The 70744-nt window shown below is 49.7% G+C and overlaps 1 protein-coding gene across 1 annotated transcript; it reads left to right on the top strand.

Moving 5' to 3' along the window:
- Window positions 1-30436: 30436 nt before the first annotated feature.
- On the top strand, window positions 30437-69487 carry IGFN1 (immunoglobulin like and fibronectin type III domain containing 1). Its single transcript, XM_030818678.1, is given in 27 exon segments — window positions 30437-30507; window positions 32796-32849; window positions 33712-33831; window positions 35404-35543; window positions 36785-36884; window positions 38891-38935; window positions 39165-39210; window positions 39783-39957; window positions 41239-41352; window positions 43262-43430; window positions 44605-44877; window positions 45638-50973; window positions 51066-51468; window positions 51577-51738; window positions 51847-53883; window positions 54439-54563; window positions 55277-55418; window positions 55792-56091; window positions 56707-57006; window positions 57541-57714; window positions 58758-58886; window positions 61988-62290; window positions 63291-63379; window positions 65218-65413; window positions 66358-66657; window positions 67415-67741; window positions 68920-69487. Coding segments are annotated over 26 exon segments (11526 nt in total). The 5' UTR covers window positions 30437-30507; window positions 32796-32842; the 3' UTR covers window positions 68934-69487.
- The last annotated feature ends 1257 nt before the right edge of the window (window positions 69488-70744 follow it).

Genomic DNA, 70744 nt, shown 5'->3' with positions numbered 1-70744 from the left:
GTGGTGGCACATGCCTGTAATCCCAGCTACTCAGGAGGCTGAGGCAAGAGAATAGCTTGAACCCAGGAGGCGGAGGTTGTGGTGAGCCGAGATCGCGCCATTGCACTTCAGCCTAGGCAACAAGAGTGAAAATCTGTCTCAAAAAAAAAAAATATATTGAGGTTATGCTGGGGAAAAAATTTTTTTAAAAAAATTGAGGACCCTAGGGCCGGGCGCGGTGGCTCTTGCCTGTAATCCCACCACTTTGGGAGGCCGAGGCGGGCGGATCATGAAGTCAGGAGATCGAGAACATCCTGGCTAACACGGTGAAACCCTGTCTCTACTAAAAATACAAAAAATTAGCTGGGCGTGGTGGCGGGCGCCTGTAGTCCCAGCTACTCCAGAGGCTGAGGCAGGAGAATTGAGGACCCTAAAGAACTTTTGTTTATCTGGGTCCTATCAATATTTGCAGCATTAAAACTAAAACAGAAAATTTAAACATATTTATTTGTTTTGAAATAACAACAATAAATTCATTGTATGCATAAGCATCTTTTGGTCAAAAAAAAAAAAACCCTATATTTTCCAAAAGATAAAATTTAGCAAGAAGAGTGGCATTAATTTATTTTTTTGTAAATCCCCTTACCATCTGGTTGAATAGAAAACAGGTGCATTTTCACATCTGGTTCTGCCTTCAGTCAGTTGCAATATCATATGTCATCTAACCTTTTGAAAACCCCACTATATGCTTGCAGGAGAATGAGTGAAAAAAGCAAATAACATCTTAGTATTTCTAGGAAAATAGTTAGAACTTGTTTCCCTAAAAGAGCCTTGGAGACCCACAAAGTCCTCAGACCATACTTCAAAAATGGCTGGTTTAGAAGGTCCTAAGTCTCCTACCAGATCCGATAATCTGAAGTCTTTCTGATAATACTGTATGGTAGCATTTTTCAAAATACACTTCAGGGAATATGCTCCCAGGAACAGTATCATGGGATGTTATTGTACGTGGGATGCAAACTGTATGTGGGGAAAATGTGGTTTCTATGAATAAATTAGTTCGGGGAGCCTTAAAGTAAATGAAATAGGCACATTTTACTTCAGGACTTTTCAGATGCTTTGAGGTGATAAAACATATTGTGAATCCCTTACGTTATTGTATATAGTGTTTCCCCACAGTTTTGACCACAAACTCTTTTTTGAAGAGTAGCCTTCAAGACTAGTGTACCAAGGAACACACTTTGGGAAGTGCTGCTCCAGTGACTTCTAGATCCTTTCCCTGAGTATTAACAGATCAGGTTCTATCATTTGGAACCAATTTTCCTCTAAATAAAATTCTACTTATGCACTTTTTGGTTCTTTTAATGCAGAGACTTTATGATAGCCATTTCTAAGGCTAAGAGAACTTCAAGTTGCTAAAATAGATAAGGGGCATTTTTGCTGAAAATTAAAGAATATTGGTAACTATGCGAATAGTAGTATATATTAATTGGGTGATTGAATAATAATTCCATGTATTGAGCATCCACTACATGCCAGGAACCTTTTAATACACATGAGTGATCAAGAGTGTGTGGTATTAGTGGAGATATAGACATATAGAACAGGGAACCCAGGGATAGATCTAAACAAATATGCCCAATTGATTTTTTTTTTTTTCCTGAGACAGGGTCTCTGTGACCCAGGCACAATCATGGCTCACTGCAGCCTTGACTTCCAGGCTCTTGAGTAGCTGGGACTACAGGCATGTGCTACCATGCCAGGCTAATTTTTTTATTTTTATTTTTTGTGGAGACAGAGTCTTGCTATATTGCCCAGGTTGATCTTGAACTCCTGGGTTCAAGCAATCCTCCCACCTCGGCCTCCCAAAGTGCTGGGATTCCAGGCGTGAGCCACCATGCCAGGCCTTATGCCCCATTGATTTTTGACAAAAGTGTATAAGCAATGAAGCGGGGGAAAGATAGCCTTCCAATGAATGGTGCCGGAACAACTGGACATACATAGGGGGAAAAAAAAGAACCCTGATTGAAGTCTCATACCTTGTAAAAAAATATAACTCAAAATAATCATAGACTTAAATATAAAACCGAAAACTTTAAAAATACTTAGAAAAAATCATGAGAGAAAATTATTGGAATCTAGGGCTAGGCAAAGAGTTCTTAACACCAAAAGCACAATCCACAAAGAAAAAAATGTTAATTGGACTTCATCAAAATTAAAAACTTTTGCTCTGTGAAAGACCCTGTTAAGAGATGAAAAAGAAAATATTTGCACATGACATATCTAATGAAGGACTGGTATATAATATATATGAAGAACTTTTACAACAGTAAAAAAATACAATTAGAAAGTAGGCAAAAGACACAGACATTTCACTAAAGAGGATATACATATGGCAAATAAGTACATGAAAAGATACTCAACATCACAGCCATTAGGGAAATGCAAATTAAAATAATGAAGGCAGAGTGTGGTGGCTCATGCCTGTAATCTTAGCACTTTGGGAGGCTGAGGCAGGCAGACTGCTTGAGCACAGGAGTTTGAGAACAGCCTGGCCAACATGGCGAAACCCTGTCTCTACCAAAAATACAAAAAATTAGCTGGGTGTAGTGGTGCACACCTGTAGTACCAGCTACTCAGGAGGCTGAGATGGGATGATCACCTGAGCCTGGGAAGTTGAAGCTGCAGTGAACCATGGTCGTGCCACTGTACTCCAGCTTGGGCGACACAGTGAGACCCTGTCTCAAATAAAAAAATAAAAATCAAGGCCGGGCGCGGTGTCTCACACTCATAATCCCAATACTTTGGGAGGCTGAGGCGGGCAGATCACCTGAGGTCAGGAGTTTGAAACCAGCCTGGTCAACATGGCGAAACCCCGTCTCTACTAAAGATACAAAAATTAGCTGGGCATGGTGGCATGCACCTGTAGTCCCAGCTACTTGGAAGGCTGAGGCATGAGAATTGCTTGAACCCGGGAGGCAGAGGGTGCAGTGAGCCAAGATCACGCCACTGCACTCCAACCTGGGTGACAGAGTGAGATTACGTCTCAAAAAATAAAAGTAAATAAATAATAAATGAAAAATATTTTAGAAATAAAAACAATGAGCTATCACTACATATCTATCAGAATGGCTAACTATGTATCTGTCGGAATGGCTAAAAAAAAAAAAAAAATAGTGACAATTCCAAATGCTGGTGAAGATGTGAAGGGACTGGCTCATTCATACGTTGCTGGTGGGGATAGAAAATGGCACAGCCTCTTTGGAAAACAGTTTGGCAGTTTCTTTAAAACTAAACGTGGAACTACCACATGACTCTAGGCAATTGCACTCCTGGGCATTTAGCCTAGAAAAAAGAAGACTTATGTTCACATAAAAATCTGTGCATGAATGCTTGTAGCAACTTTATTTAAAATAGCCCTAAACTGGAAACAACTCAGATGTCCAATTATGGGTGAACAGTTAAACAAACTTCAATACGTCTGTACCATGAAATAGAACCCAGCCAAAAACAAACAAAAAAGGAATCAACTATTGATATATGCAACAACTTTGATGAATCTCCGGAGAATTATGTTGAGTAAAAATACCAATCCCAAAAGTTTGCATACTGTATGATTCCATTTATATAAATTCTTGAAATGGCAAAACTGTAGAAATGGAAAACACATTGGCAGGTGTTAAGGAGGGGGTGGAGGTGGATATGACTATAAAAGGCAAAGTAAGGGATCCTTGTAGTGATGGAAATGTTTTGTATCTTGTTTATGGAAATGTTAATAACCTGGTTTTAATACTGTACCATCATTTGATAAGATGTTATAAGTGATCTTTGTGTATTATTTCTTATAACTACATGCAAATCTACAACTGTCTCAAAAGTTAATTTTTTAAAAGTCTACCTGAATTACTCAAGATGCTAACTTGCAATCTAACTCAAATTTGCTTTGATTATTAAGCTGAGCCATATAAAATTGCCAGTATTTGACTACTTTTGACTTACAAAAATGGTGGTTTCATATGGTTCAACCTAATAAAAATAATAAATAGTAATGCATTAGCACACATAACTAGGAAATTAATGTGTAGAACCAGCTTCAGGCACAGTGGGATCCAATAGAGAAATGGTATCCTGAGGGCTCTCTCACTGTCTCCATTTCTTGGCTCTGCTTTCCTCTGTGAACTTGCTTTATCCTCAGACAGGATCATTTCACATCGTTGGAAAGATGCTGCCAATGACCTCAGCCCCGCATTGTTGTGGCTTATGAACATCAAAGAAAAAGTGACCCTCTTTATCATAGCATCCATGTGGCCAGTCTCAGGGAAGACTCTAATTGGCTTTGCTTGCGTCACAAGCTGATCCATCAACCGATTATTGTGGCCAGGCTGATGAATAACTCTGATTGGCAGTCTCCCTAGGGAGGGTGAAACACCATAATTAACTCCTGTCAGGCCCAATTGGATGCTAAGCAGGGAAAAAACAGATTGTTTGCTTGTTTTTCACAGGAATGGATAAGGAAAGGACAGTGGGTAACTTGTTTTTTATTTTACTTTTCCTGTAAAATTTTTCTTTCATGAGGATGCATCACATTTTATCAATTTTTAAGAGAAAATTATATATATATATATATATATATATATATATATATATTACACACACTCATTATCATGAGGGTAATATTTAGGAGAGATAAAAGTCCAGGATGAGCTGTGAGCTAAGTCTGCCAAAAATTCTAAGAATATTCAGCAATGGCTCTTTTATAAAGTTATATTAGTAACTTAGATAGAAGAAGGTATAGGTTTGCTATCTGGAGCCAAGGGTGTAATGCTCATGGTGAATACAGAAAAAAGAGAACAGAAATGCAGATGATGTTTTATGTCTATGGTTTCTGCTAAAGAGAGTTGTCTTTTAATTTTCTTTTTCTTTCTTTCTTTCTTTTTTTTTTTTTTTTGAGACAGAGTCTTGCTCTGTTGCCAGGCTGGAGTGCAATGGCACGATCTTGACTCACTACAACCTCTGACTCCCTGGTTCAAGGGATCCTCCTGCCTCAGCCTCCTGAGTAGCTAGGATTACAGGCGTGTGCCACCACGCCCAGCTAATTTTTGTATTTTTAGTACAGACTGGGTTTCACCATGTTGGCCAGGCTGGTCTTGAACTCCTGACCTCATAATCCTCCCACCTCAGCCTCCCAAAGTGCTGGGATTATAGGTGTGAGCCACCGCGCCTGGCCAATTGTCTTTTAATTTTAAAGGGTGGGACCTTGCTTAGCCAGAATGGCAGACTGAAATGGAGGCCTTGATTGTAAGCAATTGCTCTCCACTCATGTCCCCTGATCACTTATGCGTGGAGTCCTAATTAGGGAAAAGGAGTTAGACTGTCAGGAGCAGGGGAAAGCAAAAAGAAAAAGCAGATAAGCTATAAGTCTGCCTTTCTTCGTGGTCCAGGACATATAGCCCTCCCGTTCAAATATCTCACAGTCTTTCTGTGACCGACTTATCACTAGACCCTCAGCTGATAGAAAAATGCAAGTTAGTTCACTGCAACCTTGGCATTATCAGTATTGCATGTAGCCCCCTCCAGCACACAGCACAGGCACCATCCTATAAAATCCCCAGCAAACCTTTGTCTCCTTGCAGTCAGCTCCTCTCTTGCTAATTTGTCCGTTGCTTTTTTGCAACGGAAAAGTTTTTCTACTTTCTCTAATCTGCCTTTCTTTCCTATGACTGTCTTGGTATATTCCTTTTACCACCCACACCACTGGCCCCAGTTAGTTAGTCACTACCTACCTATGATACTATGTACGAGCTTCACAATTTTTTTCCAAGTCCATCTAGTATTGGACTTGGAAAAAAAAAGACTATGATTCTTTTTTTTTTTTTTTTTTCAGACAGAGTCTCACTCTGTCACCCAGGCTAGAAATACAGTGGCATGATCTCAGCTCACTGCACCTTCTGCCTCCTGGGTTCAAGCAATTCTTGTGCCTCAGCCTCCCAAGTAGCTGAGATTGCAGGCACCTGACACCATGCCCGGCTACTTTTTGTGTTTTTAGTAGAGACGGGGTTTGTCATGTTGCCCAGGGTGGTCTTGAACTCCTGGCCTCAAGTGACCCGCCTGCGTTAGCCTCCCAAAGTGCTGGGATTATAGGTGTGAGCCACCGTGCCCAGCCTGACTTTTTATAGTTTTATTAGACTCCTCTACCAGTGGTCAAAAGGGAGAAAATAAACCCTAGTCCTGTCATATATTTTGTTTTTGTTTTTAAATGGAGGTATAATAGATCTACCATAAAGTATATAATCCCCAGTGTACAGCTGCATGAATTTTTACATTGGAAAACTCAGGTCTAGGAGCCAGGATCCCTGGTTCTGCCACAGCTCTGCTGTTAAATCTCTGCGTGATTCTGAGCAGGGCGGCTCTTTCCTCCTGAATTTCAGTTTCCCTAACTGTAAAGTGAGAGCCCTAAACAAGATCATTATTTTACAAAGTGTGCTATGTGTATGCAAGTCGATTCTCAGTGTATTTGGGAGAGATTTTTGATAGAGATGTATTTTTTATTTTTTAAACCTTCATATTGAGTTACAATTTGTATAGGATAAAGTATACAAATCTTAATTGAAGGGTTCAATGAATTGTTACTATAATCGCCCTATGGGTTTTTCCTTCCACCTGCACAAACAAAATCAATTCCTGAAGACCGTGGCACTGCAGTACACAAAGAGTTTAATTGATGCGGGGCCAGCCATGCCATGAGGGAGACAGAGTTATTACTCAAATCAATCTCTCTGAAGGCTCAGAGGTTAGGGGTTTTTCAAAGGTAGTTTGGTGGGCAGGGGGCTAGGGCATGGGGAATGCTGATTGGTTGGGTCGGAGATAAAATTATAGGGAGTCAAAGCTGTCCTCTTGAGCTGATTTGCTTCTGCATGGGGCCACAGGAGTGGTTGGCGAGTCCAGGTGGAGCATGGTGTTAGACATGGAAAAAACCTGAAAAAGCTGTTCTGGGGTTCTACAACAGTGATGTTATCTGCAGGAGTCACTGGGGAAGTTGCATATCTTGTGACTTCCAGAATAATGACTGGCGATCATTTATGTCTACACCTTAGCTGAATTCAGGCTTCTCTATCCTCCTGGCCTTGTGGTCTCTCATTAGCTTTGCAAAGGTGGTTGAGTTTGAGGGATGGGCTATTATCCTTTAAACTATAAACTAAATGTCTCCCAAAGTTAGTTTTGCCTAAGCCTAGGAATAATTAAGGGCAGCTTGAAGGCCAAAGGCAAGATGAAGTTTAGCTAGATCAGATCTCCCCTACTGCCATAAGTTTCTTACTGATATAATTTTTGCAAGGATGGTTTCATTACCTATGCATAAACTTGTGTAACTATAGATATAAATCATTCCCAGTTTCCCCAGAAAGCTCTTTGTGCCCTAGTTACTTTCACTGTGAAGGTAACTGGTATTCTGAGTTTTTTCAACATAGATTGGTTTTTGCCTGTTTTGAACTTCCTGTAATTAAATCATACAGTAACTACTCTTCATCTGTGCCTTGCTTTTCTGGGTCATCATTATGTTTGTGAAAATTATCCATATTGTTCTATGTAGCAGTTCATTCATTTGCATTGCTAAATAGTATTCCATTGTATGAATATACCACACTTTACTTATCCATTCTATTGCAGCTGGACATTTGCATTGTTTTCTTTGGCTATTGTGAACAAAGCTACTACTATTGTAAATGTCTTTTGGTGGACATGTGCACTCATCTCTCTGGGGTATATGCCTAGGAGTAGAATTGCTGAGAAATAGGGTACTCAGTGTTATCACCATACACAATCTTGTATGAATCTTGTATGAATATACACAGGTGTATTTTAGGGGAGGGAAATAAAGATGATCTTAAACTTTTTCAGATTCTTACAGGGATTTTCTAATTTAAAAAGGTTTTTAGGCCAGGCATGGTGGCTCATGCCTGTAATCTCAGCACTTTGGGAGGCTGAGACAGGTGGATCACTTGAGGTCAGGAGTTCAAGATTAGCCTGGCCAACATGGTGAAACCCCATTTCTACTAAAAATACAAAAATTAGCTGGGTGTGGTGGCGCATGCCTGTAATCCCAGCTACTTGGGAGGCTGAGGCAGGAGACTCGCTTGAACCTAGCAGGCAGAGTTTGCAGTCAGTTGATATTGCACCACTGCACTTTAGCCTGGGCAGCAAAGTAAGATTCTGTCTCAAAAAATAAATAAAATAAAATAAAATAAAAATAAAATAAAATATAAAATAAAATAAAATAAAATGGGTTTTAGTGTCCTGGTAAACAATCCTGGGGCAGGGGGCATTATTTTTATTTTTATTTACTTATTTATTTTCTAGACAAGATTTCACTGTGTCACCCAGGCTGGAGTACAGAGGTGCTATCATGGCTCACTGCAGCCTTGACCTCTTGGGCTCAAGTGATCCTCCCACCTTAGTCTCCCAAGTAGCTGGGACTTCAAGCTTGTGCCATCATGCCCAGCTAATTATATTACATTTTTTTTTTTTTTTGTAGAGATGGGGTCTCACTACGTTGCCCGGACTGGTCTGAACTCCTGAGCTAAAGCGAGTAGAGGGAGGGTTTTAGAATACACACATCTGTGTAAAGAACTTAGATGAGGAGAGAGCACATGCTTAGAAAATTGCGGAAACTGCAAAACTGTGTGTAGGTATAGAGGTGGGTTGGGGAGGAGGGTACAGGAGCAGGGAACATCAGGATCCAAAAAGATACCGTAAGGTTGAAATGAAGGCTGAATCTAAGTTTCCCACTTACACAAATATGAGAGGGACAGGTGAAAGTAACAGGATAGCTTGGTGAATAGTATGAGTGTAAAGTGACTGACAAGAACAAACAAGCTAATTTGACCTCAGGCTGAATTAGAGGAACTTAGGATCTAAGAACTCATTTTCTCTAGAATAAGGATAGTGGTGATCCACCCACTCTGCACCAGTAGCGTACAGCTGGGTGCTCTGTTCCATGTTAGGGACACATGCTCCAAGGAACACAGACCAGAATGCATTTAGAGGACAGTGGCCAGTATGGTGAAGGCCTCAAACCCTGCCACATGAGGAACAGCTGTAGGAAATGGAACATTGTCCTGGAAAAGAAAAATCTTAGTGGTGATAGCAGTCTTTGGCTCTCTGAGGGGATGTCATGTGGAAGAGAAATGAGTTGCCCAGAGAAATTTCTTGCTATCACTGAGGGTGTTCACACATTTTTTTTGGATGGGCACTTGCTGAAGCTATTTCAGAGGGAGATTAAATATCAGATGAAAAGTTTGATGCATGACTCTGAGTTCCCTTTTAACTCTGAGATCCTGTGAATCTGGCTATGTGACCTTGACTTGGTCACTGAACTTCTTGGAACCTTAGTTCTTCATCTGTAAAATAATAGGTAGACTAAGGATTCTTTAGTGCTGAACACAATCTACTGAGTTGCTTCCCAGAGAAGCTAGGTGGTGTTACATATTCCCAATCTTCAGCTGTGACTCCTGCAGTTAAGGTGCTTTGGTCGTAAGCAACAGAAACTGACCGTTTAAGGAAAAAAAGAGTTTGTTGGAAAGAAGTGGGAAATTCATATAATCTATGAAATGACTGAAGAACAAGACTTGAAGAAGAGAGAAATTAGAGCGTCCTTCCCTGGCATGCCATGGGGGTGCATTGGCTGTGATGGATTTTTCCCATATTCTTAGGTCACTATTCAGCATTCAAAGTCCAGTTGACAGAGTCAGTCCCTTGGACCTAACTTGGCCTCAAGCCTGCTGCTTGGCAGGAAGGTCAGGACACCTTGATTATCAGCCCAATGTCATCCCCCGAGATGAAATCAAAAGCTATTACTAGAACAAGAGCCAAATAACATGTCCCCTACAACCTCCACCCTTTTCTCTTCCATTTATAATAGCACATCAGACTCAAGAGAGTGAACAGCATTATGATGGAAATAATCTTCAATCTATTTCAACTTACCTTTTAAAGTGAAAAATGCACTCATCTGGAAGCTCACATTTTTACCAGTAGTAGCCCACGTGACATGTCATAACTGGGTGCTGAAATGCTGACAAGTCTGAGAACACGACTCCCCTAGGAGACAGACACGCTGATGGGCTTGAGCATTCACAAACAGATATCGGATGCCTACTATGTGTCAAGCCCTGTGGTAGACACCGAGACTCATTAAGTCAGTGCAAAAAATGGAAAGGTTAAATATAAACGCAAAGGGCAAGTGCGTTGCATCAGGGTTAAACAGGGTGGCGGCGACCAAGGAGGGATTCCTTTCAGGCCCGGGCCTCGCAGCCCAAGCGTGGCCCGCCCTAGCCCCACCCCCGAGTGACCGCACACTCCAGCCGTCCAATCCCGTCACCACCCCGTCCAGTCTCCACCCCGGGAGGCTCCACTCCAGGTCCAGGCCGCCTGGGGCGTTTGCAGTCCTTTGTGGGAGGTGGCGCCCCCCAGAATGAGAACATTTCTGTCCCGGGCCAGCAGGTGTTACCTGAGTAAGATTGAGATTCTCTCACCAGGCGACAAGGCTTGTTGTGCCCGAGACTGGCACAGCTCAGATGCCCTCCCTGTGGTAATTAACCTGGGGAAAAATGTAACCAATCCCCGAGACTCGGGCCTCCAGCCAGCCGCCCGCTCGCTCCGTCCTTCCCCACGCGGGAGCCGAGCCTGGAAGGATTGCGGGGGGCGGAGGGGTGCGGTGCGGCGGGTGGAGGTGGGAGGGTTTGAAATGGATCCTGGCTGGGAGGACTTCCCAGGCCCCCTGCCGGACGGCGAGCTAAAAGCGTGAGGCGAAGGTCGTGGAAAGCCCGCGGGGACCCACCGCGGGGGTGCACTGGCCGCTGGGTCCCAGGCGCCGCGGGGATTTACCGCGCCTGGAGGTCACCGCTCCGCGTCCCAGGGCGGGGCAGGAGGCTGGGTCCTGCTGATCCCAGAAGACATAGCAGCACGGAGACACTAATCCGCTGTTTTTACACATCAACACTTCACACGAGAGAGATTACGTACCTCACATTGCAGTCATAGAGGGATCTGTGGGTGTTAGAGGCTTTCAGCTCCTGCTCTCGGGTGCATTGTGGGACAGAGCCTAGCAGGGAGGGAGCAGAGGCCGCGGCAGCCTCTCGGGCTCTAATCTCCCACCTGACGCTCGCCCTAAATCATGGCGGCTCCCTGGACCTCAGTTTTCTCACCTGCGCAGTGGTTAAGCTAAAACCTGTGCATCTCTCTGCCTTTTAAGGATAAAACTGAGACTCCGAAGAGTGTTTGGAAAGAACACGTCAGGAGTGTGCAAGGGTTTCTTTGAACTGTGGATCTCACATCCCTGTCTGGCCTGCACATTTGCTCACCAAGGAATGCCAATTTCATTGTTTTTTGTTTGTTTGTTTGTTTTTTTAATGGTGATAATTGACTTGAAGGAAACCAACCTAATTACTTGGCTGGATGAGTGTAGAGAGGCAGGGGATGACCAGGTGGAAGAGGGCTGCTGCTTTGCAGAGATTCTCTCTCTCTCAGGGAAAGAAGGAATGGGACTAAGGCCTGGAGTGTGATTTTTTTTTTTTTTTGTAAAGATTCCTGTATTCAGAAACACTCTTAAGTCTGCTGAGTAGAGTAGGAGACTGGGAATCATTTTGAATCAAACCTCTCATTTAACAAATGATGAAACCGAGGCCCAGATAGGAGAAAGTGACTTACCCAAGGGCACGAAGCTGTTGGCTAGTTGGCTCTGGGATTTCTCTGAGGCTGATTGAAACTACCTTCCCTGACCTGGACTTTAATTTCATCTCGCCTAGGCTCCACTCCATGTGAAACCAGGTTTTAGGATTTGGGCCTTTCCCCCAAAGAATTCATGGAGTTGTTTCCTGCTTCCAAGGCACTTTGAATTCCTCTGGTTAAAGGTACTCTCTGTCACTATGTCTGTCAAACGAGGCAAGGCAGGAGGTTTTCGGGGGTTAAGGAGTGAGTACTCACTGGTGTGGAATTTAGCAGAGGTGAGATTTTCATGGGCACTGTGTACTTTATCAGTTTACAACTTGCTGTTAATAGAGGCCATTAATCACAGCCAACTGCAGCTGGCTTAGCCTGGGACAGGGACGGTCCAGCCATGGTTAGGCAGGGCAGGCACAGGCAGGAGTAACCAGGGAAGGACCTCCTACAGTTACCCTTGAGGCCCGAAAATCAGTGCTAGGAAGAAGACAGTGGAATAAGTGCTCCCAAAATGAAGACACTGGCACATATAAATGGTCTCACTGTCTCCGGCAGAGTCCTTCCAAATGACCCAACCTGCGTTAAATGCCTAACACAGTGTCTGGCACACATTAGGTGCTTAATGAATACTCTGGAATTTGAAAGTCCTTGCCCCAAACATCAAGATATCATTTTATTCCCACTTTACAAGCATGGAAACAGAGGAATAGAAAGGTTAAATTATTTCACCCAAGTTATAGAGCAAGGAAGTGGCAGAGCTGGGATTCAAACCCAGACCCTCTGGCTCCAGAGTCCATCCTCTGAGCCACCCAGCAGGGATGGGCCTGGGAAGAACTTACTAACAGTCTAGTTGTCAGCCTCAGACTCCATCCATCCAACATATCCTCCCTCCCTCCAGCTGGGTGTGTGCAGCTCTTGCTGGAGAAGGGGTGATCAAGATGACCTCTGGAGGCCCTTGCAGGTTTACAATCCTCCAATCCACCCCTGGAGAATTCCCCCCTCTCAGACTTCACTTGCTTCTCTTTCTGTACTGTCCAACAGGCCAGCCTGGGCCTCCTGACTGAGTTCAGCTGTCACTGTGGGACAGAAGAGGAGTGTGCAAACCCTGCAGGATTAGGGGTGCTGATGAGGCAGCCATCAGAAGACATCACTTGACAGGGCCTCTCTATTTCATGAGTCACGAGGGCTGAGCATGGAGCCCTCTTCCTGCTCCTCCAGAAGCCCTGGCCTCCCCATGACCCAGCCCTTCTTGTTTCTACCTGATGCTTCTCTCACAGCTGCCATGATTTCATAATCTTTTGTCATAACCTTCCACGTCATCCCTCCATCATCTGGTCTCAGCTCACACAGAGGGCTAGGAGGTAAAAAAGTCCACTTCCTGCTTCTCTGCTGGATGACCCCTCCTCCATGCCCAACTGAGAGCTCTTCTTACAAATCTCCATAGAAGGGGGTTCTTCATGTTTCTTGTCAATGTTTCTCAGTGTTGACAACTTATAAGGCCGGGGTATTTGGTGAAATGGAATTTCTGGGGGCCAGCTTTCAGGGATTTGTTGGGGCATATATAAGGATTTAAAGTATTCAGATAATCTAGCTCAGGAGTCTGCAAACTTTTCCTGTAAAGGCCTAGACAGTGAATATTTTAGGCAGGTTATACAAGTTCTGTGGCAACAACTCAGTTCTGCTGTTGGAACACAAAAGCAGCCACAGGTGATATGTAAATAAATGAGTGTGGCTTTTTCCAATAAATTGTTATTTATAAAACTAGGCTGTAGACCAGGTTAGGCTTGTGGGCGATAGTTTTGCTGGCCTCTGATAGAAGTGGTTTAAGGTTGGGGCCTGGGTGGTCACCCCAGGGGAGAGCAGTGGGTAATTTCTGTGTAATGCCTTTGGCTGGCGAAGGTGCACCCTGGACCTGCACAAGCATGGGGCACCTCCCTCACCCATCCTACCAGAGGTCATAAGTGGACAGAGGGCGTTGGGGAGCACTAACCAAGGGTCAAGATTGCTCTTCTATAATGGAGCTGTGGGATGCTGTGTCAAGAGGGAGAAGACCCATAGGTCTTTTTTTTTTTTTTTTTTTTTTTTGAGACGGGCTCTCACTCTGCTACCCAGGGTGGAGTGCAGTGGTGTGATCTTGGCTCACTGCAACCTCCACCTCCTGTGTTCAAGTGACTCTCCTGCCTCAGCCTTCCAAGCAGCTGGATTACAGGCATGTGCCACCACGCCTGGCTAATTTTTGTATTTTTAGTAGAAATGGGGTTTTGCCATGTTGGCCAGGCTGGTCTCAAACCTGTGACTTCAGGTGATCTGCCTGCCTCGGCCTCCCAAAATGCTGGGATTACAGGTGTGAGCCACCGCGCCTGGCCCCCACAGGTCTTCTGACCACTGTATTCAGTCCTGACCTGCCCAGACAGCCTTCTCCCTAAGGAAGGAGTCCCACACAAATCTCACTGGCGAATGCCCTTATCTTCTGCAGCTAGAGCAGCAGCTTACTAGGCCTTTCAGATACACTTAGGAAGAAATCCTGAAGCAGAACCTCATTAGCTTGTGTGTGGCTGGTGAGGTGGTTTTTGCTCAGGACAGGGTGCCCAACAGCTCTGGGAGGTCTTTGGTGAGGAGGGGCCTCGAGGAATTATCTCAGATGTGATGGACTTATTTCATTTCCTCTGGGGCACCCCCTCTTTCTTCCACATCTAAGCCTCTGCATATGCTGCATTCTCTGCTGTTTCTTCCATCTTCTCCACATAGCTAAGTCCTTCTCATCCTGTCAGCTCCTCCAGGAAGCCTCCTCAGATTGCTCTCCTCTCCCAGTTTTTGGTTGGTGTTCCTGTATGTGCTCCCACTGAGCTCTGATTGATAGTCACCCAATAAAGCCTTTGTTATGCTTCTCTGTGATCACTTGTTTCACCTGTATCTTCCATTAGAATGTAAGTTAGACTGAAAACTCTATGAAGACAAGGACCCCAGCACCTTTCACAATATCTGATCTACAGAAGTAGCTCGATAAATATTTATTAAGCAGATTAATGAATTTCACTCACATCAGTGGGCAGAACTTTCCTTTAACTATTGTGAAAATGAATGTGTCCATCACATTCTCTGTAAACTTCCCAAGAAGTTTGAGAGAGCAAAGGTCCTTTCCTGTGGTTATAGAACCAAACTTTCCCTTTCAGCTTCTGTTCCTATTAGTATGTGTGCCGCATGTTCCAATAATTGTTTGAACAGAGGCAGGCATCTTATTTCAGTGAGCCTTCGTTTGGAGAGGAAAGTGATGGGAGGAATATTTTCCTGGACTCCTCCTGGAAGGGGAACTTCCTGTCTCCCTTTATTCTTAAGCACCATATTATTTCTCCGTGACTTAGTTCCCCTTCATAAGTATGAAGGTATACCCAGAGCTCTGGGAGGCCAAGGGAGGAGCATCGCTTGAGCCCAGGAGTGCGAGGTTGCAGTGAGCGATGATGACTGTGCCACAGCACTCCAGCCTGGGTGACAAAGTGAGACCTCGTCTCTAAAAATACATACATACATACAAAATAAGTGCAAAGGTACTGTGTGTGTGTGTGTGTGTGTGTGTGTGTGTGTGTGTGTGTGTGTGTGAAGGAACCCTTGGTAGAGTGAATGTTTACGTTGGGAGTATTTTGAGGGGTTTTCTTTTGAAAGGGGTGTTCCTGAGCTCATTGTGTTCTTCAGAAAATTCCAACTGTAGCTGGGATTAGGATTTTTACACCACCACAGATTAATTGCAGACCACCCCCAACCCTCCTCTCCTGGGGGTTGACACAGTCCCCCAGCTGGGGAACAAGGCCTGGGCTTACAGCCTAAGGGTTCTGATAATACCCCTTGGACTCAGCAACCATCTCCCAAGGAGCAGCAAGAACCTTCCAGATGTCATCATACCAACCTTCCCAATTTCCCCAGAAAGGAGGAGAGGCACCCAGATGTGTGTTGCAGAGTCAGGGAAACTGAAACACAAGTTGAAGAAAATCAGGTGAAAGGAGTCAGTGAGAATTTGAATTCAAATAGCAGCCCTCCCTTCTGTGCACCGCCTTGCTCTAGCTGCACTGCTATGTTCCTCAGTGCCCTCATTGGGGCCATTGGAGGTGGTAGCTCTGCCGCCCCAGGCTGGTCAGCGACCAACTTGTGGGTGGACAGGAGTTGGGGAGAGGAGGAAGGAGAGATGCGTTTCCAGCCTGTTCAGGCATCCTCCATGCCCATCTCTCCTTATCTCTTTGGAAAACCTGTCTTGACCTATTTTCACCCGTTTTTTGGGGGCCAGCCATAAATGGCCCCAATCACAGCCCTTGGATAGTGCCAGACCTGTGACTCAGGAGTTGCTGACTCTCTTGATTTCAGGATTTTGTGACTTTGATGGGATAACCTTTGAGGAATTCTTGGGGGCAGCTGGAATGAGCCTGCTTGGAAGCTCAGTTAGGCCTTGGTTATGAGCAAAGCATGTTTATGGGATATTAAAAATAGATTTCAAGCAAATATATAAATCTCTTTCTATCCTGGCCCTTTGTCTCTGGCCTCTGGCCTCTCACCTCCTGGGGTGGCCCTCAGTACAGGGGCTTGATTTGCCCAGGTCCCCTTTAGACCGTAGAGCCTCTGCAACCCCCTGCCCTGCAAGACTTGCCCTCCTTCCCCATAGTTCAGGCTCTTCTTACCTCCTCTCCTCATCAGAGTGTCCCTGGCAGAAAAGCTAACAATGAACTGAAGGCAATTAACAGCCTGGGCAGCTCATTCATTGCTAGAGCTGGAGAGGTAGTAAATCTTCTCCAGCCAGTCAAGGGCAACCTCCTGTAGGTCATTTAGTAGGGGAGGTCCATGTCAAGTTCTGAGACTGGCCTTGCTGGGTGAGAAGCCTCACCCTAGCACCTGTAGTCCTGAGCCAGCCACTCTCTGATTGTCCCGTCCACACCCCTCTCCATTCCTCAGGCAGTCATTTGGTAAACATGTGATACGCTTAGTCTGCTCCGGTCTCTGCCCTTAAAGATCCCATCTCCTGGCAAAACACCCAGGGCTGAGTAATTCCTGGGCAGAACCCAGGCTGAGGTGCTGTGGGGATAACCAGAGGGAGAAGGAGACACCGTCCTCTCCTTAGGGAGCTCACAGGGATTGTGTATTGAGTGTGTATGTGGCAGGGAGGGGAATGGATAAGACATGCAGGCCTGGTCTCTGGCAGGCATTCGTGTGATGCTGGAATGGCAGCAGATGGAGGGGGAGATAGGGAGGAGAGGGCAGGAGGAAACTGAGTCAAGAAGAGTTAACCAGGGAAGGTTTCTGGCGGAGACAGTGCTTCAAAAAGCTTTGAAGAATGGCGCATGACAAAAAGAAAGAGATCCAAATTCAGAGCAGATTAAGTGACTTTAAAATAGGCTCAGAGGCAGCAAAGGGGACCTTTGATTGGACGGACTACAATAAGGCTCTTGTAGGTATGTTGGGCTAGAATAAAATTCCAGTATCACCAGAATTTTCTCTCTCCAGGTTAGACCTAGGAGAAGAATGATGAGGCAAGAAAGGCATCACATTTCAGGGCAGGACTTGCAATCTTAAGACTAAATTTCCTGGTGCCTAGAGGGGTGTGTGTGTGTGTGTGTGTGTGTGTGTGTCATATGTATGCATGTGTTTACACACACATGTTAGACAACCAAATGTGTGAGGTTCTTCTATGGGTGAGGCAGTGGAGAAAGCAAGGAGTGTGTGCACTTATATGTCACAGGTAGCAAGGTGAGCTGTGTATGGGGGTGAGTGTGGGCTGTGGCCACAGCTATGAAACAGCCTGTGAACACGTGTGAATCCCTGCTGAAGACAGGGATGGTGCATGATGGCCTGGTGAGGGAGGATCACTAATTTAAAAAGAAGATGACAAGGCTGGGCGCAGTGGCTCACGCCTGTAATCCCAGCACTTTGGGAGGCTGAAGCAGGCGGATCACATCAGGAGTTCAAAACCAGCTTAACCAACACGGTGAAACCCGTCTCTACTAACAATACAAAAATTAGCCGGTCGTGGTGGCACGCATCTATAATCCCAGCTACTCAGGAGGCTGAGGCAGGAGAATTGCTTGAACCCTGGAGGCAGAGGTTGCCGTGAGCTGCGATTGGGCCATTGCACTCTCCAGCCTGGGTGATAGGGTGAGACTCTGTCTCAGCAAAAAAAAAAAAGAAGATGACATGGGTCAGAAGAGGGGCATCCCTGTATTTCTGTGCCCCCCTTTCTTGTGATCCCCTCTGTTTTTCTCCTTCAGACCCCAGCCATGGTCTGCTCTCTGGTTGTCCCTGAGGTGCATTCACGCCCTGCCACACACCTCCACATGCACTATTCTCCTCCTTCAGCTTTGCTCTCATATACACATGCCCCTTGGTATGGTTTGAATGCCTCCTCCAAAACTCATGTTGAAATGTGATTGCCATTGTGGTGGTATTAGGAGGTGGGGCCTTTAAGAGGGGATCAAGTCATGAGGACTCTGCCCTCATGGGAGAATTAATGCCATTATCTTGGGAATGGGTTATTTATCATGGGAGTGGGCTCCTGATAGAAAGGATAAGTTTATCCCCCTTTCTCTTTCTGTCTCATGCACTCTTCTGCTTTCTGCCTTCCACCATGAGATGACATTCACCAGATGTTGGTGCCATGCTGTTGGACTTCCCAGCCTCCAGAACGACAAGCCAAATAAACTTTTATCATTCATAAATTACACAGCCTGTGGTGTTCTGTTACAGCAGCATAGAACAGACTTAGACACCTCTTCAACCCCAATATCTCCACCCACCCACATCCATTTCTACCCTGTCCCAGAACCACCAAAGGCTACAAAAGAGGAGGAAGTCAGATATAGACCTTCGACTGTTGGTGCCCAGGGAAGAGCACAAGCTAACAACTCCATGCCTCCGAGTATTTCTGATGTCAAGTCCATCCCTACCATGCCAGTGAATCAATGTCAGTGGTGGACTGATCTCAGAGGAGCACCTACACTAACATTAGCCATAGAAAAGCCCAGGTTCCATTTCTGTCTTCTTTTGGCCCCAGCCTCAATCCTCCATGTGACTCTCCCATCTCCTCCCTCTCTTTGGCCCTGTGATTATTCAGGCTGCTGCCTGAGTATGTCCTTCTCATCTCCACATTTCCTTCCCCTCCACCTCCAACACCACTTTTCTACCACACTCCCCCTTTGTCCATGGCTGCAATTCCTCTCTGGCCTCAGCTCCAACCAACCTGTCACTTTGCTGTGGAGTCAGAGAATTGCTGGAGAGAAGTGGAGAGGGTGGGCAAGAGAGAGGTGGCTTAGGGGGCACAGCAGACACGGCTTGTCAAGATGTTCAGGTTTCATTCCTTCATCAAATATTGCTGAACTGAGCTCAACATAGGAAACTCATCAGTGCATAAAATACACATATGATTCTTACCCCATAGAGTATTCAATTTAGTAGATTAGATAAATTCTTAAAAAAATAACTACTCAGTTATATAATGATAAACTGTGACAAGTCAGTAAATCCTTAGAATCCACCTGCAAGTACATCTAGAATCTGACTGCTCACCATCTCCACTGTGACACCATTGTCCAAAGTGTCATCCTCTCTCACTTAGATTATTGCAGGGGCTGCATATCTGGGTCTCTGACTTTCCACCCTTTTTTCCCTTCAGTCTATTTTCAACCCAGCAGCCAGGCCAGTCTCCTAAAAACATGAGTTACATCTTGTGATCCCTCTGCTCAAAACATTGCAACTGATTCCCATCTTATTCAGAGTAAAAGCCGAGGTCATTACTATGGCCTTATAGCCCAATGTGATCACTGGCCCCTTCACTCTCTGATAATTCTCCTCCCACTTCCCCTCTGCTCCATCCACTCCAGGCTCATGGCCTCCAGGTAGTAAAAGTGGGATTTAAACCTGGGTCTCTCTGGTTCAAAAGTCCATGCTCCTTCCACTAATAATATTGTCATCCCTTCTTACCAATGAGGAAACAGACATTCAGTGAGTTTAAGACTAAGCTATAGTCAAATGACTAGGAAATGTCAGCATACTTGTAAATCCTGAGATAGTCTCCATGACAATTCTTCTAGAGGATCATAAATGTCCTCCAGTGTGGACCAGGATATGATATTGTTGATAGTTCAGGTCCCTTCCACGGTACCAAATTCCTCATAATTCTCCTTTCTGCCATAGCTTGTGGTCTTGGTCCTTCTAGCTTATGGTCAGTTTAAAGTGATCTCAGAAAGTCAACCAGGAAATGAAAATTTCTCTTCCTTTAAATTCTTATGCTACCAGAATGTAAGGGCAGTTTTTTTTCATTCCCACGAGTTTTTAAAATAAAGTAGAGGGTAGCACCTGGGAAGTCTGCTCCCAGCCTCTTGTAGAGAGGGCAGTCAGGGCACTCTAGGAGATTCAGGAGATGCCAATGAAAGCTTTCATTGTATCATCGGTGGAGCCATCATGGGGGGACAGTGAAAAGCCCTTTAGACAAGAGAGCCCCAGGAGAGAACCAGCAGGCTCAAGACACCATTTTCCATTCATGTGGGTCAGATCACACCCATGCAATGAGAAGAAATGGGGAAGAGAGTCTCAGAGAATTTTCTTCAGCATGGAGATGAAAACCAGTGTTACTATCTTCAGGATGGACGCAAGACTGAACCAAGAATGGATCTTGGGTCTTCAGGTTCTCAGTTCTGTGAAGCCACCGTACTGGCACGCTGTCAAGTGGTTCCTGATTGAGTTCCTCCAGGAACACAAATCAGTCACCAGGCAGCAAAGCTCTTTTCCACCCTGGGCATTAGTGAGATCCAGCCGGCTCCGTCAATCTCCCGGGAGCAAGCATCTAACAACCTAGGCTGACAGGTGGCCCCCTGGGATATTGTCTAAGTTAGCCCAGGGACTGCCTGGGGCACTTTCCAGAATTAACTGCAGGGAGAGTGGGAGGAATGGGGGTTTTAGGAAAAGGGAAGCTGGGACAAAAGAGGGAGAAGCACGCTCTGGCTGCCTGAAATCACTGGTTGATGCTGTCTGGGCATTTGGACAGAACAGCACCAAAGGATGTCACTGAGCTAAACAAACCAAAGGGTTTGTCACCTTTTCTCATGACTGGTACTAATGGTATTCCTCTGGTGAAATTCTCCTCTTCTTCTTCTTCTTCTTCTTCTTCTTCTTCTTCTTCTTCTTCTTCTTCTTCTTCTTCTTCTTTTTAGGTTTGTTTTTCTCTTTCTTTCTTCCACATGCTGTCTCTCCTACTTTCCATCCATCCCTTACTCCCTTCCTTTCTTTTTCTTCTGTCTTTTCTGGTTCTCTAGGAGGACTTCTGTAGGGGGAACAGAACAGGGTTGCTGTCATGCACATCTTGGTTTCTTGTTTTATAAATGGAGGAGCCCAAATTTTGAGAGGCCAGGAGACTTGTGTGCCAGTTCCATTTCCAGTTCTGCCACTGCATTGATTAGGGCTCACTCTGTCACCTAAACTGACTTTACCTCTCATGTCCCAGGTTTCCTATGTGTAAAGCAGGGAAAAGAATCCCACCTTACAGGGGGGTTGTGGGATTGAAGGTCTCCATACATGTAAGAGCCCAGCATGGCACCTGGCACTAAGCCAGGGCATAAAGTTACTGTCCTGGTAAAGGGCTTCATGTTCACCCGACCTCTCATTCACTGGACTCTGACAGTGGCACAAACCTCCCAGAACATGGGATTTAATTTTTAGAAAAGAAACCCCAAATTTATATGGGGCTATGTTTGAGAAATTAAATGAGTAGGGATTAATTGTGGTAAAAACTTCTGAGAAGTCAAAAAAAGATGCAAATTTAAAACAGAAAGACCTCACAGGGCAAGGTTTTCCACATTGCATAGAGCCAAATGCCTTGCTTATCACCAAACACACCCCAAATCCTGGTTCTAACTTTAGAGTGACTGATGTTACTCCAGCACTCAGTGGTTATTTCCTTTTGCTGCCCTTTTGTACTTGTGTTTGGGAATATTTAAATATTTGAGGAAGTTTTAACACTTTGCATCACAAATTCTGACTGAATCCTTGAAGCACCAGTTGCTCTTTTCAAACCAAAATCAATAGAGAAGTGAGTTTGGCTTTCTACTGTGGAGCCCTTTGAGTCTTCAGTTGTTAACCAATTCTCCATCGCTGTTCAGAAATTGGGAGGGTGGACAACTTTGGTAAGCCATTTGTTGACTGTAAAACACTGTGGTAATGCAAAAGTCGGGGCTGAGGAAAGAGAGGGTTTCTTTATTTCTTTATTAATCCTACATCATGACCCTATTCTCAGCCCCTAGCTTTAAGGCCCAGCCATGCTTGTTTTTGTTTTGTTTTGTTTTGTTTTTTGTTTAGATGGAGTCTTGCTCTGTCATGCAGTGGTGCAATCTCGGCTCACTGCAACCTCCACCTCCCAGGTTCAAGTGATTCTTCTGCCTCAGCCTCCCAAGTAGCTGGGATTACAGGCACCCACCACCATGACTGGCTAATTTTGTATTTTTAGTGGAGACGGAGTTTCACCATGTTGGCTAGGCTGGTCTCGAACTTCTGGCCTGAGGTGATCCACCTGCCTCGGCCTCCCAAAGTGCTGGGATTACAGGTGTGAGCCTCTGCACCCAGCTCAGCCACATTTCTAATTTGGCTCCTAAAGTGTGTAATTCCATTCTCACTCAGAATCTCATTGTTCTCTTTTATGTGGAACCTCTCCCTTCCCTGTCTTCCAGTTTTACTATACAAAGCCTTAATAGACATCTCCTCTTTCATAGTTACAGTTACAGAAGAGTCTCCAGATATCTCCAGACTTAAAATCAAGTCATGGTGGTAAATAATCTATTCTTCCTCACCCTCCCCTACTCCCTCTTAAAATTAGAGTCAGGTAAACTATTTGCAGATTCTCTCAGGCCCTGTTCATTTAATAAATGAATGCCAAGCACTATTCTCAAAGTCAGTGAACAAGACAGAATCCCTCTCATGGGGCTTGCAATCTAAGTTGCATTTTACGTGGGGAGAGAGCCCATAAACCAATACATGCCCTAAAGATGGATGAGATAATTGCAATGACGATAAGTGCTAGTTACTTTGCATTGGACAATCGAAGGTCACATTAAACCAATCTGAAAATAAGTCAGCTAAGCAGAGGCTACAGCGTGTACAAACATCTCTCTACAATCCACAGTGGAAACAGTAAAATGAAATGAGATAATTAAAGAGAGAATTGCACAGTGCCAAGTGCCTTGCACAGTCACCCACTGTAGATGCATAATACCTGTGAGCTTCCATTTCTACTTGTCATAGACAGGACTGGCTGTCAGAGCCGACCATAGCAATGACAGATACCACTTAATGGTGACCTGATAGTGAAGATCGTGTCTCTTCAATCAGAAGACTGAGTTTTTGCCTCTGCCATCCTAGGTGGAAGCCTGAGGCTAAGCCTCTTGTGGGCAGGAACTGTCTCCTCACTAGCCCTCAGGGGAGGGTCCTGTCCCCATGTTTCTTAGGCAGGGGAGTGTCAGCCACCTTTCCTCCCCATGGCTGGGCTTCCCAAGGACTTGAGGTGCCCAGCAGGCCTCAGCTGCTCCCTGCCCAGCCCTCAGCCTGTCCTGCCTGTGGTGTTCTGCTTTGGCTCAGTATCCCAGGGCCAAGCCACTGGGCAGGGATGGGGTTTCAGCCTGATCTTTACCACCAGCTGTGTGTGGCTGGGCTGCTGGGAATTTAGGAAATTGGTGCCAGAAAGAGGACAGATGATCCAGGGAAGGAGCCACGCTGGAGGCAGGGGGACTGTGTCACATGGTTGCATCCCCAGGGTCCATTTCTGGGCTGGCCAGCGGGAGTGAGGGTTCCTGGAGATAAGTTATGTCCCCATCAGCCTCAATTTCCACCTCAGGTAAATCAGTCCACAGGCATTAAGCTTTCCCTGAGTGTGTGCCCAGGCTTGAGCACAGGGGTTGGGAGTCCCTGTCCCTGTCCTTGGGAGCCCCCCAGTCTGATGTAGGAGACATGGTCCCTACGCTTGGGAGAGTCAGGTCCTGGCTTCAGAATTTTTTCTACTCCAATCTAACCAATGCACACCACCCACGGGCTCTTTCTAGCATACAAATATATTATTTCTCTGCCTGAGAGCCTCCCATGACTCCTCATCCACTTCAAAATAAGTGCCAAACTCCATAGCAAAGTACAAATGACACTTACAGCTTGCCTGGATGTGGGTGGTCCTGTTGGTAATGGGCTCTTTCCTGTCATGTCACGAAATTTGACCTGCTTGAAGCTTGTTTTTGGGAATCTGCTAAACACATGTTTAGCCAGGACTCTCTTTTACTTAAAGGGAACTCTTCCTTGCAGGGTGGGGATGGGAAAGGGCCGATACAGCTTCTGAGCATCTCCCGACTCCAGGCTCAGGCGAAACTGCCCTATCATAAAGCTTCTGTGATCAGAGCCGTGTCCTGAGGTGTGGTGGGCTGTGGAAAGGTGAAATAGAAGGAGAGGCCATTCTGGCTCTTGGGAAATTCCCAGGACTCAGAAGGAGACAGAGTGTCTGCAAGACAGACTGAGACCTAAAAACTGAGGTGAATTAATGCAGTCACATGGAAATGCCACTTAATATGGTGATCACAGGAAGGCAGGGAGGTCAGCATTCCAGGCAGGAGGGAGAATGCAGTGGGGACGAGAGGCCAGCCTGCCTGAGTTGGAGGGAACACTCTGGGAGGTCAGTGGCGAGAGTGTTGGTTGGTGTAATGCTCTGGATGCCGGGAAGAGTTCAGATTTGTCATAAGCCAGGCTCCACGCATGGGCAGGAGAGTGCCCTCTTCAGCATGGAAGAGTGACTCCACTCCAAATCCAGCCCGATGGAGTCTGTTTCTAATAGAAGAGTCTGAGTCAGGTTGTCCAGCTTGGGGCTTCCAGGAGACAGTTCCAGGACTCAGGTCTCCTGGCTCCCCCGCCCCAGTCTGCCTCAGGGTCTCCCAACTCAAGGTGGCTGGCTCCTCCAAACTGCCTCACTGCTACTTACCCAGCATTCTAGCTCCTTTTGGACTCTGTTTCTGCACCTGAGAAAATGGCTGTCAGCCCTGGGTTCTAAGACTTGCTCAGGGTGGTGACTTAGCTGAGAGCTGGGTGAGGATTCCAGGGGACTGCAAGGTGGGTTCTGCAGTCCCACCCCTCCCCATCTCCTGCCAGCATAAAGCCTCTTGCTGCGAGGCCCAGGGCCACCAGGAGAAGCAGCAGTGGTGGTTGTCAGAGGCATGTGGCATGGCTGCTCTGAGTTGTGGGGGCAACAGCCCCAGCCTTCTGACCGCTCTTGGGAGAGATGGGTAGAAGGGTATCTTTTTCCCAGCGACTTGCTACCACCTTCCTCTCTGCCAGTCACTAGGCCAGTCTTCCAAGGCCATTGTGAGCTGGAGCCACTGTGCGGAGAGAGCCAGGGCCTGGAAGGGGTGAGGCAGAGCCTCCTCTAACCTCCTGCAGACCTGCCTCCCTTGCTGGGCTCCTGCCCTAGACAGAGCCTGTCATGGGAACGGGGAGGGGGTGCTTCCTGAAGAGCCCAACACTGTATACAAATGATTTATCCACACTGTCATAGAAAAACCACTGATGGAAATGAAAGAAGAGAATACTCATTTTATACCTTTAACCACAAATAGTGTTTATTCCTGGTAAACACTATTACCCTACGGGTAGGGCATCAGGAATGAACTATTTTAACTCATAGGCACAAAATGCCTTGCAATGTAATCATGCTTTTCATAGACTATTACAGGATTTATAAAAGTTTTAAGTGGTTTGATGTAAATATTTTAAATGTACTACCCATTATTTCTAGTCCTATTTTCTTCTTTTAAAAAAATACTGGAAGACTCAAAAATTGCAAGTGGCCAGGTCCTTCTGAACTTCCAATAGGCCCTGTTAGATCTTTTGAGGCTAACATCGATGATTAAAAGAATATAGCCATGAAGCCTGCAAAATGTGAGACTATGTCTATTTTTAAAGAATCCGATATCTAGGGCAGGAGGCAGAAGTGTAGTAGAATCAGATGGCCTGGTTTACATCTTTTCTCAATCACTCACTAGTTGTGTAACAGTGGAAACATTATTTAATTGCTCTTAGCTTCAACTTCCTTCTCTGTAAAATGGAGATATGTTTCTACGTCATAGGGTGTTATGTGGGCTAAATGAAATAACCCATGTAGAAAACATCACACAGTAGGTTGGGGGCCAGTGAGTGCTGTGATTTGCTTGATTATATGAAAATAAGCAAGTGTCTCTGCAAAATGAAAATGCAACATTAGAAAGCTGAGTGGGTTTGCATCTGTTTGGCTGGAGTGGTTTATTTACCTCCTCACCACCTGATGGAGATTTGAAGGGAGCAGCTTTCTGGAATGACTTAGGGTTTGGTGCTTCCTTCCCACCAGGAGGCAAATCTGGCTGCAAAACACTTCACTGTGTGCCTTCCAGGAGGAAACCACTCCTCTCCAGGCCCCAGTGTCCTTATCTGAAAAGAAGGGAGTTGGATTGGATCCACAGGACATTGGTCATTAAGAGTGTGGACTTGGCACTGGATGGCCTTGGTCCACATCCTGGCTCTGCCACTCATCATCTGTGTGACCTTGGCCAAGTTACATAATGTCTCTGTATCTCAGTTTCCCCTTCTGTAAAATGGGGTTAGTGATAGATTCTGCCTTTTGGATTTGTAGTGAGGGATTAAATGAGTTAACATAGCTAAAGATTCAAAAGAATATCTGGCATGTAGCAAGAACTCTATCAGGGTTAAATACTGTTGTTACTGCTATAATGTTATTGCTGTTGTTAGATGTCCTCAATGGTCCTGTCCAGCTCTGATATTCTGTGAGAGTCTACACTGCCTCAATAGACTGAAGCCCACTGTGGCTCAACCATTCCTGGAAAGTGGAGTGGGGTTTCCTCCCCAGCTTCTCCTCATTGAGGGTCCAAAGGACCCCCTCCTGTAGCCCTTGCGCCAGCTGAGCCTGCTGGACTAGGCCCTTCCAGATTAGGGATTGGCTCCTGACTCAAGTTTCTCTGTCACTGAAAGCCAGCTTTGCAAACATGAAATTGCCCCTGGGGTCTCCAGGGTCTTCTTTCCCATGAGGCTACATGGGATTCATTACACTGCAGGTGGGGTGAGAAAGACATGAACTAAGGCTGACACATGGGCTGGACTGGAGATAGGGAGGAATACTGGCCAGGCAGGCAGCTGGGGGGCGGAGTGGATGGTTCAAGGGAGCAGGTGGACTGGAAGGCATCCTTGACAGTGGCCAAGGAGGATGGTGGGAAGCACAGGAAGGTTGTAAATTTGCCCCATGAAGCCTCATTTATATGACCCTTTTTAGCAAGGACATTTTCATCATCCAAACCCTTAACTTTTCAGCTAAGCTGGTCCCTTGGGACCTCTGACAGCATAAGTCACACAGATACATAAAGCCACTGCCCTCTTGGGAATCACACCTCAAAGTGGTATCAAACAGGCAGCAAACTTTGGGAGTGGGAGGGAAGGCAGCCAATAATGGAGTCACAGACACAGAGTCCACTGAGAGTGACCAGGAAGTCACTGGTTTGTCCACTGGTCCTCCCAGCTCCATCTTCCTGGGTAGGGACTGTGGTTGAAATAGAATCTTATGCCCTAGCTCCAGGCTTAGAGAAGGCCCCTAGTCTCTGGAGCCATCTCCACAGGGCAGCTCGTAGTCTTCTACCTTTCACAAAGACCCGCTCTGTTGGTGTTGTGTGGTGTATGTGTATGTTTGTGTGTGAGCATGTTTGCATGTCTTTGGTTAGAACCCTCCTCTGCTAACCCATCTACATGGACCCATTGGGTGCAAGAGAGGACACCCTCCTCTGGTGAGCACCCTCAGTGACTCACCCAGCTGGGACAGAACCAGTTTTACACCAAGCACAGAGGCAATGAACGCCTGTGAATGAATTTAAACTCTCTCCTGAGTCACATGGACTGCTTTTCAAGTCCACACAGCCTTCCCCATTCAGTCATAGGACTGTGGAAGGTTCAAGTTGGCCAGGATCTCAGAGATCATCTCATCCGACCCATGCCATCAGGAGTAAAAGGGTCCCAAGAGAGGCCTTTATGGGGCCTGAGCCTCTTGGTACCTGCCATATAATGCATTTCATTCTTGTGGGGACAGGAGAGCATTAATGAATTGTGACCCTATCCCTGCCCAAAGTCCCTGAGCCCTTTCCATAAGGCACTGAGGAACAATGAATAATGCACACAAATTCACTGTCCAGAGTTCTTTTGACTTGGATAGTCCCCTAATCGATGAAGGTAAGGTCTTGTCTCTCTCGTTTTTTTTTTTGGAGACAGAGTCCCACTCTGTCGCCAGGCTGGAGTGCAGTGATGCGATCTCGGCTCACTGCAACCTCTGCCTCCCGGGTTCAAGCGATTGTCCTGCCTCACCTCCCAAGTAGCTGGGACTACAGGCATATGCCACCACAGCCAGCTAATTTTTGTATCTTTAGTAGAGACGGGGTTTCACCATGTTGGCCAGGATGGTCTCAATCTCCTGACCTTGTGATCCGCCCGCCTCAGCCTCCCAAGGTGGTGGGATTACAGGCATGAGCCACCGTGCCCAGCCAGGTCTTGTCTTTTTATCTCCCAAAGGAAAAGTCTATCAGGAGGTGTAATAAGATTATACCCTGGGAAGTGGTGGTGGATGGCTGGAGATCCAGACATAGCTAAATATTATTGGACATTACATTTTATAGAGGATAAAGTGGGGAGAGTGGTAAAAACTGTGTAACTCATCTCAGCTCCTTGGAGTCCCGAAATTTCCATTTTATTGCAATGACAGGGATCCATGTATGACACAGTGCAGAGAGGATTGTGTTCCCTAATGTGGGCTGCTGTTAAAACATGGAAAATGGGGTGAGTGTAGTGGCTCACGCTTGCCATTCCAGCACTTTGGGAGGCCGACGCGGGAGGATCACTTGAGCCCAGGAGTTTGAGACCAGCCTGGACAACATGGCAAGATCTCACCTCTGTTTAGAAAACAACAACAACGACAACATGGAAAATGGAGGCCAGGTAGCAGGGCACACCTTGACTCATGGATCTGCAGGGCATCCCCAGGCCCCAGGGAAGAGCACATGGGCTATCTAGGGGTGCAACAGAGGCACTTGAAATGCTAAAGGACTCTGCATTGGGCCATGTTCACAGCCTCCTCCTTCCCCACCGCTGGAATGATGCAGCATTGTGGCTCAGGAGGCCCCTGGAGCTCAGGGCCCCACCATGAGAAAGAACACCCTGGGGTGTTCTCCTGGGACTGCACTCCTGGGAGGTAGACTCCTGCTTCTCACTTCTTACTTCCTCCAATCCCTTCCATCTCTGCAGCCAGAATGAGTTCTTTTAAAATGCAGATTGGATCCTGTCACCTCTCCAGCTTAAACAAACCTCAGTAATGCTTACAATAGAGATCAAAACTCTTCAATGGCCTCCAAAGCCTACCTGTCCAAACTCAACTCTCACTGCCACTCTTTCCCTTGCTCTCCAAGGTCCAGCCCTCCCCTCACACTCTCCGTTGTCCCCTTCGGAGCCCCCACATCTGCCTGCCCCATTAGACTGCGAAATTCATGATGGGAGGGCCCTGTCATTTGCTTACCTTTGTATTCCCAGGGCTTGACACAGCGCCAGAGCCAGGGCTCAGCCCAGGGTAGGTGTTCAACACATGTTTGTTGAACAAATGAAAGATCAGCCCTGACACTCAGAAACACACAGGGAGGACACACAAATGCATGTGTGTGTGCATGCACAGACACACAAACACACACTTGCGCAGACAAGGTCAAACACCTCCCCTCTTGGAGCACATCCAGAGGTGGCACTTGTAGAAATCGGCAAGGTGCTAATGAACACATGTAAATATTCAGTGTCCTCCCCTGGATGAAAACATTCACCCCATTTCCCTTCTACTTCACCTGAATCCTCAATCAAGCCTCACTTATGGGTGGCAACAAAGCAGTTCTCTGTCCTTAAGGAGAGAGAAGGTGGCTCTTTCAAAGCACACCGGGTGGCCTTATCTCCTGGGCCTCACCTGTCCTCCACTCTCCTTAAGAAAATCTGTTACCAGCCATTGTATTTCCAATTTCCACTTACCATCCATCTGTCCAACCAAAAACCCAACCATCCGCCCTGCCAACTTCACCCCCAACCCTGCTGGTCAGGTCACCCCTTCTATTCCTTGGAAAAGCTCCTGAGCAAGTTCACCTTCTCCAGCAGGCCTCCTGACTACACAATTCCCAGGGTCTCCTCCTTCCTGGTCACTCTCAGTGGACTCTGTGTCTGTGACTCTGTTATTGGCTGCCTTCCCTCCCACTCCCAAAGTTTGCTGCCTGTTTGATACCACTTTGAGGTGTGATTCCCAAGAGGGCAGTGGCTTTATGTATCTGTGTGACTTATGGTGTCAAAGGTCCCAAGGGACCAGCTTAGCTGAAAAGTTAAGGGTTTGGATGATGAAAATGTCCTTGCTAAAAAGGGTCGTATAAATGAGGCTTCATGGGGCAAATTTACACTAAGCCAGTCTGGTTAAGAGCTTAAAGCTCTGCAAAGTGAGGAGTTGGATGGACTGATGTCACAGGACCCTTCCATCTCTGACCTCCTCTGAGCTAGAGTGTTAGCCCTGGGGGGCCTTGCCCTGCCAAGCCTGGACTGGAGGAGGAGGAGAAGGAGGAGGAGGCGGGGTGAGTGGGAGGGGCAGAGGGAGCAGAGGCGCCTGCAGCAACCGACACCTGCTCTAGCCCTGCCTGTTCACTACCAGAGCCTCCAGCAAGCAGCAGCTGGAAACGGGGAAGAGGGAGCAGACACGAAGCGGGAGGTCAGCTGTACACCCAGGTAAGTGGGCACTCACACCTGGCTGCCCTCCCAGGCAAGGGTAGGGCCAGGATGGAGACACTAGCCTGCTGTCCAGCTTTTCTACGCAGGAAGGGGCAGGCAGTGGGCAGGACGTCTGCCTGGGGAACATTCCCTGGCTGGCGGATCATACGCTGGGGTGCACCTGTATCCCCTCTAGGTTACTCCAGGATATGTGGAGGAGAGAATTTCAGTGTGTCCTGTCTGGGCGGTTCTGTCCTGGCTCTAATTTCCTGGACACGTCTTGACTTTGGGTGTGATACGATGACCAGATTAAAAAGATTACTAGCAGTCCAGAATAAGGACCTCGGGCTGGGACTTGTTAGATTTTGGTTAGTATCATGGTCACAGCAGTTGAGAGAACCCCATTTGGCTCTTTCTGCCTCAATTTCTACCAGTTGAGAGGTAGCAGGGACCAGCTAGAGGTAGCAGGGACCTGGATCTGCAGGATGGATCCAGGGAGGGTAGGGAAAAACGATGGGGAGACATAGGTCCTGGAGAGGGGCCAGGGAGACACTGTCCCAGGATCCAGTGCTGAGAGTGTTGTTGGGACAGCTGAAGTGAGGACACAAGCTGCTGTTTGCTTCTGGGAAGAATTGGAATTCTTCTCAAATGTAGGAATGAATTATGGAGGAGAGAATTCATTTCCTTTGTCACTGCTTCCAACTGAGACCACAACCCGCTAGTCTCCAATCCAACAGATATCTTCCCCTACGTCATTGACTTTGTACCAAATCTGGCTTATTCTAAAAGAGAGTGGAGCTCCAGCAGTGGATGGCTTAACATCACATCCCTAAGTTCCCCCAAGAGCTTTGCTTCTTTTGCCCTCCTCAGCTGGGAGCTGTAGGCAGGAGGCTGGAGGGAGAAGAGTGGTATCAGCGTTATCCTTCTTCATGTGTGACCAATAGCTGAGTAACAGGATGATAGCTGCTCATGGTGATGATGTGGGTGACAGTGGGGATGATGACCCAGATAGCTGTGTTGAACTCAAACTACTCCAGTGTGGGGGTCACCAACTGGCGCCAGTGCACTTGCATCTACCAGGAGGCTGCACTGAGGAGTGGGTGGGACGGGGGGCCCTGCAGCCCTCCCCCTGGCCATGTCCAGCTGGGTCCTCGTCCGTTGGTGGCTGCCTTCCCTCCCACCCTTCCTCGTGACTCCCTTCGGCGTAGTGCCTGTGGCACCCGTGACCGCTCCAGAACGCAGTTGGCGTACCATGGCATTCCAGCACACTAGGGTGCAGCGGCTGGGCTGGTGAGGGGCTGCCAGGGGCCAGAAGTGCCAGTGGGTGGCCGTTGCGAAATGGAACGATCTCCATGGGAGAGAGGAATTTGCTCTGTCATGTGTGATTCTATATTAATGATAGGGCTCTTTGGGCAGAAAATGGATTCCCCAAAATGGAACTGCTTGGCCATGGGCCAATCGCACAGAGGGTGGGACTGCTGGAGAATTCTTTCAAGACATCCCCCCAGCCCGATTTATGGCTCTCATCCCATCCCAGACCCAACCCCCTTCCTCTCCTGTGTGGGACTCCCCATTGGCCATAACAGATGGATGCAATTAAGAGGAAATCGGGAGAGATGGCGGTGGTGAGAGAATGGAAAATACTCCTATTCACCTGACACTATAATTCACTGGCTTCTGAGGGGAGCAGATGGATTTATGGGGATCCTACGGGCCTGGGCCAAGAAGAGCTTAAGAGCAGCAAAGTTGAGGCCTCTCCCCTGCAGACCTTGTGACCGGAAGGATTCTAGATTGGTGGAGTGTGGGAAGTAGAGGGCTTCGGTGTCCTGCCAGAAAATCTCAGAGTTGGGGAAGGAGCCAGGAGGCCCAAAGAATGTCCTTGGAGAATTCCCATTCCAAAGTCAATGGGGCAAGCTGTTACACAGCTGAAAGGATCCTGAATGGGTCTGATTTCCTCAGGTTTGGGAGGGTTGTGTCTCACCCTCTGGGCAGGGTCAGGTCTGGGGTCCCACCAGGAGGCCAGGCCACCAGCACAGTGTGCAGGCTCAGCTTATGGTTCCCTTTACCTGGGAATGTTAACAACTGGGTAGCATGCTACGCACTCCCTGGTCTCTGGGAAATTGGTTTTGCTGGGGACAGGGAATTGCAGGAAACTAATCAGTGCCATTAGTGGGTTAGAAAAGCTCTTGGGGGCAGCAGCTTTTTCCAGCTCCCAACCCAGACACTGGCTGATGCACTGATGGTGTGGGAGGGGTGGGGTGAGACCAGCCTGGATTTCTCAAAAGCAATTCCATTTCTGTTCTCAGGAAAATAGAACTTCTACCCTCAGAGGAGTCAAAGAGGAGGCAGAACTATGGCAGGTGAGAGAAGAACTAATCTCCCCTCCCCAGCCCTCGCTGGCTATCCTTACCAGGACAGAGAAGAGAGAAGTGGTAGGGATCAGAGATTTCTGGGAACTCACCCATCTTGTTTTTTTTCTTTTCCTTATTTTGTTTTATTTTTTTATTGTTGTTGGGTTTTTTTGAGACAGAGTCTCACTCTGTTGCCCAGGCTGTAGTGCAGTGGTGCGATCTCAGCTCACTGCAACCTCTGTCTCCCAGGTTGAAGTGATTCTCCCACTTCAGCCTCCAGAGTAGCTGGGATCACAGGCACCCGCAACCATGCCTGGCTAATTTTTGTATTTTTAGTAAAGATGGGGTTTCACCATGTTGGTCAGGCTGGTCTCGAATGCCTGACCTCAGGTGATCTGCCCACCTCAGCCTCCCAAAGTGCTGGGATTACAGGCATGAGCCACCATGCTTGGCTTTTTTTTTTTTTTTTTTTTTTTTTTTGAGTCTTGGCTTTGGGTTTTGATTTGTTTTCCTGAGTAAGGAGTACAAAGCCCCCACATGAGCTCCTGCTTCTTGGCTTCCTGAGAAGGAGCCCTTTCCCACTCTTTCTTCCCAGCTTTTCCCCAGTGACACACTCAGGGACTTCCTAGGGTGCCCCACCCACTTCCTAGAGGCTCCATTCACACTGCCAGAGGAGTGCCACCAGATTCCCACTAGAGAATTAAAAAGCACTGTGCACAGGCAGGAGGTAGGACAAATAATCCTGACCCAAAAGTAGGGCAAGAAGGGGCTTCTTGCTCCTTGGGTGAGTGGGTGGATGCCCATTCTGTTGAAGGGCCACCCAATAGGGAGAAGGCGGAAGGCCCATCTCCTTCCCTCCTGCATTCTCCAGGAAAGCTCCGGAAGTCCCACATCCCTGGAGTGAGCATCTGGCAGCTGGTGGAGGAGATCCCCGAAGGCTGCAGCACGCCGGACTTTGAGCAGAAGCCCGTCACCTTGGCTCTGCCAGAGGGTGAGAACCCAGAGGGGAGCTGCGGAGGGGAGGCAAGATTCCTGCTCTCCTACCTCCCAGGGGAGAGGGCTGGGGCACCCACCTTCCTGGGGACCGAGGCCCTATATCCATCACCAGGCCATAGCCTGTCTCCCTCCTATCCTTGAGGGAGTATATGCTTACCTGGAACCCTAGAAGTGACAAGGGGCCTGGGGAAAAGAGTGGATAAAGAGAGTGAAGAGATACCATGCTATTCTGGTGTGAGAAATATTTGGGGGGCAAGGATGGAAAAATGCTAAATTGGGGAGCACGGAGAGGTTGTGGTGTTTCCTGGTCCCTCTCTCCTCGCCTCAAAGCCACTGCTGCAGAGAGGCACTGTTGAAACAGTTAATTTGACTCCCCCCAATCCTCGCCTCCAGGCAGCAGCACCTGCTATGGCTCACAGGCTGGGCTCAGGAAGGCCCTTCTAGAAGGCCACATAAAAAGGTGTCCAAGAAAGTGAAGGGAACAAAGGCTTGTTGGGGAAAAAGTGGGAATTGGCGTTCTTTCCCCAACACACACCCTGCAATAAATTTTAGTTCATAGCATCCTGGTAATAAGAAAAAGAATGGTATTTTATTTTTCTAAATCTGGAACAAGGTAATGAGAAATTGGGAAGGGCCCTTGGGCCTTTGGTCTATATTGCTTTCTACTGAGATGTTCTTGGTAGGAGGCTGAGGGATTCCTTGAGGGCGGGCAGTTCCCAGGCCTCCATGACAGGCATGGAGCTTGGGGTCTTTTCTGAGGCTGGAACCTGTGTCTCAGGACCAGCTCCTTCGGGCACCAAATAGCCACTCCTCCTCCCTCTAGCTGTGATTCCTCCTCCCGCTAGAGAGTAGGAAGGGAAGCCACACAATCTCTTTCTTTTTTTTTCTTTTTTTGAGATGGAGTCTCACTCTGTTGCCCAGGCTGGAGTGCAGTGGCACAATCTCTGATCACTACAACGTCTGCCTCCGGGGTGCAAGTGATTCTCCTGCCTCAGCCACCCCAGGAGCTGGGATTACAGGCACATGCCACCATGCCTGGCTAATTTTTGTATTTTTAGTAGAGATGCGGTTTCACCATGTTGGCCAGGCTGGTCTCGAACTCCTGACCTCAGGTGATCCGCCTGCCTTGGCCTCCCAAAGCGCTAGGATTACATGCATGAGCCCCTGCACCTGGCCGGAACTCACAAAATCTCATTCCCTTCCCAGTCTTGGCAGAGGCTTCAGACTCCTTGCTCACCCACTCTCAAAGAAAAGCCCCTCTCCCCTAAAGCCCTGCTGGCCTCCCCTTTCACCAGGGCCAGTCCACCTGTCTCTTTCCCTCAAGCAGCCCAAACTTCTGCAATATAGAAAGAGGAATGACTGACTGCCTTCTGGGTGCCTGGAATCTGCTGCTTTCCACCTGCATGTTCTGAGTCCTGAGTCAAGGGGACCAAGGCCTGGCACCCTTTCTGGAAGGGGCAGTTGAAATACGTAGATGAGGAAGATGATATAAATTAGAATTTAAATAAAGTATACAGTCACCCTCTCCCAACTTGTCAGTCTCCCTGCTCATCTCTTCCTGCTGCAGGGAAAAATGCTATCTTTCGGGCTGTGGTCTGTGGGGAGCCCAGGCCTGAGGTGCGTTGGCAGAACTCCAAAGGTGACCTCGGTGATTCCAGCAAGTACAAGATCTCCTCCAGCCCTGGCAGCAAGGAGCACGTGCTGCAGGTAAGAACCATAGCTCTTCCCCCGACCAGGGTCTACTCATCTTTTCCCATCCCCTTGAAGGTCTCTTTGGCAGCCTCCAATCCCTAGAGGAGTAAGACATACTCCTCGTTGAAGTTGAATCCATTCAACTCCATCTTGTGACTCAAAGTTGCCTGAGCCAAGAATGGATCTGGCAGGCTCACAGATACCTCTGCTGATAACCTGGGAGGTGGTGTAGACTGGAGCTTAAGAGCTCAAGCTCTGCAGAAGTCAGACTGCTGGGTTACAATCCCAGGCCCACCACCTTGGCTTTAGAAAGTCACTTTACTCTTTTTACCTCTGTCTCCTCATTTGTAAAAATGGGGTAATAATAGTACCTACTTTAAGGAGTTGTTATGAGTTGTTGTTGAGACAGATCTCGCTTTGTCACCCAGGCTGGAGTGCAATGGCATGATCTCGGCTCACTGCAACCTCTGCCTCCCAGGTTCAAGCGATTCTCCTGCTTTGGCCTCCCAAGTAACTGAGATTGCAGGCATGCGCCATCACGCCCGGCTAATTTTTGTATTTTTAGTAGAGATGGGGTTTCACCATGTTGGCCAGGCTAGTCTTGAACTCCTGACCAACAGCGATCCGTCCACCTTGGCCTCCCAAAGTGCTGGGATTACAGACGTGAGCCACTGCGCCTGGCCAGGAGTTGTTATGAGGATGAAAGTTTTATGTAAAGTGTCTAGCTAGTGCCTGGCCTATAGTGAGTACTCAATCAATCTTGGCTAATCTGAGCGATATTATAAATACTAACCATGGGATACCTACTACGTGCCAGGCCCTACTATGTCCCAGGGGCTAAACATGTGACATAGATTATATATTTAATTCTAATCATTCACCACTTTTTTGAGGTATTATATTCCCATCTTACAAATGAAGAAACTGAAGTTGAGAGAAGTTAGGTAACTTGCCCAAGGTCCCACAGCTAGTAATACAGGACAGAGACTGTTTTCAGGCCCAGATCCATCTGACCCCCAAAATCACACTCTTTCTACTTCGCTACATTGCCTCTGATGGCAAAGAATTGATACATCCACCCTCTGTCCCAAACCAGGTTTCTGTTTTGGGGTCTGTCTTTCCTGATAAAGACTGTGAGCTCCATGAGGACAAGGACCATGTCTTACTCACTTTATATCCCCAACACATAGCCATGTCTAGTAAATGGAGGAAGGGGATGTGGTAGCCCTGTTCCTCTGCCCTTGGCCTCTCTGCAGATCAACAAGCTGACAGGCGAGGACACGGATCTGTACCGCTGCACAGCAGTAAATGTGTACGGAGAGGCCGCTTGCTCAGCGAGACTCACCGTCATCGAAGGTGGGCTTTTCCCTGAGTTTGTCTCATTAGTGCACAGGGCAGAGACCCACAGAGGAATCAGAGGCCCCGTGGCTAGTGAGGGAGGGGAGGGAAGGGAGGTCCATGCAGGCTGCTGCCGCTGCGGCAGCCCCACCTTGTGCTGGGCCCCCGGCTTCATCCACATGCACACTGAGTCTGCATGTGTTTAAAAAGGCACACCTTGGCAGATACTCTGAAGGATATTCTCTTGGCCCAGTAAATGAGCAGGACCTGAAAGCTGGCTTTTAGTCCTAGAGCTTCTGCTAACTCATTCAATGGGCTTTGTTTTCCTCTCTGGGTCTCAGTTTCTCCACCGTGCAAAGGATATTTTGGACAGGCCTATGCCAGAGGTGACAAACAGGTCACACAAAAGCCAAATTCTCTCTCAGACATGTTTTTATGGCGTGCGTGGTGTTTAAAATTTTTAAAATTGTCAACCTGTAGTAATTAAAAGGTAGATATCTCTTGAGGAAGCAAGTCTAGTCTCACCATTGGTTATGCTTACAATTGATCTGCCTACAAGTAACAGAAAATCCTACTAAGAGTAGCCTAAGAAATAAAGATATTTCATTCCTTCACATAAGAAGTTTTGTGAGTGGTGCCCAGGGCTCATACCACAGCTCAGGGCTGCCATCAGAGAGCTGATTCCTTTGGTCCCACTGCTCTGCCATCCTTAGCAGATTGGCTTATCACCTCATGGCCATAAGAGGGCTGTGGCAGATCCAAACATAATCCATGTTCAAGGTAGGAAGGTGGAAGAGGTGGCCCAGGTCCATCTGCCTCTCTTATTTTTATTTTTATATTTTTGAGATGGACCAGAGTCTTGTTCCGTCGCGTAGGCTGGAGTACAGTGGCGCAATCTCGCCTCACTGCAACATCTACCTCCCGGGTTCAAGCAATTCTCCTGCCTCAGCCTCCTGAGTAGCTAGGATTACAGGCGTTTACCACCACGCCTGGCTAATTTTTATATTTTTAGTTGAGACAGGATTTCACCACGTTGGCCGGGCTGGTCTCGAACTCCTGATCTCAGGTGATCCACCCGCCTCGGCCTCCCAAAGTGCTGGGATTACAGGCATGAGCCACTGTGCCTGGCCTTTTATTTTTTATTTTTTGAGACCTGTTGCCCAGGCTGGAGTGCAGTGGTGTGATTATGGCTCACTGCAGCCTTGACCTCCCAGGCCCAAGTGATCCTCCCACCTCATCCTCCCAAGTAGCTGGGACTACATGCATGTGTCATCACACCCAGCTAATTTTTTGATTTTTTTTGTAGAAGCGGGGTCTTCCTGTGTTGCCCAGGCTGGTCTGGAACTCCTGGGCTCAAGCTATCCTCCCGCCTTGGCCTCCCAAAGTGCTGGGATTACAGGCATGAACCACCACGACCAGTCCATCCACCCTTTTTATAGAGGAAGCAAAGGCTTTCTCAGAAATTCCTGGAGCTCACTGGTCAGGACAGTGTCACATGAGCACTGCTAGTTGCAAGTGAAGCTGGGAAGGCAACTGTCTAGCTTTTTCAGCCTTTCTAGTGGAAGCAGATGATGATTACAAATGGCTGCAGGATTAGTCAAACAGCAGTGTCTGACCTATTTGGCAATATTGGGCCTATACCCTGAAATGGCAGCTCCCAGGTGAAGTGAAAGAGCAGCTGCCCCTTTAGATACTCTTGAGTTTGTTGTGGTTGCCAGTGTCTGCTTCACGCATTTATGCCACCTCCCTGGCTCCTGCGGACACAAGACTGGGCCTCCCCTGCATGAGATGATGCTTAGATTGGTCCCCTTGGTCATGGTAAGGCTCTGGGGTAAAATAGCTTATGATGGACAGACCTTCCACTCTGCTCCATCCCTCTTGCTGGGATCGTCCACGCCTTAGAGGACAGTGGGGAGAGAAGGGCTCTGGGACTCCATCAGTTTCTCAGGAAGACCATCAACATGTCTTGCTTCTCTCCCTGCTTGTCCACATCGACTGCTTCCTCTCCTCCCTGGATGTTCCAGTTGGCTTTCGGAAGAATCGGAAGAGGCACAAGGAACCGCAGGAAGGTAGGTAGATGCGTCAGAAACCTCCTTGGGGCCTGTGGGGGATAGGCTACTCTTTTCCTGGTGTTCCCTGCTTGGTTGAGCCACCATGCACACCTTGTGCATCACCACCAGTCTTCAAGAGAGCCCCTTCCAAAGGCTCAGTTGTCAGCATGGACCACACAGAAAAGCTCTGCATCCACCCTCAGTCCTCCCACCTGGGACTGAGGCCTCATTCCTGCTCCTTTTTCAGACCTCAGGAATGAGCTGATGGACTTCCGGAAGTTGCTGAAAAAGAGGTGGGTTTGGGCCTGTCCATGAGGGATTTTGGAGGCTCCCATAGTATTCACCCCCTGCTATTTCCATAAGTAAGCTGGGCTTGGGCCCCACCTCTACCCAACACAGCAGAGAGATAGACTGCCAGTAGCAGATGGGAGGATGGGGAGGGGACTGAACTGGGAATTCCAGCTGTGCCATTTCAAAGCTCTATATCCTCGAGTTAATAATCTCTCCTCTGATTTCCTCATTTACAAAATGTGGTGGTCCACCGGAACAATGATGTAACTTTTTTTTTTTTTTAAGCAACAGAACAATGCAACACCCACTTTCCCCAGACATCTTACTCAGAAATCTACAATACAAGTTGTCAGGAGCATTTCTTCTGAAAGTTGTGGGGTGAGGCTGAGGCTCGCCCCACCCATCTCTGAATCCTTCTGGCCTCAACAGTGGTCAGTCCCAGAGATTCCAGGCTCTGTGTTTCCTTGAGTGCAGATAGAGCAGCTTCCCAGAACTACTTGGGGCACCAGACCCAGGTGGCCAACAGAGGAGCAGGGGTTCCTCTGGCCTCTGACCTGCCAGCCTTGCTCCCCAGGGCCCCACCAGCCCCCAAGAAAAAGGTGGACCTTGAGCAGATATGGCAACTGCTGATGACAGCAGACAGGAAGGACTACGAGCAGATCTGCTTGAAGTACGGCATCGTCGACTACCGTGGCATGCTGCGCAGGCTGCAGGAGATGAAGAAGGAACAGGAGGACAAGATGGCACAGGTGCCTCACCCCATGGTCACCCCTCACCGCATGCCCACCCCACACACCTGGACCATAGGTGCCTCACACCTGGAGGTGGGCTTGGAAGCAGAACTTACGAAACCAAGTATGGTCGAGGGGTCTGTCTCCATCTAGTCCCCAGTGGGTATCTGGGGATACCCTGGGATACCAGGTTGGTGTCCTGCCTTTGCAACCTGGTTCTGATACTTACTAAACTCTGGAGCTTTGGAAGAGTTAGGGCCTCTGTATCTTGGTTTCTTCATCTGTAAAATGGGAATTATAGTCATGCCTACCTTGTAGGGTTATTGGGAGGATAAATGAGAGAATGTAATTAAAGTACTTAGCTTAGTGCCTTGATTTTTGCTATCATTATCATTGTCACCAGTTGGGGGGGGTACCTTTTTTTTTTTTTTTAAGATGGAGTCTTGCTCTTTCACCCAGGCTGGAGTGCATTGGTGCGATCTCAGCTCACTACAAGCTCCGCCTCCCAGGTTCATGCCATTCTCCTGCCTCAGCCTCCTGAGTAGCTGGGACTACAGGCGCCCGCCACCACACCCGGCTAACTTTTTGTATTTTTAGTAGAGACGGGGTTTCACCGTGTTAGCCAGGATGGTCTCGATCTCCTGACCTCGTGATCCGCCTACCTCGGCCTCCCAAAGTGCTGGGATTACAGGCGTGAGCCACCGCACCTGGCTACCTGGTTTATTTCTAAAGGCTTTCATGGAAGGGAATTTCACAGTTCCCGTTAGCACTCTGATCCCAGAATCTTATCAGCTGTACAGGAATTTCTTTCCTGTGTCTAACTTAACTATAGCGTAAGTCTAATTTTTCTTCTGAAAACGGAAAACAACTAGTTTTCATTATCCTGAAAATAGTATCTTATCCCCTTGAAAGATAAGTTTCCTTAAACCTAACACCTAGGGTCTCAGCCTTCTCTCCTCCAAGCTTTCTCATTGGCTTTAACATAGGACCCAGCACAGAGCTTTGAACACAGTAGGTGTTCAACTAATGTTTGTTAGAAGTACAGATAAATGGAAAAGCCCTACTGTGTTCTAGCACCTGGACACCTGGGGTCTTTTCTTGGTTGTCTTCCTGATCTGATCTCTCATCTTGGAGAAGTTCTTTCCTTGAGACGCTTACTTTTCCCCACTTGTAAAAGGGGCCAATGCATGCTCCTCTGGAATGCTATGGGCCTGGGATGTTGCCAGGGCCTATGAGGGTTTGGAGTACCCCGAAGAGAGAGCTTCATGAATTCTCCTGGTGGGTTTGTCTGCTTTGTAGTACCTCAACGCCATCTCCAGCTTAAGACACATCAGGGTCACCAAAGATGGGATTGCAAAGTTTGACCTGGAGCTGGATCTCAAGGATTCTCAGAGCAAGATTTACCTGTATAAGGTGAGGCTGAAGGGGCTATGGGTGGGGGGATCTGGCAGGGATGCTGCAGGTCTAGTGGGGAGGGAACTATGGGTACCCTGGATTCCTCCATGGGAACAACCAGAGCACACAAGTGGTGAGCCCCTCATCCCATGGAGTTCCTGGCTGGATTTGGGCCAAGCCCTGGTGTAGACCATCCATCCACAGGGACTTCTTATCTCATGCTAAGCAATTAGGCTCTCCAGCTGGGCCTGTGAGTCTCTGTAAATTGTGTCTAACACCAGAGCACAGGGGTGAAAAGAGGGTTCTGAGAAAGTGCACCCCTTTCCATCTGAGCTTTCTTTCCAGAGACTTCATACTTCCCTATCTGGGCTCTAGGAGTAATTATCTGCCAACCAGATGGGGGCAGAGGCAGGTGGGGAGCAGTTGGTAAAATTTGGCTAGTTCTGTAGCCAAACTCATCCAGCTTCATCACTTATAAGCTGTATGACCTCAGACAAGATACTTATCTTCCCCATGCCTCGGCTTCCTCACTTGTGAACTGGGGATAATATAGGACCTGCCTCATGGTGTACTGCAGTGCTAAATGACATCATGCGTGACTTGCCCCTTCCCTCACCTCTCTGCTCATTCCTGCTTCTCTTCTCCTTGTCCCTCAGTTCCTGCCCCACTGGCCTTGTCCCTGTTCCTTTGCCCAGGTGTTCCCTCTGCTTGGCATGTTCATCCCCGATATCAACAGGGCTAATTCCTTCATGGCAAAGAGACTTCCCTTGGCCACTCCGTGTGATTCCACTATGTCCCTCCAGCCCCATCCGGGCACTCAGGAGCCCTGGACCCATATCTACCTTTTTGTTCCCTAGTTTTCTCTCTCTCTTTCTCTCTTTCTTTTTCTTTCTTTCCTTCCTCCCTCCCTCCCTCACTCCTCCCTTCCTTCCTTCCTTCCTTCCTTCCTTCCTTCCTTCCTTCCTTCCTTTTGTCTCATTCTGTTGCCCAGCCTGGAGTGCAGTGGTGCAATCTCGGCTCACTGCAACCTCTCCCTCCCAGGTTCAAGCGATTCTCCTGCCTCAGCCTCCCGAGTAGCTGGGATTACAGGTGTTTGCCACCACATCCAGCTAATTTTTTGTATTTTCAGTACAGACAGGGTTTCACCATGTTGGCCAGCTGCTCTTGAACTCTTGGCCTCAAGTGATTCACCCGCCTCAGCCTCCCAAAGTGCTGGGATTACATGCATGAGCCATCACGCCTGGCCAGTTCTATTTTTTTCTAACATAAATTATTTACTTATTTATGACATTTATTATTTATATTTTTCCTCCGTAGGATTTTAGCTAGTGAGAGCAGGAATCTTTGTTTTATGCATTGATGTGTCCTAAGTACCTGAAACAGTGCCTGGCACACAGTGGGCCCCTAATAAGTATTAGCTGTTGTTAATATTCAGCAAGTAGCAAAGCTATCTAGGGCTTAGTTAAAGTAGGTATGCATATAGATTACTGGGTTTTGTAGAGCCTTATGGATATCTGATGTTATACTCTGCAAGTTCCTGTTGGTGAATAAGTTGAGCTGGGGCCTCTGGGCCATGGGTGTTGTGTCTGGCCTCCCCTGTATCCTTGCAGGGCTGCTGGGGAGTAACCCCACTCACAGCCTGAGCTGGAATGTCAGCAACTTCAGGTGCCCCTTTGTATAACACTTGCAGACTTTTCACTCCATGGACATTGCTAGAGCACGGATTCCCATCCAGCTCATAATCCCTGTTCCCATGTCCTCCAGGCCCTGCTGTCCACCCCATCCCAGCTCCTCTATGGTTTCAGGAATCTGTTGTCTGGTGACTGGGCCCATGGGAGAAAACTGCTGGTTATAGCCAGAATGGGACTGGGGCAGGAAGCACCGAGGACCCGCTGAGGCCCGCCTCCTCTTCCTTTTCTGGCCTTAGGATGGTGAGATGATCCCCTATGGCTTCAACAACCAGACCAAGCACTGTCTGCGCCGGCTGGGGAAGCGCTATGAGTTCCAGATCCAAGATCTGAGGCCTGAGGACGCTGGCATTTACCAGGTCAAGGTGGAGGATGCTGTGGTCTTCTCCACAGAACTGGAGGCCAGTGGTGAGTGGTCTACACTGCGGAAGTTGGAGTCAGGGAGATCTGTTAGAAATGGAGTCCATGTTGGTGCAATGTGTGTGTTGGGGGGTAAATGTGACGTGGCCCCAGCTGCAAAGACAATTGGGAGAGGGACACATACCTAGATGGCCAAATTTTGATGCTTTCTGTTTTCCAAAGCCTTGGTGCAAGTTATCTCTCCTGGTGCTGAGCTGGGTTCTACTGAATTACTGTCACAGTCATAGAACATACGTGTCATGCCTCTGCTTAGACCTTCTGTAGCCACCAATTAGTTTCAGATCAGATCCAGACTAATTGCACAGCCTCTAAAACTCCTTTCTGTTGCATGCCCTCATCTCCCACAACGCCCTAGCAAGAATCTCTGGGTTAGGCATCCTCGAGCTCCATACCAGACCTTTCCTTTTCTGCTTCCTGTATTCCTTCCCCATCTAGGAACTGACACTCCTCCTTCATCAAACTCTGTTCCATCCCCATGAGTACCTGTGTCCACATCACTCTCAGAGCACCCGCCAGCTCGAGGGGGTTCTTGAAAGGACAAGGAGAGGCCTGGGGAAGGCAGCTTTGGACAGACATGTCATAAGAACATGGCTGAATCAAAGTTGGGGGAGAAAAAAGGGGGTTATGTGTTCCAGCACGGGGGAGGTGCCGAGATGGGGCTTTGGAAAGCCTGAAAACAGTGTAGTTTGGGAAAAGGAGTATGGGTTTGGGAGTCAGCCAGACGTGGGTGTGAATCTTGGTTTCTCTTAACTGCGTAAGACTGGGGCAAGTTATTTAACTTTTTAAGCCTCAGTTTTCTCACCTGTAAAAAGAAATTGATAATACTTACCTTAGAGATGGTCACAAGGATGAATAAGATAAACTACTGGCTCTTAGCATAGTGGTTTCCTTCATGCATCCACCTTGTCCCAAATACAACTTTTGGGTTTAGAAGTATAGAATCCCAGAGCTGAAAATAAGCCTCGTTGCTCATAATTGTAACCCCTCATTTTATGTGGGGGGAATTGACACCTGAGGTCCGGAGGTGACCTGTCCAAGGTAACACGGGGAGTTTGTGGCTGAGCTGGTCTAAGCCAGAATTTCTGAACGGCCAGCCTTGCCGCCTCAGATCACACTGTGTCAAACCATCAAGCTGATATCCCCATTCCTGCTTCTCCGGCAGCCATCCCCCCAAGAGTGGTGGTCCCACTGGCGGAGACCCACTGTGAGGAGCAGGGTGATGCAGTCTTCGAATGTACCCTCTCCAGTCCCTGCCCTAGTGCAGCCTGGCATTTCCGGCACCGGCTACTCCACCCCAGTGACAAATATGAAGTGTTCGTGTCCCCCGACGGGCTGACTCACCAGCTGGTGGTGAGGGGGGTCCGTTTCTCAGACATGGGCCCCTACTCGCTGGGCACTGGGCTCTATACTTCCAGCGCCTGGCTGGTGGTTGAAGGTGAGTGCTTCACAACTCTGTCTTTCTCTGCCTCCAGGGAAGACCTTGGGGCTGCGGAGGCATGAGGAAGATGAAGCAGTGGGATTTCCTTTGGTCAGTCATTTGCTCTGGAACGATTCCCTTGCTCAGGGAGAATAAGGAGGGCTCCTTAGATTATTCTCCACCCACTGCAGTGCAGACCTTCATGGCCAACCCAACCCTTCTCAGCTATGCCTGCTCCACTGGGTCTCTTGGAATTACTCTGGGGCACAGATGGCTCTAGGGTCCTAGGCAGCCTTGGGACAGTGGCCCAAGTTCAGTCTGGATGAGAAGCCCCTGCACCAGACCAGAGAGCACTCTCAAACTTCCCTGGGGATTGAAATTTGGGTTCAAGATATTCCCAGGAAAGTGTAAATTGGACATAAGTAAGGCAGGTGGTAGAGCAAGTCGATATTTTAAAAACCATGCACCTGCTGCGGCAGTTTGATAAACAAATGACTTTTGGCTTACACGTTTTCTCCAAAACCCTCATGAAGCCTGTAGCAGGGTGGCCTATGGGTATAGGACTAGGGGAGGTGGTGATGGGATTCACCCATCCATCCCTGGAACACCCTGGCTTCCTTCCCAGGTGGTCACCTTGCTTCTCTCCTCGGGAAGCCCAGGTCAGGCAAGCAGTTGGGCTCAGGCAGGTGCTTTGGCCAGATTTAACAGGAGTTTTGGTATTTTCTCTTGTCTCTCCATGTGGGCACTGACCTTCCATATGAATAATCCCTCACCGAAGCTGGGAAGGATAAAGACCTTCAGTCCACAAGTGCTGACCACCAACTGCAGAGGCAAAGAGCCCAGGCCTCAGGAGCAGAAGAGTCTGGGAGCATCAACAGCCAGGGAGAGAAATCCAGAGAGCAGAGCCCCAGGGAGGGCTCCCTTGAAGGGGCTGGGCTGGCTTCTGGGCTCCAGCACATAGCCAGCCCAGACAGGGATGGCCTTGGCAGACATGGCTACTCCTTGATGAGGGACAAAGGGGCAGCTGACTCAGCCTGGGGCCCTGGACAGAAGGGCGAGGGCTTTCTAGTAGCAGAGGGAAGCAGAGCCACTCTTCCCAGGGAAAATCAATCCCGTAGAGAGGGAGGCTGGGCCAGAAGCCTTGCAGAGAGGCCCCATCTACAGGGAGAGAGCTCAGAATCAGGGTTGGGCCTCCCAGAAAAACGACAGCAAGATCGTGGCAGAGACAGCAATGGTGATGAATGCTGGAGGACAGCAAGAGGCTGGGAAGCTGAGTCCAGTCTGCTTCAGTCTGGAGGACTGGGGAGCAGAAGGGAAGGAAAGGAGCACAGAGGGGACAGTGGAAGACAACTGGACAGGCACGCCCCAGAGCAACTGTGGGATGCTCGACTGGGACCTGGGAGAGGAAAGAGCGACCTGCAGGGATGCCAGTCTGATCCTGTAGGGTCCTGGCCAAGAGGAAAGCAGATAGAGATTTCACAGGATGACAGCCTGGCTGAGATGGACAGAGGGGATGCTCCAAGTAGGGAAAGGGGGAGAGGAATAGAAGTGTGGGGTAGTGGGACTGGCCTGGGAGAAGCTGGAGACAGCAATGGGGCAGGAGGTCCTGGCACCCTGGAGTTTACTGGAGGAAGAGGTTCTGGCTCCAAGGTAGGCATGGACCCTGAATCCTGGGGTTCTCAGGGAGGTAGAGATACTGACTATGGGGAAGCCAGGGGCTACTGGGGTTCAGGAGAGTTTCTAGGACAGACACCTGGAGGCAAGGACTTCCAGGAACCATCAATATCAGGTGGTAGAAAATTCCTTCTGGGAGATGGGAGTCCTGAGATCAAAGCTGAAGACTCACTGCAGGAGGCAGATGGTCTATGCCAGGGGGAGTCTGTAGTTGGAGGAAGTGCCTACAAAACTGGCCCTGGAGGCCCAGGAGACCCCAGAGGCTGCGAAGGTGGCCTACAGGAGCTCAGGGGAAGGGATGGCCAGGAAACAGCTTGGGCCTCGGGTGAGGTACGGGATGACTCCAGAAGCTTCCAGTCTTCCCAGGGCTGGACAGCAGGTCAAAGAGCAGCAGGGGGTGTTGGCGGAATAGAATCTAAGGGCACAAGTCCTTGGGATGACACACCATCTAGCCTCAGAAAAACTGGGGCCCACCATGGGCCTGGAGTGCTGGGGTCCAGTGGAGGGCAAGAGGGTATGGGTGGTATCCGGGTGGCTGGACTGACGGAGTCTGGTCAGGGGGTGGATGCCAGAAGCTGTGGGCTAACTAGGGCTCCAGGCCTGGGTGCTCAGGGATCTGGGGGGACACTAGGAGATAAGGAAGGATTGAGAGGTCCTGGGTCAATAGGGTCTGAACCAGATTTCTGGAATGGGTCAGGGAGTTCCAGAGTAAAAAGACCCAGAGGTGGGACAGGCTATAAGGATGGCTTGGAAGGTCCCGGGAAAATGGAATCTAGGTATGAGGGTGGCCTAGGATATTCTAGGAGAATAGGCCCTAAAAGCGGGGTTGGTTATAGCTATGGCTCAGGGGTTCCAGGAGAAATGGGATCCGGCCATGGTGCTGGTTGTACAGTTTCCCCTAGGGCACCTGCAGAAATGGAGTCTGAGGAAGGGGGTGCGTATAGGCATGGCTCTGGAGTGCCTGGGGGAGTGTGGTCTGGAAACGAAGATTCTGGCCCTGCAGGAGGAGGGTCTGGGAGAGTTGCCAGTCTTAAGAATGGCTCAGGTGGTCCTGATGGAGCACCCACGGATGACACCAGGAATTGGGCCTCTGCATGCCAGGGCGGCATGGACCCTAGGGGAGGACACCATTCAGATGCCAGCTTAGGGAGTCCTGGGGTGACAGGGTCTGTGGGTAGAGGTGGTCTCAAGGCCCCTGGAGTAGTGGAGACTGCTGGGATGGGATGTGTGGAAGCAGAACCAGAGAGCTCTGGAAGAATAAGGCCTTGGGGTCAGACTGGAAATTATGGGGGCTTCAGAGCCTTAGAGGCCCTGGGGGCCTTTGGAGAAGGAGGCTATGAAGATGGCTCTAGGGGTCCAGGAGCCATGGGACCAGGGTCTCTGAGGGCAGGGAGCAAAGTGGGTGAGGGGGATGGGACAAGATGCCCTGGTGCTAGGGCCTCTGGAGCTGGAGCTGGTTATAGGGATGATACCAGGCACCCTGAGTCACTCGCACCTCACACTGGGGCTGCTTCTGAGAGCCAGTGGGCTTATGGGGCTGGCAATGTGCTGGGTTATGAGGATGGATCAGAACTTCCAGGGCCTCAGGGAACTGGGGTCAGAACAGCCTATGGAGGAAGGTCAAGGGGCCTTGGGCCTAGGAGTACAGGGCCAGGGAGTGAGGCAGGCTTTAGAGATGGTTCAGGAGGCCTCCAAGGAATGGGATCAGCAGATGGGCCAGGTTGTAGGAAGGGTATTGGGAGTTCTGGGGAAATGGGGTCAGTGGATAAGGAAGGTTATAGGAAAGATTTGGGGGCTCTTGAGAATACGGGTTCGGGGAGCAAGGCAGATTATATGGATGGTGTAGGGGGTTCTGGGGCAATGGGGTCAATGGATGAAGCAGGTTACAGGAAAGATTTAGGGGCTCCTGAGGGAATAAGTTCAGGGAGCAAGGCAGATTATAGGGGTGGTTTAAAGGGTTCCAGGGAAATGGAGTCAATGGATGAAGCAGATAATAGGAAACATTTGGGAGTTCCTGAGGGAATGGGTGCAGGTTATAGGGGTGGTTTAAGGGGTCCTGGGGAGATGGGGTCAGTGGATGAGTCAGGTCATAGGAATGGGATTGGAGGTTATGGGGAAATGGGGTCAGGTTATAGAGAGGATTTGGGGGCTCCTGAGGGAATGGGCACAGGGAGCAAGGCAGGTTACAGGGATGGCTTAAGGGGTTCTGGAGAAATGAGGTCAATGGATGAGGCAGGTTATAGGAAAAATTTGGGAGCTCCTGAGGGAATGGATTCAGGCAGCAAGGCAGGTTACAGGGGTGGTTTAAGGGGTTCTGGGGAAATGGGGTTAATTGATGAGGCAGGCTGTAGGAAACATTTGGGGGTTTCTGAGGGAGTGGGTTCAGGGAGCAAAGCAGGTTATAGGGGTGGTTTAAGGGGTTCTGGAGAAATGGGGTCAGTGGATAAGGCAGGTTATAGGAAGGATTTGGGGACTCCTGAGGGAATGGGTTCAGGGAGTAAGGCAGGTTTCAGGGATGGTTTAGGGGGTTCTGAAGAAATGGGGTCAGTGAATAAGGCAGGTTATAGGAAGAATTTGGGGGCTCCTAAGGGAATGGGTTCAGGGAGTAAGGCAAGTTTTAGGGATGGTTTAGGGGGTTCTGGAGAAATGGGGTCAGTGAATGAAGCAGGTTATAGGAAGGATTTGGGGGCTCCTGAGGGAATGGGTTCAGGGAGTAAGGCAGGTTTTAGGGATGGTTTAGGGAGTTCTGGGGAAATGGGGTCAATGGATGAGGCAGGTTATAGGAAGGATTTGGGGGCTCCTGAGGGAATGGGTTCAGGGAGTAAGGCAGGTTTTAGGGATGGTTTAGGGGGTTCTGGAGAAATGAGGTCAGTGGATGAGGCAGGTTGTAGGAAGGATTTGGGGGCTCCTGAGGGAATGGGTTCAGGGAGTAAGGCAGGTTTTAGGGATGGTTTAGGGGGTTCTGGAGATATGGGGTCAGTGGATGAGGCAGGTTATAGGAAGGATTTGGGGGCTCCTGAGGGAATGGGTTCAGGGAGTAAGGCAGGTTTTAGGGATGGTTTAGGGGGTTCTGGAGAAATGGGGTCAGTGAATAAGGCAGGTTATAGGAAGGATTTGGGGGCTCCTAAGGGAATGGGTTCAGGGAGTAAGGCAGGTTTTAGGGATGGTTTAGGGGGTGCTGGAGAAATGGGGTCAGTGGATGAGGCAGGTTGTAGGAAGGATTTGGGGGCTCCTAAGGGAATGGGTTCAGGGAGTAAGGCCGGTTTTAGGGATGGTTTAGGGGGTTCTGGAGAAATGGGGTCAGTGGATGAAGCAGGTTACAGGAAGGATTTGGGGGCTCCTGAGGGAATGGGTTCAAGGAGTAAGGAAGGTTTTAGGGATGGTTTAAGGGGTTCTGGAGAAATAGGGTCAGTGGATGAGGCAGGTTATAGGAAGGATCTGGGGGCTCCTGAGGGAATGGGTTCAGCGAGTAAGGCAGGTTTCAGGGATGGTTTAGGGGGTTCTGGGGAAATGGGGTCAGTGAATAAGGCAGTTTATAGGAAGGATTTGGGGGCTCTTAAGGGAATGGGTTCAGGGAGTAAGGCAGGTTTTAGGGATGGTTTAAGGGGTTCTGGAGAAATGGGGTCAGTGAATGAGGCAGGTTATAGGAAGGATTTGGGGGCTCCTGAGGGAATGGGTTCAGGGAGTAAGGCAGGTTTTAGGGATGGTTTAGGGAGTTCTGGGGAAATGGGGTCAATGGATGAGGCAGGTTATAGGAAGGATTTGGGGGCTCCTGAGGGAATGGGTTCAGGGAGTAAGGCAGGTTTTAGGGATGGTTTAGGGGGTTCTGGAGAAATGAGGTCAGTGGATGAGGCAGGTTGTAGGAAGGATTTGGGGGCTCCTGAGGGAATGGGTTCAGGGAGTAAGGCAGGTTTTAGGGATGGTTTAGGGGGTTCTGGAGATATGGGGTCAGTGGATGAGGCAGGTTATAGGAAGGATCTGGGGGCTCCTGAGGGAATGGGTTCAGGGAGTAAGGCAGGTTTTAGGGATGGTTTAGGGGGTTCTGGAGAAATGGGGTCAGTGAATTAGGCAGGTTATAGGAAGGATTTGGGGGCTCCTCAGGGAATGGGTTCAGGGAGTAAGGCAGGTTTTAGGGATGGTTTAGGGGGTTCTGGAGAAATGGGGTCAGTGGATGAGGCAGGTTGTAGGAAGGATTTGGGGGCTCCTAAGGGAATGGGTTCAGGGAGTAAGGTTGGTTTTAGGGATGGTTTAGGGGGTTCTGGAGAAATGGGGTCAGTGGATGAGGCAGGTTATAGGAAGGATTTGGGGGCTCCTGAGGGAATGGGTTCAGGGAGTAAGGCAGGTTTCAGGGATGGTTTAGGGGGTTCTGGAGATATGGGGTCAGTGGATGAGGCAGGTTATAGGAAGGATCTGGGGGCTCCTGAGGGAATGGGTTCAGGAGTAAGGCAGGTTTCAGGGATGGTTTAGGGGGTTCTGGGGAAATGGGGTCAGTGAATAAGGCAGTTTATAGGAAGGATTTGGGGGCTCTTAAGGGAATGGGTTCAGGGAGTAAGGCAGGTTTTAGGGATGGTTTAGGGAGTTCTGGAGAAATGGGGTCAGTGAATGAGGCAGGTTATAGGAAGGATTTGGGGGCTCCTGAGGGAATGGGTTCAGGGAGTAAGGAAGGTTTTAGGGATGGTTTAAGGGGTTCTAGAGAAATGGGGTCAGTGGATGAGGCAGGTTATAGGAAGGATTTGGGGGCTCCTGAGGGAATGGGTTCAGGGAGTAAGGCAGGTTTTAGGGATGGTTTAGGGAGTTCTGGAGAAATGGGGTCAGTGAATGAGGCAGGTTATAGGAAGGATTTGGGGGCTCCTGAGGGAATGGGTTCAGGGAGTAAGGCAGGTTTTAGGGATGGCTTAGAGGGTTCTGGAGAAATGGGGTCAGTGGATGAGGCAGGTTATAGGAAGGATGTGGGGGATCCTAAGGGAATGGGTTCAGGGAGTAAGGCAGGTTTTAGGGATGGTTTAAGGGATTCTGGAGAAATAGGGTCAGTGGATGAGGCAGGTTATAGGAAAGATTTGGGGGCTCCTGAGGGAATGGGTTCAGGGAATAAGGCAGGTTTTAGGGATGGTTTAGGGATTTCTGGAGAAATGGGGTCAGTGAATGAGGCAGGTTATAGGAAGGATTTGGGGGCTCCTAAGGGAATGGGTTCAGGGAGTAAGGCAGGTTTTAGGGATGGTTTAAGGGATTCTGGAGAAATAGGGTCAGTGGATGAGGCAGAGTACAGGAAGGATTTGGGGGCTCCTGAGGGAATGGGTTCAGGGAATAAGGCAGGTTTTAGGGATGGTTTAGGGAGTTCTGGGGAAATGGGGTCAATGGATGTGGCAGGTTATAGGAAGGATTTGGGAGCTCCTGAGGCAATGGGTTCAGGGAGTTACACAGATTACAGGAATGGTTTAGGCGGTTCTGGAAAAATCAGTTCAGGGGGTGAGGCAGGTTATAAGAATGTTTTAGGGGGTTCTGGGAGGATTCCATTAGGGAGCGAGGCAGGTTCTAGGGGTAGTTTGGGGGATTCTGAGTACATTTTGTCATGGAATGAGGCAGGTTCTAGGCAAGGCTTTGGGGAAACTAGTGGCATGGGGTCAGGGAGTGAGGTCAGTTATAGGGGAGGCTCAGGAGGATCTGGGGAAATGGGGCCAGAGGGTGAGATGGGTTATGGAGATGGTTCAGGGAGGCTTGGAGTACCAGGCTCACCAGCTGGTATAGGACATGAGGCTGGACCCAGAGGCCATAAAGCCACGGGGCACCGGTCAGGATATTGGGTAGCATCAGAGGGTGGCACGAGCTCCAAGGATGGTCCAGAGCGAGCCAGGGATACAGGGCTTGTGGATGGGGCAGGACCTGGGGTGGAACCTGGGATGGCTAGAATGTCAGGCACTCCAGGTGGCATGGCACACAGAGACAGCCCCAGGGGCCCAGGGGTGCTGGGGTCTCAGGGAGGGCGACAGACTCTTTCAGATGAGCGAGGCTCCACCAAAGATCTTGGGGGCTATGGAACTTCAGGGATCCCTGAGGCCTCGGAGGCTGCTGGTGCCAAGGGAAAACCAGATGTCAAAGAATGGCAAGATAGTTCTGGGACTCCAGGGTCTTCTAGAGACAGAGGGGCTCCCAGGGTGAAGGATAGGTCTCCAGACCAAGCAGGGATTATGGGGGCTTCTGGGTTTCTTGATGGCAAGGGGGCAGTGGAAGGTGAGACCTGGGCAGGAATGGCTGCTCTAGGGTCTGGACATGAACAGGACATCTGGAAAGCAGGCCCAGGAATGACAGACAGCGGTAGAGTTGCTGGCCAGGGGGCGTTGGCATCTCAGGGAAGTGGGGACTCACTTTTGGGAAGCAGAAGGATAGGCTCAGGGAGTTCAGCGGGGACAGGCCAGGATCTGGACGGCAGCTCTATGCCTGGGGGAAGGGGCAAGTCAACATCAGGGCCTGCTGATGGACAAGGGATGAGCAATGCTTGGGCTCCTGATTGGGAAAACCAGGGGTTTAGCCGAGGCAGCATAGGTGCTGGGAAGCAGCCCACAGGCTCCAGAGCTTCTGGTTCTCTGCAGGAGAAAGATGCCGCTTTTAGTGGGACCCATGAAGGACCACGGGGCTTTAAGGGCGGGGAGGGTGCACCAGGCAAAGAGGCAGCTGGTGGATGCCGAAGCCCATGGTCCCAGGATAGCAAAGGTTCAAGTCCTGGAAGGGGCAGTTCTGGTGGTGCAGAGGACTCAGGTATCCTGGGCAAGGGGAATTCTACTGAGTGGGGGAATGCTCTCACTCCAAAGCCTGGCGAGTTGGGACCTCAGGGAGCCTGGAAAGGCTTAGATGGTCCCTTTGGCAGAAAAGCCTCTAGAGATAGGTCAGGAGGGACCCAGGACCTAAGCTCTCAGCTAGGCAAGGGACAGAGAGGAGGAAAGAGGTCCTTCGGGGAGCAGGGGTCCCTGGAAGCTGAGAATGGTGAGGTCCAGGGTCCTGGGGCCCTAAAGGAGGATGAAGGGCAGGGAGTGGAAGAGGCTGGGAGGTCAGGCAGGAGGCCTGGCTCACTCAGGAGCAGGTCTCAGGCACAGTCAGGGGCTGAGGTTGGAGGAGGAAAGAGAAGGGGAGCAGATGAGGCTGGAAGCATGGAGTGGCAGCCTATGGGGGAGAACTGGGGGTGCCTGGAGGAGATGCTGAATGAAGATCAGAGCTGGGAGCCCCCTGGTCACCTTGGTAGCAGGAGAGGTGGCAAAGACAGCAGGTTGGACATCTATGGAGAGAGGGGAGATGCTACCCGGAGTTCCACATCCAGATACAAGCCTGGCACTGGCAGTTTCTCCAAGGATGCCCGAGGTAGGTGCTTCTCCACTGAGCTGGCTCCCATGGGTTAGAGACAGTGGGGAGCTCCCTGGCCACTGGGATGCTTGGGTCTGTCCCAGTTCTGCCTCCGGCCCCAGGACTTTGTCCCTGCCAGTGCTCCCCATTCTCAGGAACCTTTTGCAAATTTAGGGAGCAACCTCTTCCTCTTTACGCAGATGGGGTCCAGCCTGTGAGAGGCTCAGAGGTCTCCTAGGTATCTGCTCTTGAAACCTTATGTCCACAGCACCAGAGTTGTTGACCCAACTCTCTGTGGGTTACCAGACTTCTCACCTATGGCGGGGGGGCCCTTCATATACCTTACACCCCAGGTCTCCTGGACCAGCCTAGGTCCTACTGAGAAAAGCAGCAATGCATGGGCTCCTGTCTGGGAAGACCAGGGCATTGGAGGCAAGGCAGCATAGGTGCTGGGAATCAGCCCTGCTGACACCAGCTGAGCCCAGTTGGCAGGACCATGGTGGCCTTACAGGGCACAGTGCAGGCCATGGCCTGGGGGGCTCGGCCCTGGGGACTCCCTCTGTGTCTCTCCAGGCCCCATGGGCCACTTCTCCCAGGGCCTGGCTGACATTGAGGTGCATCAGGGGGAGGCTGCCACACTCTCCTGTACCCTCACCAGTGACCTGGGACCTGGCACCTGGTTTAAGGATGGCGTCAAGGTACTGCCTCCCCTCACACCTTCTCTTTACCAGCGGGAGGGAGAGAGGTAAAGCAGAGAGGAGGAAGAGGGTAGAGGCTTTGAAAGAAAGATTTTTCATTCTTCATTTTGCTAATGTATCTACCTTGGGAGAAGTTTAAATTGCCAGTAACTTGGTGTGTTTAAAATAAAATTGGATTTTTAAATGACGTGTATCCTACGCCCCTCAGCATACCCCTTGTTCTTCCACCATCCAAAACACCTCTTCTATACCCATACCTGCTGAATCTTACCCATCCTTCAAGGCCTCGTAGAAATGCCATCTTCTCATCCCAACCAGAAGGGGCCCTCGTCTCCCTGCACAACCCCCCTGTCCTCCATTAAAGCTGTCACCCCAAGAGAGACATCACAGTGACTCAGGACATGGGGCTTAGTGTCAGCTAGGTCTGGCTTCAGATCCCAGCTCTGCTACTACCAGTTATGGGACTTCAAGCAAGCTGGAAAACAGTCTGGCTTCCTCATCTATAAAGTGGGACAAATAATAGTACTTACTTCATAAGGTTGTTACGACAATTAAATAAGGTGCTAAGCACAGAGAGCATTGGCACACAATAAGCATTCCATTCACATAGCTGTTATCAGGATCCCAGCATCAGTAAAGGGCTCTGGTTAGCTAGCCTGGATGAGCTGGGATGGGAGTGGGGTGACCTTCTCCTGCTGTGGCCCTGTCTCCAGCTCACCGCCCAGGATGGAGTCATCTTTAAGCAAGATGGTCTCATGCACAGCCTCTTCATCACGCATGTGCAGGGGACCCAAGCCGGGAGGTACACCTTTGTAGCCGGTGACCAGCAGAGCGAGGCCACCCTGACTGTCCAGGGTAAGGCCCAACCCTGCCCTGCCCTGTCCCACAGTCTCTTTGTACCAGGTGATATGCCTTGCTTTAAAACACCTGAATTTGTGGCTAGTCTGCAGCCAGTATCTAATCTCATCCCCGGAGAAGATGATTTAAAAAGCTGACTCATACCCTGCCTATTCCAGCATCTTAGCTCTTTCCCTGTCAGGAAGTTCTTGGTGAGGTCTAAACCTGGTGTCTCCTGCTGCAGATGAAGCCCTTCCGCTTGTTTGTCCTCATGTGGTGGGGCAGGGGATTCCTTACTCTTCCCCCAAACTTCTTTCTCTGGGTCCTCCTTTCTGTATTCTCCAGGTGCCCAGTGCCCTGGTCTTCCTCGACTGTCTTGTTTTATTTCTAGATTCCCCTACTATTGCTCCAGATGTGACAGAGAAACTGAGAGAGCCACTGGTGGTCAAGGCTGGGAAGCCGGTGACAGTGAAGATCCCCTTCCAGAGCCACCTCCCCATTCAGGCTGCCTGGAGGAAGGATGGGGCTGAGGTGGTGGGCAGTGGTGATAGGGAGGCCCAGGTGGACCTGGGGGATGGCTACACGCGGCTGTGCCTCCCCAGTGCAGGCAGGAAGGACTGTGGCCAGTACAGCGTGACACTGAGGAGCGAGGGAGGCTCTGTGCAGGCCAAGCTCACTCTGCAAGTCATAGGTACCAGCCCTGTCTTCCCCCAACCAAGGCCTGAGAGTCCCTGGGGTTCTGGGCCCTCCCTGCTGTCAAGGGCAGGCCTGGGGTATGATCTCTGCTGGCTCTGATCCTCATTTGCATGCTGTTTAAGATCTAGACCTACCCCTAACTCTGCTCAGACTGCTTAGGAAGAAGTAGTTGAGATCAACACAGTGCTGGGCTCCTGCTGGGGGGGAGGAGCCGGTTATGCTTCTCTGACCCCAATACACTGGGTCCTCAGGAAGTTGCTGGGTAGGATGGTGGTCCCCAGCCCTGAGTGGCGCCAGCAAGGTAGGACTGCTCTAGGCCGAGCAGGTGCCCATACCAGCCATCGGACAGTGGGGCTGGGAGGGGCTGGCGCATTCCATGGCACATCCCTGGGTGCATGTGTGTGTTGGGGGTGGAGACATCTCAAGAATGTGTGGCCCTCTGGGTAAAGCCCAAGGCTCTCTGGACAGTCTGCCCCATTGCAGGCTTATCTGCTGATGAGTGGATGGGGGTGGGGGGGAGTCGGGGTGGGGGCGAGTCAGGGGTGTCGGTACTGCTCCCCTCCAGCTCCTCTGACCCCTCCTCTTCCTGCTTCTCTCTGTGGGTCCCCAGACAAGCCTGATCCCCCACAAGGCCCCATGGAGGTTCAGGATTGCCATAGGGCTGGCGTCCGCCTCCGCTGGCGGCCCCCAAGGGATGATGGGGGCCGGACTGTAGAGCGCTACGTGGTGGAGAGACGGCAGGCTGGCAGAAGCACTTGGCTGAAGGTGGGCGAGGCCCCCGCTGACAGCACCACCTTCACGGATCCCCACGTGGAGCCAGGCAGGAAGTATGCCTTCCGAGTGCGGGCTGTGACCTCAGAGGGGGCTGGCGAGGCCCTGGAGTCTGAGGAGACATTGGTGGCTCCTGAGGGTGAGAGAAAAGGCTGGGGCTGGGGGTGGGGGACACTCCTGGGCTCCCCACTGTGCTGAGGAGGGCAGGCTGTCCCAGAGGCTGAGTGACACCAGCCTGTGCTCGGGGCTTCGGAGGCCCTTCTGTAGCACTCTGGAGACTCCTTCCCTCAGCTGCATTTGGGATCTGGCACCCAGATCAGGAAGTGTTTTACAGAGTCTCCGGGAATGAGTGTATGGGCCAGCAAAGCCCACTGTCGCGGGCCCCAGGGAGAGAGGAGCATCTGCTTCCAACATCCTATCAGAGGACTGGAGGCTGAGGGGTCTCAGGGCTGGTTCTAGGCTCCGAGGCTACAGTGCCTTCTCTGTCCTTTCATTCCTTCCCTTGAATAGCCAGAACACTGATCTAGGGCGGGCTGGCTCAGCCCCGACACTGACCAGGACAGGGGGAATGTGTGTCCTGTCCCAGATGCCTGTGCCCCCTACCCCCAGGGGCTCCCCATGAGCTGGCACCTTTCCCAGGCCTCTGGCTGACTGGAATCTTTCTTGCCCCCAGCTCTCCCCAAGGCCCCTTCCGCGCCAGCCATCCTGTCGGCCTCCAGCCAGGGCATCACACTGACATGGACAGCACCTCGGGGCCCTGGCAGCGCCCACATCCTGGGCTACCTGATCGAGAGGCGTAAGAAGGGGAGCAACACGTGGACAGCAGTGAACGACCAGCCGGTGCCTGGTGAGCATTGTCCTGGCTTCCAGAGCTTCCTTAGACCCCTCCTGGCTCCAGGATCCCAGGGACTTTTCAGTTCAGATTGGTTTAATACAGTCATTCTCATCTAGGGTGGTTTGGAGATGTCTGGAGATATTTTTCATGGTCACAATGGGGTGGAGGGTAAATGTTACTGGCATCTAGTGCAAAGAGGTCAGGGATGCTGTTAAACGTCCTACAGTACACAGGACAGAACCCACCTCCTCCTCTCAAAAATCCCAAAGAAGAATCTGGCAAAAAAATTTCAACTGTGCTGAGGTGAAGAAGCCCTGATTCAGAAATCCCAGCTAAGAGCCAGAGATGAAGCTGTTAGCCCTGGCCCCTCTACTTCCGGCCTTGACCTTGGACAGTTCACTTCCGCTCTAGATCTGAATTTCCACATCCATAAAGGGGAGAGAAGGATTCCCTGCCCCACTAAGTAGTTTCCGAAGAAACAAACTCCATTCTGAGATCAGAAAGAACTTGGAAAAGCCAAAGGGCTGGGCAGATGCTGAAGGGTCCTGTGATAACACTTAGCATTTCTTTGCTCTGCATGCATGCTGCGGAAGTCCAGGTTTGAGGAGGAAAGAACAGGCTTGGAAGAGCTTGCCAGGAGACCTGGATTCAGGTCATGGTTCTGCTACTTAGAAGCTGAGGCCTGTCAGGGCTTCAGTTTCCTTATCTCTAGAAAGAGAGAGATGAACATTCTTCCAATTTCACTATTTAGTGATTCTGCTTTATTTAAATATGACAGCAACTCTGTAAGGCAGAGACAACCAGAGAGATTAAGGTACTTGCCCAAGAACATCCAGCAAGTTAGTGGTGGAACCAGACAGGGATCCGAGGCTCCTGACGTCCTGAGCAGTGCTCTTTCCACCTTGGAGGGAACTGAGTCACAGCGGGTGGAGGGATGTAGGGAGGAATGTGTTAGGACCCCAGGCTTGGTGTCCTTCAGAACTTGGAGGCACCCAAGCTATCTCCCCATGTCCAGCCCCATCAGGGTGGGACTCACATGGGCGGGCTGTTCACAGAGAGGAAGTGGACGGTGGCGGATGTGCGGCAGGGCTGTCAGTATGAGTTCCGGGTCACAGCTGTGGCTCCCTCAGGCCCCGGAGAGCCTGGACCCCCATCGGATGCCGTCTTTGCTCGGGACCCCATGAGTAAGTAGGGCACCAACCCAGGATGGGGGTGGAGGTGAGCACGGGATAGCCCTGAAGCTGGGTGGGACTTGATGGGAGGTCAAAGGTCACAGGTTGGGGCAGTCCTGAAGGAGATGGTCAGGAGGGCTAGGATATAAAAATCAAAAGGCCTCTTGGGTGAGCCACATCTTAGGGGCCCTACATGAGATCAAATAGGCCCAGAAGCCAGGCAGTGGGATTAGAAGATTCCTTCCCTGCCAAGTGTAATAGTTCATACTTGTAATCCTAGCATTTTGGGAGGCAGAGGCAGGAGGATTGCTTGAGCTGGAGTTTGAGGCTGCAGTGAACTATGATTGCACCACTGCACTCCAGCCTGCATGACAGAGGGAGACCCTGTCTCAAAAAAAAAAAAAAAAGAAAAGAAAGAAGAAGAAGAAAAAAGGAGAGTCCTTTTCAAGATCACTTCACTCACTCTTTGGCCTCTAGGCAGGCCAGCCCTCAAGCTGGCCCACCTGCCCCAGTCTCATAAACATCCACTCACTCTAGTGTGCCCATCAGGCAGGGCAGAGGGCAGGTAACAGAGGAAGCTCAGCATCAATTCTCTATCCAATGAATATTTGCCCATCACCTACTAAATGGCCAGCATTGTGCCAGGAAGTAGGTGAATCAATCCTGGTCTCTGCCCTTGAGAAACTTACAGTCTGAGATAGCATTTCCTATCTGAGACCTGTGGTCTCGGGAACATGGAGTGTATTGAGAGATGCCAACAGACATTCTGAGAATAACAGGAACAGCAAAAAATGTCTGTGATCAAAGATGTGTATGATGTGAGCTTATGATGTTTCCAAGTCCTGCAGGGGAAAAAAACCTGTCTAACCTTGATCCGAATCTAGCTTTTTCACAAAATACCTATTAAAAGCTTCACTCCAAGGCGTACAGCTTAGAAAATGCTGCTCTGTATTTCTCATCCCCTAATCAGTTGCCTACGCCAAGTCCTCTGGGGAGCAGCACATTTCTGGCACTTGACGGATGGGCCAGGTGGTCAACACCTGGAGATCATCTCTGTGGCCCACAGGACCCAGCCCACTGCAGTTGTTCAGGCTGTTTGAATGAACCCAACAAGACCGGAACATTCTGTACTTTTCATTGTTCAAGTGGTATCTGAGTTTTAGTCCTAGGAAGGGCAAGACGTGGAATAGAGGGATGGGGGAGGAAAGCCGGCCCATGCAACTTACTCCTTGCAAATGGACCAAGCCTGTCCTATCTTTTCTCTTTCTTTTCTTTTCTTCTCTGTTCTTTTCTTTTCTTTCTCTCTCTCTTTCCTTCTCTCTCTCTTTGCTTCTCTCTGTCTTTCTTTTTTCTTTCTTTCTTTCTTTCTCTCTCTCTCTCTCCCCCCTTCCTCCCTCCCTCTCTTCTCTTTCTCTTTCTTTTTTTTTTCTTTCTCTTTCTTTCTTTCTTTCTTTCTTTCTTTCTTTCTTTCTTTCTTTCTTTCTTTCTCTCTCTCTTCCCCTTCCTCCCTCCCTCTCTTCTTTCTTTCTCTTTCCGTTCTTTTTCTTTTCTTTTCTCTCTCTCTCTCTCTTTCTGACAGGGTCTCACTCTTTTACCCAGGCTGGAGTGCAGCGATGCAATCTCGGCTCACTGCAGCCTTGAACTCCTGGCCTCAAGCAATCCTCCTGCCTCAGCCTCCTAAGCAGCTGGAACTATGAGCATGTGCCACCATGCCCTGCTAATTTATCTTTTTGTAGAGACAGGGTCTCACTGTATTGCCCAGGCTGGTCTTGAACTCCTGCTTTCAAGCTATCCTCCTGCCTTGGCCTCCTAAAGTGCTGGGATTACAGGCATGAGCCACAGGCCCACAGCCTGTTAATCTCTCTTATCAGTGGTGGGAAGTAGAGACAATAGATAGGATAAGCAGTGTCTAACAGTAGCCACAGCAATCACTACATTTTCTGGATTCTTGCTGCTAAGCAAGGCCCATGGCCCAGCAACATCATCTTATTAGAACTTGTGAGAAATGCTGAATCTCAGGCCTCACCCCAGACCTACTGAGTCAGGGTCTATATTTTTTACCAAAATCCCCAGGTAACTTCTATACTAATTAAAGTTTGAGAAGTACTGCCCTAGCCTAGTGGTTTTCAAACTTCATTGCATATTTAGAAACACCTGGAAAACTCTTAAAAATGTTGATGCCTAGACTGCACCACAGACTAATTAAATCAGAATCTCTGGGGTGGCATCTAGGTGCCAGCATTTTTAAGCTCACCAGGTGATTCCAACGTGCAGCCAGGCTTGAGGGCCAGAGCCCTTTCACACTCACTGTGCTTTTTGCGTGTTCTAAAACCTCTGTGGGTAGGTGGGGCTATTATTTTTTTTTTTTGAGAAGAAGTCTCACTCTTTCACCCAGGCTGGAGTGCAGTGGCGCGATCTCGGCTCACTGCAGGCTCCGCCCCCTGGGGTTCACGCCATTCTCCTGCCTCAGCCTCCCGCGTAGCTGGGACTACAGGCGCCCGCCACCTCGCCCGGCTAATTTTTTGTATTTTTAGTAGAGACGGGGTTTCACCGTATTAGCCAGGATGGTCTTGATCTCCTGACCTCGTGATCCGCCCGCCTCGGCCTCCCAAAGTGCTGGGATTACAGGCGTGAGCCACCGCGCCCGGCTATTATTATTGTTCTCATGTAACAAGTGGAGAACAAGAAGCCTGCACTGAGTACCCAAAAGGCAGAGTCTTGACTCTAAGAGCTTAGAGTCCAGAATGAAAACACATAGAAGTCTAGTCTTACGGGATAATGGAACCCAAGAGTTCATCAACCAAAATATCAGTTTTCAGGAATTACAGAAGGATAGTTAGGAGAAGGCGTTTGGCAGGTTGGTGAATGAATGAGGGGAATGAGTTGAGGGAGGCTTCCTGGTGGAGGTGGCCTGGGATCTGTGTGCGTAATGGAGACAAAGTGCTGGTTACAGTAAGAATTTGGAACAAGGTAGGTACTTCAGGAAGAATCTAAAGGCAGAATTGCTAAGTGAAAACAATTCCCAGTCTCCCACAAGGAAGGCTAGTCAATATCCACACTGAGTGGCCTCCCTCAGGAGATGCCATTCCTGACTCTCCCATGCTGCCTGGCAGGACCCCCTGGGCTGGTGAGGAATCTCCAAGTCACAGACACATCGAACACCAGCATCACTCTGAGCTGGGCTGGGCCAGACACCCAGGACGGGGATGAAGCCCAGGGGTATGTGGTGGAGCTGTGCAGCTCAGACAGTCTCCAGTGGCTCCCGTGCCATGCAGGCACCGTGCCAGTCACCACCTACACGGCCAAGGGGCTTCGGCCTGGAGAGGGCTACTTCGTGCGGGTGACAGCAGTTAATGAAGGAGGCCAGAGCCAGCCCACTGCCCTGGACACATTAGTGCAAGCCATGCCTGTTACTGGTGAGTGCTGCCTCCTTCCCTGACCCCTGAGCCCTGCAGGCCTCTCCTGAGAGGGGGCCCCTGAGTAGCCGCCATGCACTTGCTAAGCCAGGATCCCCACCCTCAGTTTCAGGAAGTAACATTTATTGAGCACCTACCAGGTGCTAGGCACTGGGCTAGGCAGTTCCTTCTTAGAAATGTTTTCTCATTACAACTCATAACTATACTGCAATATTCATGTTTTATTCCGAAGTTACAGAGAAGGAAACTGAGGTTCAAGGTACTTTGCCCAAGTTGTCACTAATGGTATGTGGATTTAAACCTGGAGCCAGGATTTAAACCTGGAGACTCCAAAGTCGATGTTCTGTAGGAGAGAGAGTGGCTGCTTCCCGGGCATGGCCTTCGAAGGCCTAAGTGCAGCTCAGCTCCCATGGTTCATGTTCAGAATGGGACATGCCCAGCTCCCCGTTATTATTGAAAAGAGGTTTGTCTTTCCCTTTGGGCTTTAACCACCACAAGCACCTGATCTGCCTTTGACCCAAGCTGACACCGGGCCACCCCAGCTGACCCTAGTCATCACTGTGGCAGTAGGGAGACACAAACACAGCACACGGAGTCCAGAGTCCCAGAATCTTGTCCTGGCTCTCTCCCAAGCAAGGTGTGACCTCAGGCAAGTCACTTCCTGTCTTAGATTGGTGTTCATCTCATCTGCAAAACATAAGCGCTCTGCCACATATCAGTATCTTCCTCTGTTCCAGCCTAGTCCACCCTTCTCCCTGCAGGATCCCTTCCTCAGCTCCTGTCTCTCCCCTGCTAGCATCTCCCCACCAGCCTCTGGGGTCCCGCCTGAAGATTCTGCTCCCAGCTGCCCTCCAGTCTTTTAGAGGCCCCAGTGTGTTGGGATCTCAGCGTCAATCCAACTGGCCCAGTCTTCCCCTCCAGCCCTGCCTTGCTGGGGACCTAGGGCTGGGGTCCAACTGCGAGGGAAGAGGGAGGTAACCAGTCCTCTTGTGTATTTCAGTCTGTCCCAAGTTCCTCGTGGACTCCAGCACCAAGGACTTGCTGATGGTCAAGGTCGGGGACACTGTTCGTGTGCCCGTCTCCTTTGAAGTGAGTGTACCTACAGGGGTGTGGGGAGGAAAGCCCAGAGAGGCCAAGGGGGCCAGACTCAGCCCTGTGGCTCTCTTTTCTTCCCTGTTCCTTTTTGGCCCCTAGTCAGTGCCCTGGGCTTGTGGAAATCAGGCGAGAGACATGAGGAAGGAAGGATTCAGTTACTCCTTGAAGGTACCGCCCTCACTTGGCCGCTGGGTGGCCATCCTGCTCCAGGCCTGCAAACCCCTCTAGTGGTAGCTTCTGCTACTGCACCTCCAAACTAAGGCTCTTAGGTTCCCCACCTCTCTTAGACTGGGAATTCAGGGAGCCGGCCGTGCGGATGATCCCCTTTGACTTCACAATGCATTCTTGTGCAAGCACATGACCTACATTTGACTCAGGGTGATCCTTAACCAACACCAACACCACCTGACTTTACAACAGTAGGATGGTGGCTAAAAGTACAAACTGCCTGGGTTCAAATTTTGATGTCATCACTCACAGCCGTTTGACTTTGGACAAATATTATTTATTTCTTTATTTATTTATTTTGAGATGGAGTCTCACTCTGTCGCCCAGGCTGGAGTGCAGCGGCGCGATCTCGGCTTACTGAAACCTCCACCTCCCGGGTTCAAGCGATTCTCCTGCTTTAGCCTCCCAAGTAGCTGGGATTACTGGCGCCTGCCATCACGCCCGGCTAATTTTTGTATTTTTAGTAGAGATGGGGTTTCGCCATGTTGGCCAGGCTGGTCTCGAACTCCTGACCTCAAGTGATCTGCCCACCTCGGCCTCCCAAAGTGCTGGGATTAGAAGTGTGAGCCACTGTGCCCAGCCAGGACAAATATCTTAACGTCTCTGTGTTTCACCTTCCTCATCTGTCAAAAGGAGATAATAATAGTAACCTATCTCAAAGGTCTGAGGGTTCAAGGAATTAATATATTGAAAGTGTATATGTAGGGCCTGGCATATGGCAGCACCCAATATGTTTTAATATTATTATTGTTTAAAATCATCATCATCTGTGTAGGAAGCTCATAGCACACGGAGCCAGATTCAAAACAGTCTATCTTACTCTAAATGACTTGTTCTTAACCACAATAATGACAATGATAATGATGACAAAAATATTTAACGCACATTGAGTAGTTACCATGTCCTAGGCCTTGTTCTCTCTGCTTTCCGTGTCTGTATTATTAATGCCTTAAATTCTCAGAACAATCTTGTGAGGTCAGTTAGTGACTATCAGCATCTTCATTTGACTCTGGTGCCCACCGTGCCCTGTACTGACGGCCCCGTAGGGAGTTGGCGACAAGGTCACCAAGCAGCTGGGCTGGCCTTCCCACCCTGCTCAGGGTCACCACAGTTCAAGGCCAGGACACTTCCTCCTAGACTATTGCCAAATTATCTCCTATGTGGTCTTGGCTGCCAGGGTGGTTAACACTCCCCTCCCCACACATCCCTTCTCATTCCCATCCCACCCCCTGCCATGTGAATCCAGAACTTGTTATGCTTTCCTGCTCCGAATCTGACAACAGCGGCTCCTGGCTTACAGGATAACGTCCAGATGCCTGTAGAGGTGTGACGTGGAGAGCACTTTGCATTTTTGCCGAACCTCTTCGTCCAACTTCCTTTCCTGTTCTACCGCCCCCCACCATACCCGCCTGCCAACCTCACACTTTATCACCACCCCTCTTTCCCATCTGTGTTTTCTTGTCGACGTTCTGTGTTTTCTTGTCGACTTTCTCCTTGCAGAAGACTCTTCTCACCGCTTCTACCTTTGGCTTAGCTTAAATGCCATCACCTCCATGAAACTGCCAACTGCCCCTTCTCAACTTTTCCTTCCTCTCCTTTCTCAGGCCATGCCCATGCCTGAGGTGACCTGGCTGAAGGATGGCTTGCCCTTGCCCAAAAGAAGTGTGACCATTACTAAGGATGGCCTCACCCAGCTTCTGATCCCTGTGGCTGGACTCTCAGACAGTGGTCTCTACACTGTGGTGCTGAGGACCCTGCAGGGGAAGGAGGTTGCCCACAGCTTCCGTATCAGGGTGGCAGGTAAGGCAGGCCTGGCTCTGGGCTCTGGATGCTGGCTTGGCCACTCACCAAGGCAAAGAGGTGTCCACTGGTCTGATCATAGGTCTCAGCCACTGTACCAGGGCTAAGTATGCAAGGTGACCATTCTCCACCTTTCCTCCATGCTTGATGATACAAAGTAGAAAGGATCCTGGAAGATCCCCTGGGGACTTCCATTGTCCTTCTGCCTCAGGAGCCTAGAGACAGTCATGTCATGTCTCCTCTCCAACCTCAGTTATCCTTCCCTTTGAGTCAGTGAGCTGAGGCAGTCACCACTGTTACATCACTCCAAAGACCCAGGGGACAAAATTGTCTGTAGCCATTGCATGGGATAAAGGCTTTCCTCCCCAGCTGTGGCTCCACACAGCCCCTGCCCTGGAGGAGCTTCTGGATATCCAGAAATGATCAAATAGACCAACAGTGGGGGCTCTGTAATGCAGCCTCATGAGAGCCTTGCCTCTGTCCAAAAATGCATGCCTTGTCCTGTGTCATTTTACTTAAAAACTGAAGTGAAGTTGGTGAAACCCCGTCTCTACAAAAAACACAAAAAATTAGCCAGGCGTGGAGGCGGCCGCCTGTAGTCCCAGCTACTTGGGAGGCTGAGGCAGGAGAATGCGTGAACCCAGGAGTTGGAGCTTGCAGTGAGCTGAGATCGTGCCACTGCACTCCAGCCTGGGCAACAGAGCCAGACTCCGTCTCAAAAAACAAACAAACAAACCGAAGTGAATTAAAATTACTCTTTTGGGGAGATTTTCTACCCTCTAGAGATAACTGCGGACCTCTGGCCAAGCTTACTGTGGCTCCAGCTACTTGTGTGGCAAGACTGCATTCCCCAGGACCCTCAGAAGTCCTGGGACCCGGAGGGGGCTGGCAGCAGCCCTGCTGTGTCCCCTCCACGTGACCTCCCTCTGCCGTCTCTCTTGAAGCATGTCCGCAGGCGCCTGGGCCCATCCACCTTCAGGAGAACGTGCCTGGGACGGTGACCGCCGAGTGGGAACCCTCTCCTGACGAGGCCCGGGATGTCCCGCTGCACTACGCGGTGTTCACACGCTCCTCAGCGCACGGCCCCTGGCGCGAGGCAGCCGACCGCATCCACACCAACCACTTCACCCTCCTGGGCATCCTCCCTGGCCACGAGTACCACTTCAGGGTGGTGGCCAAGAATGAGCTGGGGGCCAGCAAACCCTCGGACACCAGCCAGCCCTGGTGCATCCCCCGGCAGCGCAGTAAGCAGCCCCTGAGAGGGAGGAGCAGGCAGGGTGGGGGTTGCTCTCTGCAAGGCAGCGGGATGCACCCAGGCGTGGCAGGCGCGCAGGATAGGGACTGTGGCAGAGATGGCCTGGAGCATGCCAAATAACAGCCAGCAGCCCCGAGCTGCTGCTCTTCTTCCCGCTCCTGCCTCACACCCACCTGTACTGGCATCCTCTGCACCCCTGACCTCCGTGGGGAGAATGAGATTGGTGTGGGTGTTTTGGTGTCTGAGGTGCCTTTGGGAGGATTTTCAAAAGCAGCCACAGACAATAAGGCAAATAGAGGTTAATGTTTCTCTGAAAACAAAGTGTATTTTACAGCAGAGTAGATGTGGACCTTAAGATCAGTCACTAGAAAAGCCGGCTATAAAATCAAATGAAAGTTTCATTTTCATAAAATACAAAAATGTCAGGAAAACTCTACACCAGCATGTCAGTTATAGTCATCTATAGGTAGTGGGATTATGATTGGTTTTTATTCTTTCTCCTTTGATTCTCTGTGTATTCTAATTGTCCACAGTGAATGTGTGTTAGCTACAAAAAAATTCATAAAGAATTTTAGGAAAAGGATAGAATGAGGCAAGCCTTGGGGTCCAATTTGCAGGCAAGATGTGGCAGGAAATCCCAGATAAGGCCTACATGGTAGCATCATGAGCTCTTTACCCAGACTTGGGTCTCAGCCAGGCCTTCCTCACTTTCTCACCCTCCTGTCTCACCCTGGCTTTCACCACAGACAGGTTCACAGTGAAGTCTCCGAGCTACAGGGAGCCCGACCTGAGCCAGAAGCCCCGGTTCCTGGTGGGCCTGCGGTCCCACCTGCTGCCCCAGGGCTGCGAGTGCTGCATGAGCTGTGCCGTGCAGGGCTCGCCCCGGCCCCACGTCACCTGGTTCAAGAACGACCGGAGCCTGGAAGGAAACCCTGCGGTGTACAGCACCGACCTGCTGGGCGTGTGCTCCCTCACCATCCCCAGCGTATCCCCGAAGGACAGCGGGGAGTACAAGGCTGTGGCTGAGAACACGCTGGGCCAGGCAGTCAGCACTGCCACCCTCATTGTCATAGGTAATGGTGGCTGCCCTGGCAGTGGGGCAGGAAGGAGACCCAGGACAGCAGCCACCTGCCTGCCTTCAGGGAGCCTCCGGGGGGTGCCTAGAGGGATTCAGCCAGGAGTCAGGAGACCAGGACTCTCTGCCTGACTCTATGAACTTTCAGCTATTTAACCTACCAACACTGGCCCACATGTGGTCTTGATTTGCCCACTTTTTAAAAAATGTATTTTTATTTTTAGTTTTATTTTTTTGAGATGGAGTTTTGCTCCTGTTGCCCAGGTTGGAGTGAAATGGCATGATCTCGGCTCACTGCAGCCTCCACCTCCTGGATTCAAGAGATTCTCCTGCCTCAGTCTCCCGAGTAGCTGGGATTACAGGCATCCACCACCACACCCAGCTGATTTTTTTGTATTTTTAGTAGAAGCGGGGTTTCACCATGTTGGCCAGGCTGGTCTCAAACTCCTGACCTCAGGTGATCCACCTGCCTCGGCCTCCCAAAGAGCTAGGATTACAGGTGTGAGCCACTGTGCCTGGCAGATTTGCCCACCTTTAAAATGAGGTATTTGAACTTGGCGAGCAACTCTTGATGGAAGGGCTGTGTACTGCTCACCTAAGCTTCCCAGTGGGCCACGCGACACATTGCAGGCTGAGAGATGAACAGGCGTCCGTATTGCTCTTTCTTAAGTATGTTGAGATATGGACATTTAGTGCCTAGAAAGGCATGCTGATTCTCTCATTGGTAGTCTCCTTTTCAGTAGCTCAGATATATATGTTAATAAAAGTTTTTCCTTCAATAGTACTTAAAACACTTTATATTTTGAATAGCAATAAAAGGCAAGCCTCAATTGACCTTCATGGAAAAATGACCCCTCTGCACTGGAGCAGAGCATCTCTCCTCTCTGTAGCACCTGTGCTTAGGCATTTAGGAAGCCACTCTCAAAGCTCCCCAGCTTGTGTACATATGTAGTCCTGGAACAAAGCTGGCATCAGGGGTGGTTATGGTTCCCCGAGGGGCTGGCAAAGGGCTTTGCCCAAGCTCAGAGAGCACGTGGTGGCTCTGGATTTGAACCCATACCCCCTGATGGCAGAGCCTGTAGCCTAAGCCCCATGCTGAGTTTTCTTCACCACTGAACAGGTGCGGGGTGGGGTGGCTGCCCCTCTGGACCAACTGGAATATCCTGTGTCTTGCAGAACCCAGCCCCTAGCTTCACCTCACCCTGGGATGGTCCTGGACCCTTGAAGCTTCACTTCCGACACCTGCACTGGCCCAGGAAGCCAATCCCAAGGATGGAGGCTGTGCCCAGAGCCCCAGGAAAATGGGAGTGAGAAGATGCCTGGCAAGGTTTTGGCCAGGAAGACATGAAGTCCTTGCGGAAGAAAAACAAGGGAGGAGGGCATTCCACCGCCTGGCTCCAAGCTAAGTCGCTCAACGGAATGACAGCGAACCTCCTGGACCCTCACCTTATTGGTTTCTTTCTTCTTCGCTTTAGGAGATCCAGAGGGCACTTGCCTGCAGGATGGGCCGGCTCCTTATTTTCCTGGGCTGAGCCCTTTGGAGGGAGGGTGGGCACAGCTGGGCCTGCTGTGACCACTGGGAGGGAAGAGAAGAGGAGGTCAGAGGACCTGGGTGAGGACTAGGGCATCGAGGGCATGTGTGTGGGTGGGGGCAGCCTCCACTTCCTGGATTCAAGAGATTCCAGGGGTGCAGTATGTGCTTTCTGTACGTTTTCTTCATTAAAACATTAGGCTAATACGGGCAGATCATTGGCAAATTTACTTGGGGTGGGTGTGTTGGAGGAAAGATTTCCAAAGCAGAGCCTTTATTCCAGGCTTCAGTTGGGAAGATGGGTGGGTTCTGGATGGAGGGAAGGATGGGCTCAGAACTGGACTCTTCTCCTGCAGCCCAGGCCTGCATAGTTGATTGCAATGGCGAGAAAGCCAAGAAAGGTTAGAGGGTAATGGAGATGCTTCTCTTCCTCCTGGCCTGTGTTTCCTGCACTCTTCTGACTGGCAGAAATCCTGTGAGCAGCAGAGCTGGAGGCCTCCCCAGGTGTTACGTGTGTGGGGACCACAGGGCTGGGGTTGCCTAGGGTTGGCCTATGTCTGTCACTCCCCAGGACCAGAAACAGTCTGAGTTAGGGAGAGTCTCACTCCAGGATCTGAGCCCCTGTCAGAAGGGGAAGAAAGAGGCTATTAAGTGCATGAGGGTGTGACTCTCACTCAAGGCTCCAGGAGGCCTCTTCACCTTCACAGTCCCCACTGCTCCATGTCACAGGAGGGATGGCATGCCTCCCTTTCCCAGGTGGGTCACCCCACCACTGCCCCCAGAACTCTTGCACTCCATTATCCTCAAGGCATGGCCCCCAAACTCTCAGCCTCCCAGAAAATATTCCAGAGTTTCCAAGAGCCAAAAGAAAGGAAGGAGCCCCGGGGAAGGCTGAACCCCACTCTCTCCCAGGGCATCAGCTCTGAGGCCCAGCAGGTGACCCGATGAGCTAGAACACTGTCTGCTCTTCACTCCCTCTGCTCAGATCCTGGCTTCGGCTTCCCTCAGCCTCCCTTTGCCACTAATTGCAGGTCAGATGCATGAAGGAAGGAGGGTGAATCACAGGAGGAGGGGTTAATGCCAAAAATCTGTTTTTGAAGAGTGAGAATATGTGACCAAGGGAAGATTCTCTGAACCAGAGAGGGAACTGTTCACCTAAAATAGACCAAGAGTGTCCCCCAGAGGCAGGGGCGCAGACCAGACAACCTTTTATAGCTCATTCCTTCTCCCACCAAAGAAACCTGCATGAGCTGTTTTCCTTGAAATTTCTCTTGTTATCTCTACCTTGCTAACACAGCAGGCCAACACCATGGCCATAGGAAAAGAAGGAAGTTCTTAGAAACTGAGAGGCAGTGGCTGGACACCTCAGCCTGTGTGGGGCAGTTCTCATGAGTTCTTTCCATGCTGCACAGTCCTGGAGTTGAAGGAGGGCAGGGCCTCAGGCCAGTAGTCTGTGGTTTCAGAAATGCA

Source organism: Nomascus leucogenys, chromosome 9 (genome assembly GCF_006542625.1).
Source record: "Nomascus leucogenys isolate Asia chromosome 9, Asia_NLE_v1, whole genome shotgun sequence".
Classification (NCBI taxonomy): Eukaryota; Metazoa; Chordata; class Mammalia; order Primates; family Hylobatidae; genus Nomascus; species Nomascus leucogenys.
The sequence above is the reverse complement of the archived record's forward strand: the minus strand, read 5'-3'. Positions and strand labels throughout refer to the sequence as shown.